General features: G+C 49.6%; 1 long non-coding RNA gene and 10 other non-coding genes across 11 annotated transcripts; 10 read left to right on the top strand and 1 right to left on the bottom strand.

Annotated features, from left to right (window-relative positions):
• Positions 1 to 16,632: 16,632 nt before the first annotated feature.
• Positions 16,633 to 22,796, bottom strand: LOC144178061 (uncharacterized). The gene is made up of 3 exons (XR_013323930.1): positions 22,291 to 22,796; positions 19,753 to 19,837; positions 16,633 to 17,138 (listed from the first exon to the last, which is right to left on the bottom strand). It is a non-coding gene; the product is annotated as an uncharacterized LOC144178061 (long non-coding RNA).
• Positions 22,797 to 47,306: 24,510 nt separating this feature from the next.
• On the top strand, positions 47,307 to 47,378 carry Trnak-uuu (transfer RNA lysine (anticodon UUU)). Its single transcript has one exon. It is a non-coding gene; the product is annotated as a tRNA-Lys (tRNA).
• Positions 47,379 to 50,177: 2,799 nt separating this feature from the next.
• Trnak-uuu (transfer RNA lysine (anticodon UUU)) lies at positions 50,178 to 50,249 on the top strand. Its single transcript has one exon. It is a non-coding gene; the product is annotated as a tRNA-Lys (tRNA).
• A 407-nt stretch (positions 50,250 to 50,656) lies between these two features.
• Positions 50,657 to 50,728, top strand: Trnak-uuu (transfer RNA lysine (anticodon UUU)). Its single transcript has one exon. It is a non-coding gene; the product is annotated as a tRNA-Lys (tRNA).
• Positions 50,729 to 51,135: 407 nt separating this feature from the next.
• Positions 51,136 to 51,207, top strand: Trnak-uuu (transfer RNA lysine (anticodon UUU)). Its single transcript has one exon. It is a non-coding gene; the product is annotated as a tRNA-Lys (tRNA).
• Positions 51,208 to 52,561: 1,354 nt separating this feature from the next.
• Positions 52,562 to 52,633, top strand: Trnak-uuu (transfer RNA lysine (anticodon UUU)). Its single transcript has one exon. It is a non-coding gene; the product is annotated as a tRNA-Lys (tRNA).
• Positions 52,634 to 53,990: 1,357 nt separating this feature from the next.
• Positions 53,991 to 54,062, top strand: Trnak-uuu (transfer RNA lysine (anticodon UUU)). The gene has a single exon. It is a non-coding gene; the product is annotated as a tRNA-Lys (tRNA).
• A 1,356-nt stretch (positions 54,063 to 55,418) lies between these two features.
• On the top strand, positions 55,419 to 55,490 carry Trnae-uuc (transfer RNA glutamic acid (anticodon UUC)). The gene has a single exon. It is a non-coding gene; the product is annotated as a tRNA-Glu (tRNA).
• A 405-nt stretch (positions 55,491 to 55,895) lies between these two features.
• On the top strand, positions 55,896 to 55,967 carry Trnak-uuu (transfer RNA lysine (anticodon UUU)). Its single transcript has one exon. It is a non-coding gene; the product is annotated as a tRNA-Lys (tRNA).
• An 885-nt stretch (positions 55,968 to 56,852) lies between these two features.
• Positions 56,853 to 56,924, top strand: Trnak-uuu (transfer RNA lysine (anticodon UUU)). Its single transcript has one exon. It is a non-coding gene; the product is annotated as a tRNA-Lys (tRNA).
• Positions 56,925 to 57,330: 406 nt separating this feature from the next.
• Positions 57,331 to 57,402, top strand: Trnak-uuu (transfer RNA lysine (anticodon UUU)). The gene has a single exon. It is a non-coding gene; the product is annotated as a tRNA-Lys (tRNA).
• Positions 57,403 to 71,355: the final 13,953 nt, after the last annotated feature.

Below are 71,355 nucleotides of genomic sequence, written 5' to 3'. Positions count from 1 at the left end.
TTTCATTTTCCTCTGTGTTGGCACCTCAAGTGCCTTTTATTTGTGTAGCCCCCCTTACACCATGCTCCACCTGAAGCCTGTAAGGTTTTGTCTAAACATATATATATATATATATATATATATATATAGAGAGAGAGAGAGAGAGAGAGAGAGCCGGCACTTGAGGTCCGCTTTATTTGCGAGCGCCGAGCGCGGACACAAAAGGACAGCAAGCGTTCGAGCAGCGAAGATGATAATCAGCCGACGAGAAAGAAGATGAAAATGAGATGAACATGAACGCGCACCATCTAAACGACAACGAAGGATAAAAGGGATATTGGCCGCTTCCCGTTGCAAAACCTCTCCTTTGAAAATTTCACGCTCACACTATTACTCCCCCTCGGCTGAAGCCTGTGCGATAGAGGAATCGCGGCGAATGAAAGGCTTCATCCGGGAAACATGTACAATCTCAGTTCCCCTGCAGCGACGGTCAGTGACACCGGAAACAGGCGTGACGCGGTAATTCACTGGTGAGGTTTGCTCCAGGATTCTGTAAGGACCGATGAATTGGAGCTAGAGCTTCTCGCACAATTCATGAACACGGAGGGGAGTGGCAAGCAGAACTTCATAACCAGGTTGAAAAGCGACCGAACGATGCTTCTCCTCGTGGCGAGACTTGCGGTTTTCTAGACAGGCCACCGTGTTCAAACGGGCAAGACTACGGGAAGGTCGGGGAGGTTCGCTGTTGGCGCGATAGGTGCGGAGAAAAAACACGCGTCAAGCACAGAAGAAGAGGAATGGCCGTAAACGAAGAAAAATGGTGAGAATCCAGTGGTGTGTTGCACAGCGGTATTGTAGGCGTAGGTAACAAATGGTAAAATGGTGTCCCAATTGGTGTGGTCAGGGCCAATGTAGAAGGGAAGCATGTCCGAAAGAGTCCGATGGAAGCGCTCCGTCAGGCCGTTTGTTTGCGGGTGGTAGCTCGATGTAGTTTTATGAGTGGTGTCAGCGGCTCGAAGCACTTCAGAAAGCAGCGAAGAGAGGAAGGTTCGTCCACGGTCACTGAGGAGAACCCGAGGCGAACCGTGGCGCAGGAAAATGGCCCGCAAAAAAAGTATGCAACTTCTGAAGCGCAGCACGAGGAAGTAGCAGCAGTTTCGGCATAACGGGTCAAGTGGTCCACTGCTGTGACAACCCACCGATGGCCGGCTGCAGTTACAGGAAGAGCTCCGTACCAGTCAATCCCGACAATATCGAAGGGAGCTAAAGGGCATGGAAGGGGTAGGAGCATCCCCACTGGGGCTGAAGTGGGTCGTTTGCGGCGTTGGCATGGTTCACACGACGCAACATACTTGGCGACGCTGGTTGAGAGGCCGGGCCTAACGGCGTTTGATGCGGTCGTACGTCTTCTGGAAGCCAAGGTGACCAGCCGTAGCGTCGTCATAAAAACTTCACAAAATGTGTGACCGAAGACAACGCGGAACGACGGGGACCCACTTGTCACCGGTAGGGTGGTAATTGTAGTAGTAAAGGCCACCACCATTCAAGAGTCTAAATTTTTTGGTTGGCGGCGAGACCGACTGTTTGGTGGTCGAGCGAAAGCGTCCAAAAATCAATCAGGTAGCGACAGTACGTATCCAAACTCTGAAGAGAGACAAGATCAGATGGGAATTCCGGGCTGACATGTTCCGCGACGGCAATAGGGATAGGTGCCACTTGCTGAGCACACGCTAAGCAACTGTCCTCCGTGGACGCAAGTGGACAACTTGAAAGAGCGTCGGCATCGGCGTGTTTCTTGCCGGTCTTGTATGTCACGGTAAAGTTGTACTCCTGTAGGCGAAGTATCCAGCGGCCAAGGCGTCCGGTTAAGTTTTTGATGGACGACAACCAGCAGAGTGCACGGTGGTCGGTCACAACAGTGAAATGACGTCCGTACAAGTAGGGCCGGAACTTTTGAATAGACCAAACGACAGCGAGGCACTCCTGCTCGGTAATGGTATAGTTTTTTGCGGCTTGCGTCAACGTGCGGCTGGCATACGCAACTACTTTTTCCATAGAAGAAGCAGTGAATTGCAAGAGCACAGCCCCGATAAAATGGCCACTGGCGTCGGTATGGAGTATTGTTGGGGCGGTTTCATCAAAATGGCTGGTGTACATGAGAAGACGCGAGGGCCTGCTTGAGTGTTGTAAACGCTGTCTCACAATCTTCCGACCAGTCAAATGGAGCATTGGCAGCGAGGAGTTTGTGCAGCGGTGAAGCAATTGTAGAAAAGTTTTGAATGAAACGACGGAAGTACGACACCAATCCCAGGAAACTGCGCAGCTCTTTCTGACGAAGAGGTCGGGGAAAATTAATGACGGCCGTAATATTGAACGGAATCAGGATGAATGACATCTTTGCTAACAACTTGACCGAACACTTTGATAGATTTACTTGCGAAGTGACTTTTTTTGCGTTGAGGTGCAGGCCGGCATTACTGAGGCAAGTTAAAACTTGATCAAGGCGCTTGAGGTGCTCTTTGAACGTGGACGAACAGATCGCAATGTCGTGGAGGTAGCACAGGCACGTTTTCCATTTCAATCCAAGGAGAACATTGTCTATCATACGCTCGAAGGTGGCCGGAGCTTTGCAAAGCCCAAACGGCATGACATTAAATTCGTAGAGTTCATCGGGTGTTGCAAAAGCGGTTTTCTCTTTATCGGCCTCATCCATTGGGATCTGCCAGTACACTAATCGAAGATCAAGACTAGAAAAATATTCTGCGCCTTGCAAGGTGTCTAAAGCATCGTCAATCCGAGGCATCGGGTACACATCTTTGCGCGTGATTTTGTTGAGTGCCCGATAATCCACTCAAAATCTCACGGAGCCGTCTTTCTTTTGAACAAGCACCACGGGTGACGACCAGGAACTCGCAGAAGGACGAACGATGTTTCTCTTCAGCATGTCGTCGACGTTTTCTTGGATAATTTTGTCCTCTTTATGCGAAACGCGGTACGGGCGTCGGCGAATGATGCAGGAACCATCCGCTTCAATCCGATGGGTGGCTGCTGAAGTCTGCCCCAGAAACGAGGTGTGAGAGTCGAATATTGTCTTGTGTTTGGCCAGCATGGTCAACAGTTGTCCGGTTTCCTCTGTAGTAAGGTCAGGGTTGATAACTGCACCAGCAGGAGCAGACGGCAATTTGGAATACGATGAATTATTCGTAGGTGATAAAGAGCTGAGAGGAAGAACCGCAGTAGCGTCATCGAGGGAAACAAAAGCAATAGTGGCGTTTTGAGGTACCAAAATGGTCTCGGTTGTACTATTGACTGCGCCGAGAAAGGCGGACCAATTTGAAAAACGGACAAGGCACGGGGGTATTAGTAGTCCTCGATCGAAGAAATTTCCGGTTGGTGCAATTAATACATCAACGTCAACAATGTCGTCTGAAGCTACGGAGATTTTGGTTTCTTCGCCAGGAGACAGGGTAAAGTTGGAAGTACAGGTCAAGCACAGCTCTGGATGGTCAGCGATACTAGCAAGGTCCGTTTCGGTGATTTCAATCATCGGCTTTCCACAGGAGATAGCAGCAGATGCGGATCGCAAGAAGTCCCATCCTAAAATGATTTGATGAGGGCATGGAGAGAGTATCGCAAACTGAATGTGATGACAAATGCCGTTGATGATCACACGCGCTGTACAATGTCCTCAGTGTTCAAGCATAGCGGCGTTCGCACCACGTAAAGCTGGACCAGAGTAAGGAGTTCTCACTTTGCATAGTCTAGAGCACAAACTTTCATTAATTATAGATATGCTGGCGCCAGTGTCTACAAGTGCTTCAACCATAATTCCCTGAACTGTAACAGTCAACGTATTCCATTGCCGGGTAAGGGGGACTTGCACGGTTCCTTGGCGACGCAGGTTCACCCCCAGAAACTGCCTCATCTAGTTTTCCGCACGGTTCTCACCAACGTGAGAGGCCGGGCGCCAAGGACGGTAGGGCGACGGTAGGGCGAAGGAGAGTGACGTCTATCCAGGAGGGAAGTTGGTAGCATCCCGAGGAGAAAAACGCTGGCGCGGAGGTGGCGAGTAGACGCGTTGACGAGGGGCGTAGGCGAAGTAGGTGGCACGTTCGTATGGTGCGTAACCTCGGCGCTCCTCCAATTGACGTCGCCTGTAAAAACGAGAAATGTGTTCTCGTATGCCCCAATAGTAGCACACTGGTCCTTCACTAGTTGGCCGAGTTGCTCGCCACGCAGGAAAGGAAGGTGGTGAAGGCACAGGGGCCGAAATAGCGGTCAGGTGGCCGTGATCAGTCGGTGGAGCCATTCGCTCCATTGGCAGGGTTGGTCTTGTAACAGCTTGAGAGTAGGACTGGGAATGTACCGGAGCAGGACGACCTGGCTGCTCAATGGCGGTCATACATGCCAGCTCCTGCTTGCTCAAGTCACGCAGGCCATAGGTGTGGGTGTGGGCGTTCTGGAGGCAGGTTACGTCACGCTGCTGTAGCTCCTCACGGATGGTAGTCCGAATCAAAGTACGGAGCTCTGAATCCGAAAAGGAGCCTGTAGGCAAACAATCTTGTTGAATGCGATTGGACTGCAGGTGGTCCAGGCGCTGCCAGATCGTGCGTACGTCAGCAATCGTGGTAGGGTTTGAGTGGTGAAAAAAAGTGGTGAAAAAATGCCCGCCGGGCGGGCATTTTTTCACCACTTTCTTTTCGACTCAAAAAATTCTTCATCTCTTTCTATGACCCACCACAACCTCCCCTTTGCTTTCCGAGGTTTTCTTGACTGCCAACCCTTATTTTCTATCTTATTTCACGGAACCCCTCATTTCTCATTTTCTGATTCGCTACATATATATATATATATATATATATATATATATATATATATATAGATACAGCACAGCTCACTTATAGTGAAATGGCACTTGTATAAACAGGTTTTGTGTGGTCGTTCCAATAAGCAAATACTTGGCGTATTTAGGCCAAGTTCTTTTTCCCTGAAAAAAAGACCCATTTTTTAATACCCTTTGCCAATTTCGCGGGAATCAATGCTAAAAAATTGCCAAGTTTGAACACCGGGCCTCTCCATCAGGATTGTCAGTCCTTTTTTATCGCGGAAGTTGCTATTCAGCATGCCCTTTCCTCCACCTAGGCTCTTTTTGAGAAAGTTCTATTCCCGGAACCACACAGCCACCGCTGTTCGGTCACCATCTCAAACCAAATGAGCGATGTTGTTTTTCTATGCCAGGCAGCTCCTCGGCAGGCTGCACGGGCGAGTAGGCAGTTTCGGCTCGCCAATGCTTCACGTTTGTTCTTGCACGGTATAGTTCCGTTTATTTGTATGAAACATAGAGAGAAGAAAGTCGTGGTTTGGAAAACTAACGTGTTGACAGATGTTACAAATGTTTTGAAGCACCCAGTTACCGTCAATAGAGCCTTTTCGTGGACAAAAAGCAAAGCAGTAAGGTGCAAGGCTGCCATAGTCTTCGCGATTATTCGACGAAATCGGCCGCGGTGTTGCTGAACGGAAATTATCACCGATCTTAGCGCCTCCGACCCCGAGGACGACGCCACTGACGCACCTCAGCCAGTGACCACCTGGAGCAGGTGTTGCAGCTGTTGACACATTGCGTACGTACGAGAGTTCAGACGCGGGCGTCGTCTTGAACGTGGACATTATTGAGGCCGAACTTTTGAAACGCGCGCTCACGAAACGTGTGCGGGGTGCTTTCGAGTTATTTTTTGGGAAAGTGAAATAAAATTTTCTGCGCGCTTTTAAATTCCACTTTAGCAAAAGAGCTGTTATATCAAAGAATTTGCCCATTCCCACCGATGGTGGTGTAACGGGGCTGCACTCTATATATACCTATATATATATATATATATATATATATATATATATTGTAATGAGGTAACGCGCGCTGCAATAATTAGGAACTGCGGACAATCCCTTGTAATGGCTATGTGCCATCGGTCATCGCCATGTTGCCAGCAGACAACCAGCCGCTCGTGCGAACGAAGAAGAAGCTCGGTCTGCGCGGCTTTGTGTGTGACCGTTCGTCGGCTCTCTCGCTCTCTGTGGTTCTGGACCTCTGCGACCGTCTGCATCTACCAGCCAATAAACCCCCTTTCATTTTGGTGGAGGTTGCGGTTCTTCAGCTACGCCCGTCTGGGTTCTTGAAGCAATCCCCTCAAGGCCCAAGTTTCGCGTCGGTCCGCGTCGGTCGGCGTCCCTGACCAAGCCCTGGAACTACGAAGCCGCACCATACCAACGGCCATGCCTGGCGGTAACGACACGCCCCATGTGCCTCCGAGCCCAGCTATCATCTTCGCTGGCGCTCTCCGTGAACGTGAACCTGCGAAGTTCAACGGCAATGAGTAGCAAGACGTTGAGGACTGGTTGGCGTCCTTCGAACGTGTGAGTACGCATAACAGATGGGATGACGCCATGAAACTCAATAACGTCAGCTTTTCTTTCACCGGTCTCGCCGAAGTGTGGTTCAACAACCACGGATCCGGCATAACCGCATGGCCGGCCTTCAAGACGGAATTAATTGCTGCTTTTGGCCGTCCCGCTGTGCAGAAACTGCTCGCCGAACAACGCTTGCACGGCCGCGTCCAGAAGACCGGCGAGACGTTCACGAGCTACATCGAGGATGTTTTGGACCTCTGCAAGCGTCTGAATTCATCTATGACGGACCCTGAGAAAATCAAGCACGTCATGGTGCCTTCCAGATGCTCTTGGCGAGAGGCCCGGGCTCCATTGCTGAACTGGTGAACCTTTGCCAGAGTTACGACGAGCTTCGTCGACAGCGAGTGAGCACACGACGCACCTCTGCCTAAGACGAGGCCATAGCGAGCTTGGTCCGTGACCCCGACAACTCTTCTCTGCTGTTGCAGATCAAGCAGATAGTGCGGGAAGAAGTCGCCCGTCAGCTCTCCCTGCTGCCATACACCCCGGAGCCTTCGTCTACTTTGGCGCCAACACTCCGCAGTGTAATTCAAGAGCAAGTTGCTGACGCCATTTCGCCGACTCTCACTGCGCCTCCTCGCCATAACTTGAGCGTTACCACCCCGCTGCCGTATGCCGAAAGCGTCGCAAGGACTCCGGTACCGATTGTCACGTACGCTGACGCCGTGGGTGTCCCCCCTCAGCGGGTCCCCATGTGTTACCAACACCCTGTACCGATGAGGCCACCGCCCTTGTCTCGGCCTCCGCCGCAATCCAGCAGTACCTGGCGAACGTGGGACAACCGTCCCGTCTGTTTCAATTGCCGCTGTGCCGGACATGTCGCCCGATACTGCCGCCGACGCCTGACGCCCACCAACGACGATATCGGAGCCCCTACTTATGGCCCTCGCAGCCAATCGCCACGCGAAGTCTCCTACAGGTCCGACTTTCCCGCTGCACCTTCTGACTCCCGCACTTTCGCTACCCGTCACTCGTCCTCCCCTCGTCGTCGGTTTCTTTCTCCCATGCGCCGCCGACCAACCGTTACCGAGGAGGAAAACTAGTTGACGCAGTTCAGGAGGCAAGAACTGCGTTACCAGCAAACTCTCCAAGGCCTCATTTTTCGCCCTCAAATGTTATAGACGTGTTTGTGGAAGATCGACGTGCATTGGCGTTAGTCGACACGGGCGCTGCCGTTTCAGTTATTCATGCCGACCTTTGCCGTGTCCTTAGAAAAGTGACGACGCCGTTGGATGGCTTTGCGCTACGTACTGCAAACGCACAGCACGTTCATGCGTCTGCAGCGTGCACGGCGCGAGTGACGATCCAGGATGTTTTGTACATTGTAGAGTTCAACGTGCTTCCTACTTGTTCCCACGACCTCATGTTGGGTTGGGATTTTCTCGCTCGTCACCACGCCGTCATCGATTGTGCGCGTGCGGAAGTTGAATTTGCACCAGATTGCGACCCGCACCATGATGAGGCTACTGCTGCTAAATTGGTCGTGAGCGAAGATGCGAAAATTTCGCCGCACTGCTCGGTTTCCGTGCCCCTGTGCTGTGCGTGCGCTGCTGACACAACCGTGCTTTTTACACCGTCCGACCTCTTCATCCGACGGAGACGTCTTCCGCTGCCGTCCGCTCTGTTAACGACCCATGCTGGTACGAGCCGCATGATTGTTAGTAACTGGTCCTCGGATGAAATTTCGCTGACGATACTCCCATTATCACTCATGTCGCAGAATTGAGTGCTACATCCGAAGCAGAGGGTTTACCATTCGACGTTTTCAATCAGTCTATCGATGGAGATCTCACGCCCACACAACGAGATCAACTGCTGGCCCTCCTTCATCGGTTTCGCTTGTCTTTTGACTGCTTGAAAGCTCCGCTAAGTCAAACATCAACAGTCGAACACACGATTGATACTGGCTCGCACCCGCCGCTACGACAACGACCTTATCGCGTTTCCCACAAAGAACGACGTACTATCGATGAAAACGTGGACGACATGCTTGAGCGAGGTGTCATTAGGCCCTCCAACAGTCCCTGGGCGTCTCCCGTAGTCCTTGTGACCAAGAAGGACGGTTCGATACGCTTTTGCGTCGACTATCGGCGCCTCAATAAGATAACTAGAAAGGATGTCTACCCTCTCCCGCGTATAGATGACGCCCTCGACTGTCTGCAGGGTGCCGAATATTTCTCGTCGCTCGACTTGCGCTCCGGGTACTGGCAGGTACCTATGGCCGAGGCTGATCGCGCAAAGACGGCTTTCATAACACCGGACGGCCTGTATGAGTTTAATGTGATGCCGTTCGGCCTTTGTAATGCGCCTGCCACTTTCGAGCGCATGATGAACAGCATTTTGCGCAAACTAAAATGGAAAGCATGCCTGTGCTACCTTGACGACATCGTCGTTTTTTCTCCAGATTTCGAGACACATTTACGCGATTCGAACAAGTTTTAACTTGTCTTGCCGACGCAAAGCTGCAGCTCAACCTCAAGAAATGTCGCTTCGCCGCTCGCAAGCTCACTATTTTGGGCGATGTCGTTTCGAAGGATGGAGTTCTACCCGACACGTCTAAGCTGAAGGCAGTTGCGGAGTTCCCGAAGCTGACATCTACGAAGGCCCTCAGGAGCTTCCTCGGACTGTGTTCTTACTTCAGGCGCTTCGTCCGCAACTTTGCGACCATCGTTGCACCATTGACGCAGCTTCTGTCCGGTACCTCTAAAGAGCTCACTTCATGGTCCCCTGCTTGTGAAAACTCGTTCGCGACATTGCGGAAGCTTCTTACGTCGCCACCCATCCTGCGGCATTTCGACCCGAACGCCCCCACTGAGGTTCACACTGATGCCAGCGGCGTTGGTCTTGGGGCTGTGCTTGCTCAGCGAAAATCGGGCTTTGACGAGTACGTTGTCGCCTACGCTAGCCGTACCCTTACAAAGGCTGACGCAAACTACTCCGTCACGGAAAAAGAGTGTTTGGCCATAGTTTGGGCACTAGATAAGTTCCGACCTTACTTGTACGGCCGCCCTTTCGACGTCGTCACAGACCATCATGTGCTATGCTGGTTGTCCACACTAAAAGATCCGTCTGGACGGCTAGCTCGCTGGGCTTTACGGCTAGAAGAGTACGACATACGTGTCATATATCGGTCTGGCCGCAAACATTCCGACGCTGATGCCTTATCCCGTTCTCCAGTGTCACCAGAGAATGCCTGCATCCTGCCTGACGACGCTGTTGTGTCCTCTCTCTCACACTCACATGCCCTCTGAACAACGCAAGGACCCATGGATTGCTTCGCTTATCTTCTTGCTCTCGGACGTCTCCCGTACTGAACAACCTCGGGCCCTGCGCAGACAAGCTATGCATTTCATGCTTCGTGACGGGTTGCTCTACCGGCGGAATTACTTCAACGAAGGGCGGAAGTGGCTGCTCGTAATTCCTCGGCACCTTCGCACCGACATTTGCGCATCGCTTCATGCCGACCCAACGTGTGCCCACGCTGGCTTGTTAAAAAAATTCCCCCGCATTTCCCCGAAGGGGAGTATGAGGAAGTGCGAAGCACGGGGTGATGCTATGAGGGGGAGTTTGTTGAAGTTTGGTGGCATTTTGCCCGTTAGTTACATTAACACCCCCTCGTGATCACGTTCGGCTTAACACGCCTCGTTTGTCCCTCTGCGGTAATCTTGGTGAATTAACGTGTATGTTCGAGAGATGTTTGAGAGGGAATGTAATCACGCACACACACACACACACGCAAAGTAAAGTGAAACGACAGTATTTATTTCAGCACTTGTTTGTGTTGTCGTTGTATGCGACGGTCATTACGACCGCCTTGTGGTCGCTAAAGTGGACCGTTAAGGGTTGTTGCAGCCGCTATAACGCCGCTGAGTTGCCAACGAACGCCGCTGACGACGTAGTTTGAATGCGTTAAAGATATAAGGTGCGTTACTAACACTGGTATCAGCGTCGCGTCCGTGGCTTAGTCGGTAGAGCGTCGCGCTGCGGCCATAAGGTCCTCGGATCGAAACCTGGCGCCGGATGCTGTTTTTTTATATATATATACAGTGTAGTGGCCTGGCTGGCGCGCTGAGAGAGGGTGTTGCGAGCTGTAGAGCAGCAAAGGGGCTTTAGGAGAGTAGGCGAGGGGGGAGAGGAAGCGCTATGCGAGCGCCCTCACGCGTCGAAAATCCAGCGCCGTTGCTAGGCACGGTAGCTAGCTCCGTTGCTAGGCTGCGGACGGAGGACGGTGGTGGAAGCAGGAGTAGGCCCGACTAAGAAGTGCTTCGCACTTAAAACATACCACCGTGTCCGTCTCCGCTATTACTGGCGCGGCATGTACACCTTTGTGCGCAAGTACGTTAGGTCATGCACTACCTGCCAGCGTCGCAAGTCTTCGCCTTCCAGCTCGGTGGGTCCACTGCAGCCGCTTCCTTGCCCGGAGAAACCATTTGACCGTGTTGGTATAGACCTGTATGGACCTTTGCCCAACACGGTCTCCGGCAACCGATGGGTTATCGTCGCCGTCGATCACCTGACGCGCTATGCCGAAACTGCGGCTCTGCCTGCCGCCACAGCACGAGACGTCGCCTCTTTTATCATACGGCGCTTTATTCTGCGGCATGGGGCGCCTCGTGAGCTCCTCAGCGACAGGGGACGTGTGTTTCTGTCAGACGTCATTCGTGCCCTCCTCGCTGAGTGCCGTGTTGTCCATCGAACAAGTACAGCGTACCATCCGCAGACAAGCGGCCTCACTGAGCGCTTCAACCGCACCCTCGGCGACATGCTGTCGATGTACATCTCAGCGGATCACGATGACTGGGACCTTGTGCTGCCCTACGTGACCTATGCGTACAATACAGCCACTCAGGCCACAACAGGTTTGTCGCCCTTCTTCCTCCTGTATGGTCGCGAGCCGCCATGTACCCTCGATACGGTTCTCCCCTACCGACCGGATCGCTCCGAGTGGTCCCCAGCTTCTGAAGCTGCCAAGTACGCGGAAGAATGCCGCCAGCTTGCAAGGTCCTTTACGACTGAAGATCAGTTGCATCAAAAATCTCGGCACGACGACACAGCTACCCACCCGACGTATTCTCCAGGATCTCTGGTGTGGCTGTGTATTCCCTCCACCACACCAGGATTGTGTACCAATCTTCTTTCTCGGTTTCACGGACCCTACCATGTCCTCGAACGGACGTCACCGGTGAACTACGTCATAGAGCCCATGACACCTTCCACAGACCTCCGTCGCCGCGGGAAGGAGACTGTTCATGTCCAGCGTTTGAAGCCGTATTATGACCCCCTAGTGTCGTGTGCCCCGTGACACGCCAGGATGGCGCCTTATTCCCCGGAAGGTAGTTTTAATGAGGTGTAGCGCGCTGCAATAATTAGGAACTGCGGACAATCCTTTGTAATGGCTATGTGCCGTCGGTCATCGCCATGTTGCCAGCAGACAACCAGCCGCTCGTGCGAACGAAGAAGAAGCTCGGTCTGCGTGGCTATGGGTGTGACCGCTCGTCGGCTCTCTCGCTCTCTGTGGTTCTGGACCTCTGCGACCGTCTGCATCTACCAGTCAATAAACCCCCTTTCAATATATATATATATATATGTGTACTTTGATTGCGAGAAGGGCTGTCTTTGGTTGCCGTAGCAAATAGTAAAAAATGGGTATAGCTTCTAACAAAACTGTTTATTGGTCGACGTTTCGATCGGATGCCGATCTTTCTCAAGATCTTTCTCAAGTCTTGAGAAAGATCGGCATCCGATCGAAACGTCGACCAATAAACAGTTTTGTTAGAAGCTATACCCATTTTTTACTATATATATGTGTATATATATATATACATCTATATATATATTTATATATATATATATATATATATATATATATATATATATATATATATATATATATATATATATATATAAATATATATATATATATATATATATATATATATATATATATATATATATATATATATATATATATATAGCGAATCAGAATAGGAAATGAGGGGCTCGTTCAAAATAAGACAGAAATAAAGTTTGGCAGTCAAGAAAACGTCGGAAAGTAAAGAGGAGGATATGGTAGGTCATTGAAAAAAGATAAAGAATTTGGAAAGAAAGAAAGAAACTGGAGAGAAAATGCCCGCAAGGTGGGATCCGAACCCACGACCTCCAGAATACCGGTCTGGTGCGATAACCACTACGTTACGGGCGGGGCTTTTTTTCCCCTCCACCTTCGGGGGTATTTATGTTCATGTAATTTTTTCGTGTGCTTGGAGGTGGTAGCCACTGCCACTCCGACTTCTCGGGGTGAAGAAACCTTCTTTGTAACCCCCCGGCCGTCACTCGAGTGTCTACGACATGTCGAGAGTGGTTGACCAGCGTTGAACCCTCTTAAGCTCCCTATGGCACCAAGTCTGCCAGAACAGAGGCCCTCGCTATGCATGTAGTGAATGAGAATTGGAAATGAGGGGCTCCTTGAAAATAAGACAGAAATAAAGTTTCGCAATCAAGAAAACCTCGGAAAGCACAGGGGAGGATATGGTAGGGAAATGAAACAGATAAAGACTTTGTAAAGAAAGCACGTGGGGACAAATGTAAATATATATATATATATATATATATATATTGTAGCGGTGTAATTACAGTGGCGACGCGGTCAATCATCCCGCTAATGGTAGCGCGAGACTGGACTGACCGAAGAGAAGGACGACGGTCTCTTGCTGGTGCTCTTGCTCCAGCTGGGTCGCCATTTTCACTCTCCGTGTGCCGAGTAATTATAAGTGGCCCCTTGTTTATCCACACGCTACATTTTTGGTGGATGGTGCGGGTTGTGATCCCGTATGCGTCAAGAAGATAGCGTTGCTAGGGACGAAGCGCCTCGCACGGAGCTGACTCCGGTTCACCGCACACCAGTCATCGTCTCCAAGGTGCTTCACACGAATTCAGACTGCTGCCAGTGACATCCAGGGCAGCGAGAACACGCATCGGGACCTAAACTATGACGCAGACCGACTATGGCGCCCCAGGTCAGTTCGTGATCCATCAGCCGCGAACGCCACCAATATTTAACGGCGATGTCTTTGAGGACACTGAGGACTGGGTTGACCTGTATGAGCGTGTCGCGAGCTTTAAACGATGGGATGCACTGCTGAAATGGCGACAAGTATATTTCTCGCTGGACCACCACGCGAGGACGTGGTATGAGAACCACAAAAGGCGGTTCCTAACCTGGGACGAATTTCGCAGTTGGTTTCTGGCTGCCTATGCAAGAGGCGACCGCAGGGAAAAGGCGGAAGCTGCGCTACGCACCAGAAATCAGCGTCCCAATGAGAGCGTGGCAATGTACTGCGAGGACATGTACCGCCTTTTCACACGCGCCGGCCATACTATAGCTGAAGATAAGAAGCTGCGACACCTCATGCGGGGTGTGCAACAGGAGCTCTTTGCCGGGCTTGTCCGCCACCCTCCGCACACCGTCGCAGAATTTATGGCAGAAGCCACGGCAATGGGGAGGACACTGCAGCACCGCGCCAGACAGTATGACCGCAATTTCAGCTGCACACCAGCGGATGTGCTGTCTGCTGCCTTGGCCACTAGCCAGGATGCCCTACGGGAGTTATTTCGTTCTGTAGTGCGGGAAGAACTCCGTATGTCCCAAGTGCCTACGGCTTCGCCAGCGTGTGCCTGTCTCGCTCACGTTGTCAGAGAGGAAGTAAGGCAAGCTGTACGAGAACCCGTGGAACTGAATCTGCGGCGTCCTCCGCTCTACTCCACTACATACGCTCAAGCTCTGCAACAAGCCAGCGCGTGTGCTGCTGCGAGTGTCGCCCGCCCATGTGCACCCCGCCTTATGCCCACGTAAATGGCGCCGTTGGTCCCCATCAGCATGGATTCCGGCGCCCTCAACTTGCGTACCAGGGCACACTTCGCAAGACGGATGTATGGCGTGCACATCAGATCGCACTCCAATGTGTTACCACTGCGGAGAGGCCGGCCATCTCTACAGGGTGTGCCCGTATCGTCGTGCCGGCCTTCGCAGTTTTCATCCTGATGCTCCATGCCCCAGGAACGGCGAGCGCCCCAGCGAAATCAGAGAGTACCTCTCCAGACGGCAACCTTCCCCTGTCTCCAACCGTCAGGACGTCGGATCAGCGTCGTGGTTCCGCTACCAGTCTCCAAGCCCTCATCGCTTATCCAGCTCACCTGGGCGTCGCCCGCCCAGCCCGCGACGGGAAAAATAAGATCAGCGACCTCGGGAGGTGCGGTCGCTGAACGGGCTTCCAGCGAAGATCCTCCAACCTGCTCTCGACGACATTCCGCTGAACAGACACCGCCGACCAGTTCTGAACAAGCAGCCACCTCCGACATGGTTCTGACGACCGACGACTGCGACGTTACTGCGCTTATTGATACAGGGGCGGACTACTCAGTCATTAGCAGCAACCTGGCGCAGGAGCTCAAGAAGTAATGACGCAGTGAAGAGGACCTCACGTTCGCACAGCAGGAGGGCATCTGATTGCTCCAACAGGCCGCTGCACAGCTAGGGTTGGCATCCGGGGCTACTGTTACGTCGGCGAATTCCTCGTACTTCCACAATGTGCAAGAGATGTCATACTGGTTATGGACTTCCTGCGAGCAAACGAAGCTGTCATCGGCCTGCAGTCATCCACAGTAATGTTCTCGACGAGAGGCGCCATCGCCACGAATTACCCTGCAGAAGTCTGTGCTGTCCGGGTGGTTGACGACGATGTCACTGCACCGCCGCAAAGCAGTGTAGTGGTCTTCGTAAGGGGAGACGCATCTGAAAACTGTGAGCGCCTACCATAAGGGAACACCAATGTGCTGTTGGAAAAAAAAATTTGCGTAGCAAGAGGCCTTGTACACCTGCAGGATGGTTGCGCGCACGTCCTTCTGACAAACTTCGGGAACGAGGTCGAACACGTTGCAAAAGGAATTGCTATTGCTTCCCTGCATGAATTCGATCAGTGTACAGATCTGTGCACCGTGGAGACAGAAGGACCTGAAGCTTAGGATCCCAAGGCCGTTTTGGAGTTGGTGCACATCTGTTCAGATTTGCCACCGACCCACATACAGCAGCTAACTCACCTCCTGGCGAACTTCTGCGATTGTTTTTCCACGTCGTGAAAGGTCCGACAAACACCCGTTGCGAAACATCGCATCATCGTGGACGAAACCACAAAGCCCGTGCACCAGCACCCATATCGCGTGTGCTAGAAAGAAAGGAAAGCCATCCGGAGCCAAGCAAAGGAAATGCTTCAAGACGACGTATTTCAGCCGTCGAAAAGTCCGTGGGCGTCCCCTGTGGTGCTGTTAGGAAAGAAGGACAAGACCCTGCGCTTCTGTGTGGATTACAGGAAGCTAAACAGCGTGACAAAACAAGACGTGTACCCTCTTCCGCGCATAGACAACGCCCTGGATCGGCTGCGCAACGCAAGGTATTTCTCGTCATTAGACCTCAAAAGCGGATACTGGCAGATTGAGGTCGATGAGCGAGACCGGGAGAAAACGGCGTTCGTCACACCTGACGGACTCTATGAATTTAAAGTGCTCCCGTTCGGCCTTTGCTCAGCACCCGCGACATTCCAGAGAATGATGGATACTGTCGTAGCCGGGTTAAAATGGCAGTCATGTCTCGTGTACCTCGACGATGTCGTTGTTTTCTCCGCATCCTTCGAAGAACACCTACATAGACTGCGGCTGGTCCTGGAGGCTATTCGTTCGGCTGGTTTAACTATAAAGCCGGAAAAGTGCCACTATGGGTACAAACAGCTGCGTTTTCTTGGCCACGTTATCAGCGCGGAAGGAGTGGCCCCAGACCCTGAGAAGACGGTGGCTGTAGCAGGCTTCCCAAAACCAGCTGACAAAAAAGCTGTTCGGCGTGTCCTGGGACTGTCGGTTTATTACAGACGCTTTGTTGAGAATTGTTCGGACATCGCCGAACCCTTGACACGCCTGACAAAAGACGATGAACCATTTCTGTGGCAAGAAGACCAAGAAGTCGCTTTCAACGACCTGAGAAACCTGCTACAAACATTTCTGGTTCTTGCTCATTTTGATGAACATGGGGATACCGAAGTAGACACCCCTTATGAAAATTTCTATGTCCAGTCAAAAGACAGTCTGCGTCCCGAAGGAAACAGACTGCGTGCGTCCTGTGTGTTTCCTCTGTGTTGGAATTTCGCCACCGACTTTCTGCGTACTCCAAGTGTCCCGTGTGTTTCCGTCCTCCATGCGTCCAGTCTATCTCCCAAAGGCAACACAGACACCATACGGCCTTTGTGTGTCCCCTATATGTCTTGAAGGCAACAGACCGCATTCGTCCCTTGTGTGTCCCCTGTATTGAAATTTCGCCACCGACTTTCTGCGTCCTCCAAGAATCCTTTATGTTTCCGTCCTCTACGTATCCCACAAGCTTCCACCTTTTGAGTGCCCTTTGCATGCCGTCAAATAACAGCACCCAACAGCCAGCTGCATGTAGAAAATGTCAGCCAGCTCCACAGTCACTGTTTCATGCTGCAGCTGTTTCTGTAAGAGCAAGCTGACGAAAATCACATGAATCACACGACTCTTGCAAACCTGACTATTTTATTCAGGTTGGATCCATACGTGCTGCTGCCGCCTGCCACACCAGGTGTCGCCTCATCTTTACCCCTCACAGGACGGGATAGCCACTGCCACGCTTGAACCTGAAATGACAAACGCATTGATCGCATATGAAGGGGTTTAAACAAACACGTCTCAAACATTTGCTGGTTATGCTTATAAATATAAAGCAGTGTTCCCATACAAAACTGAACCAAGTATCCTGAAAGAGAAGGTACAACTTCTAGGTTGCAAAATTAGCCACAAAATTTAGACCACATAAATTAACTAATGAGCTTACGAACATCAAATATGACATACTGTTACATAGGCAACACAACCCAGAACTAAGTACTGTTTAGATTCATGGCCTCCTCATGACGGGCATTTATACAGCCTCGCAAGAACATTTGAGATGAGATTATTGCAGCAGCACTGTGGGAACAAAGCAATATGGGGAGGGGGGGGGGGGGGGGCAGGGAAGGCAACATAAAATTGCATGAACATGCTAAGACAGGCATTGATCAGTCGTCATCATGAATAGTTGCTTGTGTCTACGCGTTCTTTGGAACCTATAAAAGCAGCAGTTTTATTGTGCATTTCATTTATGAGACAGCACTTGCATTGTCTAGTTTGTTTGTCTGTGCTTGCTTACAAAAAGCAAAATGTACATCACCATGAACTGACCAACCTCTAGGTTGGCTCCTCACTTTTTATATTTCCGTGTGTCGATGGGTAGCAGACACAGGAACAGAAATAAAAAACAACCCTAGAAAAACGTGGTGGATAGCACACTTGCACCCATCATTGCACGCGTGCCACGTGGTCACTCATCCCAACAGATGTACAGTGCACGGAGTGACCCCCAAGCAGCGAAAGCTGGGCGTGGTCGCTCTGTACTTTCTGAAAAAACAAGCTACTAGAAAGATTTGACAGATAGCACAAACAGTGCAGGTGCGCCAACTTTGCACCATGGCACGAATTTTTCAACGCACAACAGAAAACGCACCGGTATGTCAGTGACACCGTGGAGGAGAAATTCGAAGACAAACCAGGACATCAGTGACAGTGAAGGGGTTAAAGCGGTCGAATACAGCAAATTTAATTTCAGGGTTTATGCTTACCAGCAATGAGGAAAGCTACCGCAGTAACTTGAGCTGACTACTCTAACTCAAATGCTAAAAACACACAAGCATTTTTGCATATGTTTGCACACAGAGCATTCATACTGTTCGGAAATAATGCAGGTTTTTCCTACTATAAACATCATAATATTGCCCCCAACCACGCCATTTGATTTGTTTACAAAATATTTTGTTACAAGCACCTGGCCACACCCTGCAATCTTATCCTTTTTTAAGGGAACCGTCTTTTTCCCCTTTTTCCTTTGTATGCTGCATCAGCAGTCCTGTTTGATATGGAAAGGGTGTTGCTTTGCGATCCCTATCCTAGCTTTTCCTGTTTTTTATTGAAAATGTTCTCGATCTAAATGAATGAGTGCAAAAGAAACCCTGCAGCATTCAATTCGCCAACGCTCATCCATGCACGTCCCTTTGCTGACTCCTTCAAGGTTTGTGTGTTTTTATGTTTACTGCGGAGCACAAGTTTGCTCCGATAATCTATATTTTTACAAAAACCCTGCATTATCCGTGGCTACATAACAATATTCCAAACAAAGTCTGATACACAAACCAGAACCCCCCACAGCTCTTTCTTCAATTGCTGAGTACCCTTCTACAATTGATTGATTGTAGGGTTTAACGCGCCGACGCAACGCAGGCGATGAGGTGTGCCGTAGTGGAGGGCTCCGGATTAATTTTGACCAGCTGGGGATCTTTATCGTGCGCCGAAATCTCGTACACACGGGCGTTTTTGCTTCTGCCTCCATCAGAAAAGCGGCCGCCGCGGCCGGGAATCGAACCCGCGACCTCGTGCTCAGCAGCGCAACGCCTTAGCCACTGAGACACCGCGGCGGGTACCCTTCTACAATTAGGACCATCATTATATTTGCTAGAGTAAATAGCTGTTCGGGGGGGGGGGGAGGGGGGGGGCTACGATGGCCAGTGAGACTCATTACACTACATGAAACACAGTGGCAAAAAGGCACGCAATACACCCTTTTCACTACAATTAGGACCATCATTATATTTGCTAGAGTAAATAGCTGTTCGGGGGGGGGGGGGGGCTACGATGGCCAGTGAGACTCATTACACTACATGAAACACAGTGGCAAAAAGGCACGCAATACACCCTTTTCACTGCTAGGCACAAGTTGCATCTAGGGCATTGAAGTGAATTCACCTAAATTCTATTTCTGGGTGCATGGAATTGTTTCACTCATGTAATGTCATCCATAATATGACTTTTGAGTAGAAGTCTAAAGATCTAGTTCATCTGTAATAGGCGGTAGAAGAAAAATCCCCACACACTGTCTGTGGCCACCACGCAACTACCACAGTGAACAAGGGTGACAAAGTCGTTATTAATTCATGGAGCAAGGACGCAGCCCTGATGCGACAAAAAAAATAAGAAAGGTACCAGGAAGTTTCTCACCCTCATCGGTTCCTTATTTTTTGCCCCATCTCTGCAATGTTCTTATGTCTTAATATCACTAAGGTACCACAAGAATGCCACAATGGTTTTCTATGTTTTCATGTTCTCTCAGCCTTCAAAATCGAGATTTTCATGCATTTCACAGCCGTAATGAACTCCACTTACAGGTCGTGCAGGATAGATAGAAACAGGAGGCAGCCAATTCTTCTGGTAGCTCACAACGTACATCCTCCATGTCAAACACCTGGCCCTGTAAAAAATGGAAGTTCAAGTAGTAAACAAGCCGTAAATATGCGGTATAATGCCGTGAAACACTCGCTCTGACAAGACATGACAGAATTTCTTTTTTGTAGGTGCAAAAAAGTCACCTTCAGTTCTTTCAAGCTAAAAAATAAGTACAGTGCTCACTGATTGAAACGCAACACTGCGAGCGCGTGGCTGCCAATACATGCAGCGCCGTCCATGGACGCCGCTGTCGCTGACAGCGCACCGCTGTCGCTGCGGGGAACCACTGCCCCGCTTATTGGCAACCGGAAGCAGCAAGCTTATGGTCAAAACACTCTCATCCTCGTGGTATACCACAATGCAACACCTAGCTTCCACGGGCGTCCACTGGCGGCGCTGCATGTAGCGCAGGCCACGCGCTTGCAGTGTCGCGTTTCAATCCGTGAGCACTGTACATACATGACAATCCTTACAAGGCTTTCAGCCATACTTTAAAGGAACAGAAGCATCCTTACACTGAATTAATGTTAAACTAAGCCTATTAAATATCCCTAGGTGGTAGAAATCTGTGGCCCCAGATTTCCACTGTGCAAGCATATTCTCTGGTCCAGAGGGTGCAAAACGTGGTTACGGCTTTTAAAGGAGCCATGAAGAGAAAACACAAGTTTGGTTCATTCAAAGGATTCCGTTGCTAGAATCATGCTGACACCATTTTTAACATAAACTCCACTCAAATAAGCTACAAATTAGGAACAAAGGAAATGGCCATGCGACCCACTAGCTCATTTCCCGCAACAGAACCTATGTCATACCAGCCAGCTCTGCAGTTAGCGGAGGGCGGCAACAGCAACCGCGAATTAGGCAGAGGCTATAAGCTTGCCGAACGAACTATTTGCGCTTAAATTTAGGGCACATTCTTTTCACAGTAGTAAGAATGGTGGGACCAACGGTAAAGGTTAGGAAAGCACACGTAAGCATAGAAGTACCGATGCGTACTGCTGTTGGTACTGCGCGCACTATGCTTGGTTTAGCTGCACAGGACTGCGGGGCTTTGGGGTTGTCTCGGACAACAATGGCCGATTGGCACAAGCAACAGTGCCGTACGTGACCATTATTGTGGAGCGAGCACTATGTTTCACGAAACGATTATTTTCTCGCTGAACAAAAACAAGCCACGTTTAAATACGGTAAAAACAAAACAAAAGCAGAAAGTGGCTTGCCACGGTATGGTGGCACCATCTAGGTTAACTAACGGTAAAGAAGGTTTCCCAATCGGCTGCAGAGCGGTCGGTTCCTGTGATGTCATTGCAGATCTTGAAAATGCACGATTTAGCGGGAAAACCAAAATTTTAGCTTCAATTAATGAATTTCTCAGTGAATAAAGCATCGTTTGCATTTGGACAAGTGCTGGGAGCACCATACCACACGAAATCTTTCGAATAACACAAACTTGTATTTTGTCTTCATGGCGCCATTAAAATTCTCTCTGAGGCACATGATGAACGTCTCAGCGTGCCAATACCTCCAAGGGGTAGGCAAGTTGAAATGCTGACGAAACGAAAAAACAGGATGGCGAAGGAGCACGGTGGCAAGCCCACGCCCTGTTCAATCTTTTTCGCACCGTGATTGTATCCCCATCACATGCATATTTATAAGAATCAACACGTTTAACCCATGCTCAACATGTTACGGTCAACACAATTTATGCAAGCCAGCTACAAATAATGTCACACCACACAAGAATTTCTGTCTGATCATGACGATGCTGGATGAGCTTAGGAAGGTGGAAAAATTTCTTGCATTAAACAGTGAAAGCTGCCCTGTGACTGCACCAGCAATGCAGGCTGGAACAGCATGTTTTCAAGCTGCGACGTCTAAACAATTATCTGGTCAAATGTTCACTGATTAAGAACCTCGTGCATGTGGTACTACTTATAAAGTTGCTAGCAATGCTTAAATGTTGAAAATTCAACGTATATGCAACTCTTACGTATTATAACTACAAATGTAATGCAGCCTCCTTGCATTTCTTTACCCGTAAACGAAAACTACGCGTTAGAACAATGCTAAGCTGCCTACGTCCTGTAAAAAAATATACTGTGGGTCAACTGCCTCCTAAAAAAAAAAAAAATCGGGGAGTGGGCGTTTTGTTTTACAACCATTAACGCAGTTTTTTTTTTTTTTTTTTTTTCATGCAACGAGCTTTAGCGTCGAATCCACCCAAGCCAAGCGGCGGCAGCTGGGCCGTCAGCATAATATTTTCGTTGCCGGCAATGGCAAGGGGGTCGATCACTCGCACAGCATACTGGCCGCCGCTCCTGGAAGCTCATTATGACCGCGCCGACGCAGCCGGTAATTTACAATAAAAGAAGCGCGGCGAGCCGAACACCAAGGAATATACTCAACACGTTTAACAAAACAGCACTGCGGCAACGCGTAATAAAATTTTAACATGCACCACGATAAACAATCACTTACGGCAGAACACGCAGCATTTTTCACACGTCGCGTCGACAGACTGGAACTTGCAGTAGACTCTTGATTCACGTACGCACGCACAACTTGTCAGGTATTTTGTCAAATGGCGACCTCGATGTGCGTTTGCTACAGCAGCGCAGTACGGCGACGACACAGACGCTTTGCCAGCACTCACGATGTTTCAGGTGGCACAAGAGCACTAACACGTAATATTACGGCAGGAGGAGCACGTAGTAATTCACGTAACACCAGCAAATCGAAAACAAACCACCAAAACCACGCACAACGAACCAGCCACGTCTTTTCTTGCGCACCTATAACAATGACTGCATATATGCTAGCCTAGACTAGACTTATTACTACAGTTGGCTATCTAGCAGTCATAGAGTTTTAGCAGTTACTTTCTTCCTTCATCATCACCCCTGAAGCAAACTAAGCAGACGCCATTATAGTATTTTGTTAAAGTTGATAATAGCAAACATATATATAATGGCAGTATATTTTCTTGATGCGAGCAATGTCTTTTGTTGTCGTAAGTTGTTGCTACTCAAAAGCGAATAAAAATGGATTAACAAACGAAGTTATTATCATCGTCATCTACATCTAGATTGACTGTTTTGTGTTTTGTTCAGCGTCCAAGCATTCACCATTCACTGTTTGTGGGCTTTTCACAAACAGAACGGCCGGATAAAAAAATTATTCCCCGCAGACATACGCAAACACACACGCACACACACACACACACACACACGCACACACACACACACACGCGAGCGCGCGCGCGCGCGCACACACACACACACACACACACACACACACACACACACACACACACACGCACGCACGCACGCACGCACGCACGCACGCACACAAAAGCACCGTGCGTCAAATCCACGCAGGCAAACAATTCACTCAAATGGAGGCTTAGCAAGACTATGTGAGCTCAAGTATTTAGACCTAGGTTTACGACCTGATCGTGTACTGTTTTGGTGGCTTGGAGGTTAAGTACTCGCCTACAGATCAAAAGGGCGGAGGTTCGAAACCCGCTCAATTACCTTTTTTTTTTTTTTTTTTTTACCGTGTTTTAATGAAGTTTTTCTGCCTTAGGTTATATTTTGACATTGTTGTTGCTCTTGTTGCTCTCGTCTGGCTGTGTCCCTTTTTTTTCTGTCGCAATATATTTCTACCGCAAGCTCTGCCCCAAAAAACAGTACACCGCTTCAGCATTTAGTTGCAAGGATAAGCCATTTTACAAAGACCCTGAAGGAGACACAGACTAGGACAATCGGAAGCCACTTTTTAGGTTGTTTTTGTTTTCATTGCTTCGTTTTCTATTCGGCTTTTTGTGTTCTTTTTACTTTTTCTGGTCTGTATATTCTTCTTCCTCCCACTTTTTTTTCGTAATGGGAGGGACGAGGCACTTCGAACAGCCTCGTTCAATATGTATCCTTCTTACGCCACTGTTTCATACAAACGTACCAGTTGGTAATATTAATTCTGCGAATTTATCAGACGTCACTAGCACGAAATAACGTATACAGTGCTGCAGAATTTCCACAAACCATCGGCATTGTTTCTTACCATCTCTAGCCAAGCCAAAAAACAACCTTTCGAGTATAATTAAGGCTTACATGCTCGACTTTATGTTTACTTGAGGAAGCACAATCTTCAGAAAAAGAATGTAAGGCAACAAATAGTTATCCTTCCTCCCAGTGTCCTAGAGGCAACACAAAAGACATAAGTCAGTCTTTTGACTTCATTTTGCCTTCAGTACATACATAAGCAACAGCATTACGGCACACAGAAGAATATAGCAAATTCAAGTTCTATCTTACAGCCTTTGTCCTAGAGGCAACACAGGGGAAACAGGCCAAAGTCTTTTGACTTCATTTTGCCTTGAGTACACACATGGGCAATAGCATTGCGGAACTCAGAAAGAGAAGAAAGCAAGTCATTTTTAAAGTTTTATAACTCTCATCCGAAATAAAATCTTCGTATAGAAATTTAAACTTTGTCTTTACCATAGTACATATAAAGGTAAAACATCATGGCTGTTTATCCGGCAGTCTATAAAAAGTACACAGCCTGCTTATGTCCTAGAGGTAACACAAAGGAAAAGTCAAAAGAAAGGCCACACAGTCAACATGCAGGAGACACAAAGTAAACAGAAAGGAAAAGTTCATTTTCATAAGGGACAGACGCCAGTAATGTCGGTCTCGGCGCGGTTCTCGTGCAGTGGCAGGATGGTGCTGAAAGAGTCACAGCGTACGCAAGTCGCACACTCTCCACAGCGGTGGCAAATTACTCCACAACCGAGAAAGAGTGCCTCGCCGCAGTCTGGGCCATCAGCAAGTTCCGGCCATACCTCTACGGTAAGCCGTTTAAGCTCGTCAGCGACCACCACTCGTTGTGCTGGCTGGCAAACTTAAAGGACCGATCTGGGCGCCTTGCTATATGGAGCCTTCGGCTGCAGGAGTACGACATGAAGGTCGTCTACAAGTGCGGACGCATTTATAACGATGCCGACTGCTGGTCCCGAGCGCCTGTCGACTGACCAGGCCAAGAAATAGAGGAGGATATACCGTTTCTTGGAAGCGTCAGCATGCCCGAAATGGCCCAACTGCAACGAGCTGACCCAGAGCTGCTACTCGTTATCCAGCATCTGGAAGGTCGTGAAGTTCGCATACCGCCAGCTTTTATCCGCAACATCGCCTCCTTCGGGCTCCGGAATAGCGTGCTTTACAAGCGCAATTTTGGAAACACAAAGGAGGCGTTTCTTCTCGTTGTGCCGTCGGCCATGCGTGCGGAAATCTTGTATGCCTGTCACGATGAACCTTCAGCCGGCCATTTGGGTGTCAGCCGTAAAGTATCCAGGATTCGGCAAAAGTACTTCTGGCTGAAACTTTGGCAAACGGTCCAGCAGTACGTCGGAAGCTGCCGTGAGTGCCAAAGAAGAAAGACTCCAACTTTGAAACCGGCAGGGCTTCTTCAGCCGATTAAACCGCCTACAGCATTATTCCAAGCAAGTCGGTATGGACCTTCTTGGCCCGTCTGCGACGTCAACAAAGGGAAACAGATGGATAGTGGTAGCGACAGACTACCTTACGCGCTATGCGGAGACAGCGTCTGTAGTGCGGGCAACGTATGGTGAGGTTGCGGATTTCTTTATGAACAGCGTCGTGTTACGGCACGGGGCCCCGCAGGTCGTATTAACCGACAGACGGACAGCCTTTACAGCCAATCTCATGCAGTTGATTATGAGGTTAACTCAGACCACCCATAGGCGAACGACAGCATACCACCCACAGACCAACCGCTTGACCGAGAGATTGAACAGAACCCCTCGCCGACATGCTTTCTTGTATGTCGACGTCGAACACAAAACGTGGGATGATATTCTAGCTTACGTAACATTCGCCTACAACACGGCAGTTCAAGAAACTACAGGACTGGTCCCCTTCCAATTGGTTAACGGTCGCACGGTCACCACGACATTAGATTGTATGCTACCAGTTCAAGAGGACGAGTACAATGGTGATGTCGACGACTTCGTACAGAAGGTGGAGGAAGCTCGACAGCTGGCACGACAACGAATAGAACATCAGCATCGTGTCGACACAAGCCATTACAATCAGCGCCGACGTACTGTGTTCTACAACCCCGGAGACGTGGTGTGGGTATGGATGCCAGTACGTCAGCGGGGCCGATTCGAAAAACTGCTTCGCCAGTACTTCGGGCCCTACAAGGTGGTGCGTTGGATTAGTGACGTCAACAATGAAGTAACACCGGATAGCAGGTCGCACTCCTCACGGCGCAAGTCAACTACCGAGGTCGTGCACGTCATACGAATGAAGCTGTATTACGACAGAGACTGTTCCCGCTAATAACGGCACCCCGTCCACGCCCCAAGCCAAGGCCAGTGTGGCAGATGAACTCTCCGCTGACGACTCTATGTACTTGGACAGTGACTTAACAAAACTTGTTGCTGAGCTAGTTGGTACATGAGCTAGTTGGCGCCTGTATATGTCTTACCTCGTTTCTTTCGTCCACGTCTAGTTTGCGCCACGTTTTCTTCTTCCTTAAAATTTAGACAGTGAGCCGCCGCATTGTCGCCATCCGGATCCGAAGCCATCCTCGCCTCGTAATATACCATGGCATAGGGGCGATGCTCGCAGAAGAGGGGGGTAGTGCAGCGGTGTCTATTACAGTGGCGACGCGGTCAATCCCGCTAATGGTAGCGTGAGACTGGACTGAACGAAGAGAAGGACGGTCTCTTGCCGGTGCTCTTGCTCCAGCTGGGTCGCCATTTTCACTCTCCGTGTGCTAGTAATTAAAAGTGCCCCCTTGTTTTATCCACACGCTACAATATATATATATATATATATATATATATATATATATATATATATATATATATATATATATATATATATATATATATATATATATTATAGTGCGAAAGACGAGCAAGTGGCGCGCAGCCACCATGCGAGCACTAACGAGCCGTTGATTTGCTACGTGGCCACAACAACAGTAAGCATTGTCCTTGTGATTGGCGTATGCCCGCTCAAGGGGATTGACACCCGGATTGTACAGATGACGAGGAGGCAACAGGGTGAGCCACAGCAGCGGCATCGTATATCGGCATGAAGCTCGTGGAGTGCTCGAGACATTCTGCCGGATGGGCCACCGATCCGTTTGCCACTTCTGAGTGCCCCTCCTTCCTTCCGCTGTAAAGGCAATAAACCCCCCCCCCTACATTTTGGTGGAGTGTGCGGATTCCATCCTCGTCCTGCTCCTCAGCTTCACCCCGCCAGTGTACCCGCAAGCCTGGAGCTCCGGAGTCGCACCCTGCGCTCTATCGCTGAGTCAGCCATCAATACCAGCGCCCCAAAGATGACGTCGCCTTCGCCATCGGCTGTCATCTCTCCGGAGTGATCCGTGAGCGTGAGCCGGCGATGTTCACTGGCGCAGACGACCACGACATCGATGAATGGCTCTCGTCTTATGAGAGGGTAAGCGCGCACAATAAGTGGGACGATGTCATGAAGCTGATTAACGTCAGCTTCTCCTTTAGGGGACTTGCCCAAAAATGGTTTCTCAAACACCCAGCTGATCGCGCAACCTGGGACGCATTCAAAACGAACTTTTCGGCGGTATTTGACCAGCCAGCGGTTCGCAAGCGTCACGCGGAGCAGCCTTTGAGAGAGAGAGCTCAAGAGGCCGGCGAGAACTTTACCAGCTACATCGAGGATGTGGTCGACCTTTGCAGGCGCGTGGATTCTTCCATGCCTGAGCAAGACACCATCAAGCATATACTCAAGGGAATAGATGAGGACGCGTTCCAGATGCTGCTGGCGAAAAACCCTCAGAGCGTCCGAGACGTGATCAGCTTGTTGCAAAGTTATGACGAGTTGCGCAGGCAGCGTCGCTTGACTCGTCGCCGCCCTTTGGAGCGTGAGGGTGGCGACGCTCCATACCTCCTCTTGAGTACCTCCTCCTCCCTGCAATACATCCTCTTCACCCTTAACCGTGCATCGTGGCGAGTCCCTTGGACGCGTCGAAGCTATTGACACTCGCCTAATAAACTACTTCCCGGATGCATCGCGCGTTCTGTCGCTGAGCTCGCTAAGCCCGCCTCTTCCCCGTGCGTCTGATTCGGCCGCTTTCGTTCCCTCCGTAGACGGCAACCTCGACCCTGTCCAGCGCAACTAGCTGCTCACTCTTCTTCACCGTTTCCGATCCACCTTCGACTGCCAGCGCACTTCCCTGGGCCGCACGCAGACAGTCACACATCGCATTGACACTGGCTCTCATCCACCTTAGAGGCAGCGACCATACCGCGTATCAGGCAAAGAGCCTTCCGTGATCGAAACGCAGGTTGATGAAATGCTTCAGCGTGGTTTCATTAGGCCGTCTAACAGCCAGTGGGCTTCACCGGTCGTTCTTGCTGGCAAAAAAGATGGGTCTGTTCGTTTTTGTGTCGATTATCGACGACTGAACAACATCACCCGGAAAGATGTTTACCCATTGCCACGCATCGACGACGCATTAGATTATCTGCAAGGCGCCGAGTTCTTCTCTTCCTTAGACCTCCGCTCGTGTTACTGGCAGGTGCCGATGGCAGACGAAGACCGGCCTAAGACCGCGTTCGTTACTCCCGACGGGTTATACGAATTCAACGTGATGCCGTTCGGGTTATGTAATGCGCCTGCCACTTTTGAGCGCATGGTGGACGACATTCTGCGTGGCCTCAAGTGGAAAACTTGCTTATGCTACTTGGATGACATCGTGGTATTTGCGCCCGATTTTGACACCCACCTCAGTCGCTTGGAACAAGTCCTGCAGTGCCTTACCGATGCTGGGCTGCAGCTGAATGTTAAAAAGTGTCATTTTGCTGCCCGCAAACTGAAAATTTTGGGCCATGTTGTTTCAAAGGACGGCGTTCTTCCCGACCCTGCTAAACTCCAAGCTGTTGCCGACTTCCCGAAACCGACTACCGTGAAAACCTTGCGCAGTTTCGTCGGACTCTGTTCCTACTTCCGACGCTTCGTGCCCAACTTTGCGCCCGTCATTGCGCCTCTGACGAAGTTGCTCAGCGGAAGTCACGACTTGTTGACCTGGTCCCCTGCTTGCGATGAAGAATTTATAACCCTACGCCACTTACTTACGTCACCTCCCATTTTGCGTCATTTCGACCCTTCCGCGCCCACCGAGCTCCATACCGACGCAAGCGGTTTAGGTCTGGGAGCAGTGCTTGCCCAAAGGAAGGCGGGATTCGACGAGTACGTCGTCGCATACGTGAGCCGCACTCTTACAAAGGCGGAATCTAATTACTCTGTCACAGAGAAAGAGTATTTGGCTATCGTGTGGGCTATTTCGAAGTTCAGACCTTACCTCTACGGTCGAACTTTCGATGTGGTCACAGACCACCATGTCCTTTGTTGGCTATCGTCGCTGAAGGATCCCTCCGGTCGCCTGGCACGCTGGTCCCTTCGCCTTCAGGAGTATGACATCAGAGTGATATATCGGTCTGGACGCAAGCACAGCGACGAAGATGCTTTATCTCGTTCACCTTTATCCATTAATGCGCCCGACATTACAGCCATTTATTGCACACAGGCATCTGAACCACTTGAGGACATGGCAGGGCAGCAACGCAAGGACCCTTGGGTATCTTCCATTTTTGACCTGATTTCGAACCCTACGGAACGTAGCGCCTCGCGGGCACTCCGACGTCAAGCCGGGCAGTTTTCCATTCGTGACGGGCTTCTGTATCGCAGGAATTACCTCCCCGACGGCCGCAAGTGGTTGTTGGTGATCCCTCGTCACCTGTGCTCTACATTATGTGCTCATTTTCACACGAATGCGCAATTCGCCCACGCAGGAGTCTTTAAGACGTACCGGCGGTTGCGGCTGCGCTACTTTTGGCGAGGAATGTATTCCTTTGTAACAAAGTTCATCCAATCATGCCGAGAATGCCAACGTCGCACGTGTCCGCCAGAGTTCATTCCCGCCCTGCCCCGCACGCCCTTTCGACCGGGTCGGGAGACATTTACGGCCCTCTGCCCCTGACTGCTGCAGGCAACCGTTAGGTTATTGTCGCCGTCGATTACCTTACGCGATACGCTGAGACTGCCGCGCTACCGGCTGCCACAGCACGCGAAGTTGCAACCTTCATTTTGCACCATTTCATCCTGCGTAATGGCGATCCGCGGGAACTTTTCAGTGACTGGGACCGTGTCTTTTTGTCACAAGTGGTTGAGGCTCTCCTCAAAGAATGCAACGTCACCCACCGCAGCACTACAGCCTACCATTCTCAGACTAATGGGTTGACGGAGAGATTTAACCGCACCCTTGGTGATATGTTCGCCAAGTGCGTGTTTGCTGACCACTCCGATGGGGATGCGATTCTCCCCTTCGTGACTTACGCGTATAACACCGCGACGCAGACTACTACAGGGTTCTTGTCGTACTTCCTCCTCTATGGCCGTGAAGCATCCTGCCCTCTCGAAACCATTCTACCCTACCGACCCGACGCTTCCGAATACACGCCTGTTTCTCGACTCTGCAGCCACGCTGAGGAGTGTCGTCGGCTTGCTCGCAGTTTTACCTACGAAGACCAATTCTACCAAAAACATCGGCGTGACGGTGACAACCCACAAGTGACTTTCTCTCCCGGCTCTCTCGTATGGCTTTGGGTACCCTCCACTACACCTGGACGTTCTCGCAAGCTCCTTTCGAAGTTCCATGGACCGTACCACGTACTCGAACGAACCTCCTCCGTTAATTACGTTGTGGAGCCGCTCACCCCATCACCTGACCTGCGCTGCCGCGGACGCGAAACGGTACACGTGCATCGCCTCAAGTCGTACTACGACCCTTCCATCATGACGTGCTCTTAGGTCGCCAGGGTGGCTCCCTTCGTCGAGGGGGTAATTGTAGTGCGAAAGGCGAGCAAGTGGCGCGCAGCCACCATGCGAGCACTAACGAACCACTGATTTGCTACGCGGCCACAAGAGTCAGCATTGTCCTTGTGATCGGCCTATGCCCGCTCAAGGGGATTGACACCCGGATTGTACAGATGACGACGAGGCAACAGGGTGAGCCACCGCAGCGGCATCGTCATTGGCATGAAGCTCGTGGAGTGCTCGAGACATTCTGCCGGCTGGGCCACCGATCCGTTTGCACTTCTTAGTGCCCCTCCTTCCTTCCGCTGTCGATGCAATTAACCCGCCATATATATATATATATATATATATATATATATATATATATATATATATATATATATATATATATATATATCTATTTATATATATATATATATATATACATCAAGGTTGCAGTCATTATTTTCAGTACTATTCGGCTTTTTTTTTAATATCTAGCAGTGATGAATGACGTGTGTTTCTCATGATTCTTTGATACAGCTATACGCAAGCGAAAGTACAAGTCGAGAAAAATCCGCCGTTTTTTTTCGGATGCCGGAATCGAATCTACATGTCCACATTACCCGTGCGGTGCACTAACCTTTGTGCTATTCCCCGACGGCTCCCATCTCGACTTTACAGCGGGGGTTTATATTTACAACTGCTCTGAGGCCGGTCAACTAACGCCGCCCCTCGACAACCGCTGGCCACGTAGAACGTCTTTTCCCCAGCGGTCGCCATGTAAGACGTCGCCCGAGGTCGAAGTTGCCTATTGGCATTTCCGGACTGCTGGAGTCAGAGAGCCCTCGTATTGCATGTAGCAGAATTCAAAGATACGGGACGAGGGACTCGGTGAGGACACATAACAAGGTTGCAGTCGTTACTGCCAGTGCGATTTGTTTTTTTTTTGAAATATTTAGGAATGGCGAATGACGTCTGTTTTTCCCGTTTTTTTTTACACAGTTGGCGAAAATAAAGTCGAGAAAAATCCCGCAGTCTTTTTTTCCAGAAGAGGGAGTCGAATCCAAATCTCCGCATAAGGCGTGCAGTGCACTACCGAATGTCCTATTCCGAGACGGCTCCCATCTCGACTTTACCGCGGGGGTTTATATTTAAAACAGCTCTGAGGCCGGTCAACTAGCGCCACTCCTCGACCACCGCGGGAGACGTAGAACGTCTTTTTCCCAGCGGCCCCCTCGTATGACGCGGTCGGAGTTCTGGATAAGTTATTGGCATTTCCGGACTGCTGGAGCCAGACCCCTCGTAATGCATGTATCAGAACTGAATGATACGGGACGAGGGACTCGGTAAGGACACATATCAAGGTTGCAGTCGTTTTTCCCAGTGCTATTATGAATTTATTGGTGCCGAATGATGTGTGTTTGTCACGTTTCTTTGATACAGTGATAAATTGGCGAAAATAAAGCCAAAAAATCCGCCGCTTTTTTTTCCAGAAGCGGGAATGGAACTTACATCTCCGCATAACGCGTGTGGTGCACTAACCATAGTGCTATTCCACGATGGCTCCCATCTCGACCTTAACACGTAGGTTTATATTTAGAACTACTCTCAGGCCGGTCAACAAGCTCTGCCTCTCGACCACCGCTGGAGACGTAGAACGTCTTTTTCCCAGCGGCTGCCACGTAAGACGTGGTTGGAGGTCGGGGTGAGGTATTAGCATTTTCGGACTGCTCGAGCCACAGCCCTCGTAATGCATATAGCAGAACTAGAACATACGGGACGATGGACTCGGTAATTACACATATCAAGGATGCAGTCGTTATTTCTAGTGCAATTCGGCTTTTTTTGATATACCTAATAGTGCCGAATGACTTTTGTTTGTCACGTTTCTTTTCGCGTTTGTCACGTTCCAAAACAATCCGCTTTCTCAATTGCACTTCCTTCTTTCCTTCTCTCCTCTCACCTGGGGACCTACCCCTATAAAAAGCGTGCCAGCCAGGCGAGAGGCTGCCATGACAAAGGCAAGTCTCTTTGCTGATACTAGGCACCAATCGTGGTCTTACCTTGTTCGAGGTTTTCTTTTCTTATATACATATCAATATATATATATATGTATATATATATATATATATATATATATATATATATATATATATATATATATATATATATATATATATATATATATATATATATATATATATATATATATAAGACAGAAAATAAGAATTGACAGTCAAGAAGACCTCGGAAAGCAAAGGGGAGGATGTAGTAGCTCAAAATAAAGAATTTGGAAAATAAGAAAGTGGAGAAAAAATGCCCTCCTGGTGGGATCCGAACCCATGACCTCCAGAATACCGGTCTGGTGCAATAACCACTTCGCTACTGGGGGGGGGGGGCTATTTTAGCTTGCACTTTCTGGGGTATTTATGTTCAGGTGTTTTTGTTTCCTGCGCTTGGGGGTGGTAGCAGCACCACTCGGACTACTCGGGCTGAAGGGGACCTTCTTTTTAACCCCCGGGCCGTGACTCGAGCGTCTACCGCATGTCGAGAGTGGTCGACCAGCGTTGAATCCTCTTAAGCTCCCTGTGGCACCAAGTCTGCCAGAACAAAGGCTCTCGCTATACATGTAGCGAATCAGATTAGGAAATGAGGGGCTCGTTGAAAATAAGACATAAAATAAGAATTGGCAGTAAAGAAGACCTCGGAAAGCAAAGGCAAGGATGTAGTAGCTCAAGATAAAGAATTTGGAAAATAAGAAAGTGGAGAAAAATGCCCCCCAGGTGGGATCCGAACCCAGGACCTCCAGTATACCGGTCTGGTGCGAGAACCACTACGCTACCGGCGGGGCTACTTTAGCCTCCACTTTCTGGGGTAGTTATGTCAAGGTGTTTTTGTTTGCCACGGGAGGATCGAACAGACCACGGGAGGATCGAACCACCAAGCTTTGCAACAAAAAACAAGCGCGTTACCACTGCACCACCGCCACAATCGGAATTTAGGCCCCAACAAGTCCCAATTATTTGGTTTGTCAATCTGAATCGCACATGAATGCACAAATATTGTGAGTTATGTTTACTGCTTCTCGTATATAACCCATTCCGGCAGTCATACCGCTTCTTGGGCACGCACCGGTCTCCAAAACGAGGCTCACCTTGAGCCGTGTAGCCAGGTATCTCAACCTAAAAGCGATATCGCACATCCCCGTTCTCACCGACAAAAGCTAACGTAGCTATGAGTGAAATGGCATAGAGTAAAATGGCATGCGCGCCCGAAATTAAAATTATGTGTAATAATACCGTGCTTGGATCTGTCTCAAGGCAGCTGATTACAACTAAGGAGGATCGGCGAAGCGCTAGTCCCGTAGTCTGCCACGTACAATTTAAGCCATGCCACGGACGGTTCTGTCCGCGGAAATGAACACGTACGGTTTGACGGTTTGACCCTGTCGCAGCGAAAAAAAGCTGCCCATGTTTTCAACGTAAGGGTCGCCACTGCCATCCTTACACCAAAAAAGGCGAATAAAGGGCATACAGTTTCATACCAGCCCTCCAAGTTCTGGCTTAAAAACAAGAAGCGCTAATCAAAGTAGCTTTTCTCTAATATGCCAAGTTTTCAGCAGCACCTTATCAAAAATGCAGTTATTGTTTTTTCTTCACAAAATTCCCAATGCCACCGCTATGTTTCTGTTATTATATCAGTCCTTCGCTATCGAATGAATTTTGGCTTGCTGCCAGCATTCGTTCGGAAAATGACTTTCCATCATCAATACAGCAGTCAAGCTTGCCGTCACGCCAACATCTGCCGCCATTGCGCCGCAAGCCAGCCAGCATGGAGGAAGGTGCTGGAAGGTGCTGAAAGGTGCTGGCAGGCATGCCATCACGCCTGCTAGCACCTTCCAGCGTCTCCTTCCGGCAGCTTCCATTACAGTTTCTTACGCATATCAAGCTTTTCAAGGCGGCCATCAAACGCAATCAACCTTTCCAGCAATGAATCTTGATGGTTGGTTGATGGAATTTTCAACAGGGCTGTTGGACAAAGTGGGGAAAGGGACATGGCAGACCAAAAAAGTTTACACGCTGTTTTTAATGCTGAGCCTGAAAAATACAAATAATTATTGTGAGGCTTTTCATGTCCCATTGATTTATTCGTGACCGCCGAAATCCACTGCAAAAAGAAAGGTGTTCCATCCGGGTAACTACCGCGTAAACAACAAAACAAAAAACGCTTCCGGTGGTCTGAAATAACCGTAGATACCCAACCTCAGAAAGCTGATGTTCATCCATTTGTGTCATTCGCACACAGCCATAAAACAGTTTGTATTTGGTGAGGGAGAGATGAATGTGTAAAATACAGAAGAAGCGTGCAAAACGCCGTGGAATGATGATGGTGGTTCAACGCGTATATTTGCGTGGCAAAATATAATTAGCGAGAATCAAATTCATATTCTTTGACATCAACATTCCAAGCTACGTTTGAGTGAAGTAAAACCTCAATGAATGAAAGTCGCAACCGTCCGCGAGTAAAATTGTCCCGTCTCACGACAACCCACTGCAGTAAAACCAACCTTGTCTGACGATTATTCATGCACTGTACATCTGGCAACGGCGACAATTTGAGGGGAAGCTTTGTGGGTGCGAAATAAAATGGCAAATGGTGAAACTCAACACCGCTGCGGCCGATTGAAGGTCACAATACGGGCAGGAGTAAAAGTTATCTGATTCAAAGTATAGCCTCAGACAAACCCTATTAAAAGAAAGCCACCTTTCGCTGGCTGTTTCTGGCTCTCCTGTGTTCACAATGTTTGTTTTTTTTGCCTCGCCGTCAGAAGCTCGACCACACACCTTTTATGACGGGGCAACAAATTTTGGTGGGCAGACAAGAGGATCTAGGCATCGCGCGGAGCCGTATTGCGGCTCGGGACAAATCTTTTCTGGGACCTGGCAGTCTTCAAGTAACAGCACATCACTGTCTTTTGTTCTATGCTCTTTCCAGGACAAACCATTACGTCGCACACCTGTCCAGAGTAATCTACAAGTTCTTCGGCCTGCATATTCCAGTGCTTGCACTGGTTGCAGGACGGACGACGTTCCGCATCTGTGCCACAACCAGCAAGGAGGCAGTCCTTGAAGACCAGCGCTTTCCGCAACGACTGCGAAGAAAGCAAGCGGAACGTACTCGCTGGCTGGCTGAGCGAAAGGTTCAGATAGCCGAGAAAGGCTTAAACTTCTTCAGAACAGCCCCGCGCCTTTGCGGATTAAGCGGAAGACGGCACTGACCACGCATACATGGGGCGAAGTTGTTAGAGGCGCCGTGTCAATAAAGTCGAAAGTACAGCAATTAAATGGGTCCGATGAGCCAGGATGGAAGTTTATTAAGATAAAAAAGTAGGCTAGTTTTTAAAGGCTTATAATAGCAGCGCAAAACGAACGAGACACAAAGGAAAAAAAAAACACGAGTCAGGTGCTGAATTTCAAAAGAAATTTTTTGAAGGAGCAGAAAAAAACCACCTCCACTTGCAATAAAAAACAATGAGATGAAACGTGGCAACTAAAATCAGATAAAAACTTTAGCGCAGGCGCGCAGTCTCCCGCACCACATTTGTCACGATACAATACTGCGCTTTGGAGAAGGTGCCCAGAAGAGGGCTTATGCAGGAAGCATTTACTTTTCAATATATAGGAGCCCCCCCCCCTTTCGGCGCCATTTTTCTACAATGCTTGAACAGGATAGTGGTAACAAAGTAGAATAGTGTGCAGCCAAAGTGTTGAAACGAGTAAACAAATACCGTTAAGGCACTCTCTTTAGAAATTACCACTCCGGCTGAGGAATATTTCTCAGCAGCACGTTCTGCCTCCGATACTGTATGGCTTTCTCGGTTTTCTATGCAAGTTGAACCTTGTTCCGAGACCTTTGCAGAATTCTACTGGTTCTGTACACAGGGCATGCTGTGTTTTAATGTCCAGGAAACCATGCTAAATACACACGTGCTGAAGGGGACTACAGAATATAGTGTCACGGGACGTGGCGGACAATCCCCGTGGCGCCATGGCCCACCGCCAAGGATGATGACGACGAAGAGCATGGCGCAGCCAAGCCGTGCTTGGTTATGGCTGCCTGTAAATAGTCTTGTAAATACATCGCTTCATCGCCTCATGGTTCATGTCATCTGCCGCCACGTTACATTTGGTGGAGCGTGCGGGTTCGTCATCCCCATCCTGGTCTTAGCATCGCACCGCATCGGCATGGACGTTGCCTCCAGGGATAACGAAGCCGCGCCGGGCAGCCCCAGCCCAGCCGATCGAGACCACCGAACGACGATGTCCCCCGCCTCGTATCCCCAGCCCGAATGACCCAAGTGACGACCAGCCGAGATCAGAAGTGCCCAGATAAGCCGAAGATGGATTCCCCCGCCCTTCCGTCCGACGTGGCCTCAGGACCTTTGGCGCTTCATCGCGGCTGAAGCCGTTGCTGTTGCTGGGCCAGGCGTCATCAACACCATCATCGTCATCCGTGGCGGCAAGCAATTCGTCTGCATTTCTCATCGCACACTCATCCGCATTCATTCGCCCAGTTGCGTCGGCGTCGACCGGGACGGTCGTCCTAAACCGGCGGGGTGATTTCACGGGACGTGGCGGACAATCCCCGTGGCGCCATGGCCCACCGCCAAGGATGATGACGACGAAGAGCTGTGTGAGCGGCGCAGCCAAGCCGTGCTTGGTTATGGCTGCCTGTAAATAGTCTTGTAAATACATCGCTTCATCCCCTCCTGGTTTATGTCATCTGCTGCTACGTTATAATAGTTTTAAACTGATTTTTATTCTAACACTGCACCACGCGGCATACCAAAAACGATGGCCGATAATTTCAGCCTTCCCAACCTTCTCCCATCAGTGCTCTGTCAGGGCGGATTGAAAACAGGGTCGCAAGTTTGTCGCCAGCAGACACTACCCCTACCAGCCAAGACGTAGTTTCGCACGAAAACACGAGCAAACTTATATGGATGAAAATTCACGCTACAGCTCGTGGCAATATTCCAGAGCGCACAGCAGATCCGCGTCTTCGGTGATCTCCGAAATGCAGCCTGTTGTTCGGTAAAAGCTCTTTAACCTCAACGTTTTCCCATGTTGCTCTTTCCTGTGTCCGAATATCGAAAGTCGTCTTCGCCCATGTGTGGTCTCAAGTGTTCTGTCTCGAACAGGTACGCACGCCGCGATTCATTTCCAGCTAACCCTGCTTCGTTGTCTCTATGTTCCGACAGCAACACCTGCCCTATGCAAGTCGCTCTGAGCGTTGCGGAGACGATACTATCTCGCCCCTTATACTCAACCGTAGCTTGACTTCCGCTCAACCTCGACTGGGATGATTTCCGTGCCCCCGCCCTACCATCTTATACCCGGCCACCAATTGCTCAGCTAACGTTCGCTACAGGCGAAATATGAGACCCTGACGTGGATGGTGTTCCAGCTGGTGCCCCTACTGATACAGGAGCTTACATTTTGGTGACAACGTCAAAGTCCCATTGTCGCCTCCACAATTTTATGACATAACTCACTCTCGGTAACGTCGAGGTAACCGATAAGGAGACGTCCGCTGTCGTCGGAATGTGCACCGCCTGTGTTCATGCAGCAGCTCGCGCAACTACTTTGGGTTTGCCCTATAGCCGCCATGCCCTCACGGCCAAAACCTTGCCCATGATTTTCTGTAGGGCCATATTGCTCTTAGTCACTGCTTCGTGGTTTCCCTCTACTTTCCCCGCGGTTTTTATATTCCGGCAATTAAAATACCCTTTCAAAAACCTTCAGCGGTGTCTAATGCCGAGGAACCTTTAGGGCAGATTTTCTCCACCTATATGATGCACGTATAGAGCCTCAGGGAGCAACCTACATTCACATGTAGCCGGAACCAACGGTTTTGGAAGGTGAGTACGTATTTACGCATTTCTGGGACTAATGCTCTCCCGCGATATTCTCTTACAGAGCACTGGTTTTACCATTACCGAATGGAAAGTATGCATTGCTTTCCTTAAGTGTGGTTGAAATGCTCAAATTTTACCAATGCTCATCTCGTTCTTCCTTGCCAACAGATGTGGTTTCGAGCATTTACCTGCATAAAAAGATCGTGCAATTCAATCTAAATAAATTTTGTCCCTGTGTAATTTCACGGAAATGATCGCTTACAATCTCCTTGCACACGAGCCGTCGTTTCAGTCAAACGTTTCGCAACCTATCCTGACATTTTCCTTGACTTCGACAATTGTTCTTGGGACCAGACTACTGCTGTTTCAATATAATAAAAGCACCGGTGACGCCAGGACTGTTCACTGACGCCCATTACGTGTTTTCATTCCGAACAACTCCTCGTTTTTTAGGAGAAGGAAAGGATGCTTCGAAAAGACTTCAGCATGCTTTGCCAAATACGCATGTTTTACCAGTTTGTTCGCCTAAAAGGAACGATGGGAGCTGCCGCTTCTGCAAATATTGGCGACGACACACCCCTGCTAGGAAGAACGGCGTTTATCTGTTATTCAGGTTTCATAGCGTGCTGTACTTCGTCCGTAGTGCCAAACACTTTTGTCTATCGACCTCAAATACGGATATTTGGAAAGTTAGATTGCAAACTACAGACACTAAAAAACGGCGTTCGTAACCCCCGACGGCCTGTACAAGTTAATGATATTGCTGCAGGTCCTAAAGCACGCCTTCGCTACCTACGAGCAAACCATAGAATAGTTACTGTACGACTCAGGAGGTCGAATGGATTATGCAGCCTGGACGACGTAAACGCCATTTCCTTGATTTTATACTCACATCAAACGAATTTCGGCAGGGCAGGAACTGCTTCAAAAAAACGGGCGGGCCGCTAAACTCGCAAAAACGTCACTTTATTACCGCAAAATTATCTGGTTGGGCAAATTGTCGATGTCATGGCTTTCATCCGGACCCTGATAACGTTCGAGCTTTGCCTACGTTCCCGAAACCATAATCTCTTCAAGATATGCGGAGGATTGTAGGCCTCCGTTCCTACCTCTATCGATTCATCTGGCATTTTTTAGACATTTCGTGTCGTGTGACATTACCTAAAAACAGCAATAGCGACGCACGGATCCTTAAAGAAGAAAAACCCTAATAACCTCATCACGTTGCTTACGTCGGCACACGTTGTAGGAATTTTTGATCCATCAACTTCAACTAAAGTGCACCATTACACACTGAGCAAGAGTATAAGGATGGGTTTGGCACAACAACGGCCTGAACGCAACAGCGTCATCTTCTATACGAGACCTGTCTTGCCATCAACCGAACACAAATACTTCTTTGCGTAAATGGAATAACTTTCTGTTGCGCGGGCTGCACAAATTCCGCCGATCGCCTAATGTAAGGCATCTCATTTGCAAAAATTTATGACACCATCACCTGGATTTCGTCTTTGAAATATTCTATTGGCCGTCGTTGTCACTATAATTCGTCCCGGCAAAGAGTCCCCCGCCAAGCCTGCAGTGTGCATGGTTTGACTGTTTAAATATCCAATGGCCAGGCTTTTTAACGATTGTATCTTCGCCCTCTGGTACCTGGTGATTGTTGCGGATGAATATTGCTGTGCCGCATCATTTCACGTCATCTTCCATAGTCTTGGATCTAAAACATCCGACATTTTACGAGCCTATGCCTTTCGCGAGAGCGCTCTGTATCGTTACAACTGCGCCCCCGGTGGTTCCACATTTCTTCTAGTCACAACTGAAAACCTGTGCCTGACTATACACACATCAGGATCAATAGCTTAACGAACAGACGACCTCTTAAAATGAGGCTTATGAAACCTTGTCGCACTTGTATTTTTATGCAGGGCAATACCAATCGAAGCTACAATACCTGGTGGTTCCCATCAGTTCCAACTATGCAAACCCTAACCATGCTGCACGGTGGTAGGATTGAACTGATTGACACTCACATTAGAAAATTTTGCCAAAGGTTGGTGTTTGCTTGGCCAGTTTTCTTCTTGCCTGTCTAGAAATAACTTCGTGGCAGTCGCGGCTGACATTGCCCCAGGTTTTGCGCTCACCCTGCACTGCCTGCCTGTTGTGCAACCGATATTTCCCATTGTCTTCAAACATACGTATTTTGTCCCACTGAGCTTCCCCTCATTTGCTGATAGGTCGAGGCACACACTACGCAATCAAAGTTGCTGTTGGCATTTGGTATAGTGTAAACTGAGCTCAGATTTGTCACAGCGTATAATCTGCAAATAAACGGACTCACTCTGCGAGTCAACACGACACTTTTGCAGATGCTTGTTGTCTACGTCTCAGTGGCCCATTGTGATTGCGACATTGAGTCCGGGCTATTGAGAGGCTGATTTTCTACAGTGCAAGCTGTAGATCGCGAGGGAATCTGGTCACGTTGAAACTTAACCGCTTGCTAATTGCTAAGATCATTTTCCTTCCGATTTATGAAAATATGGAGATCCAGTTTCTCGTGCTCGGTTTGCGAAAGAGCTTCAATCTGGTTGTTGAAGAGGCTGAGTTGGCTAGTACAGTGGTCTCTAAGAATTTCTAGGAGGGAAAGCGAAGCATTACTTAGAACCCAGGCAAAACATAAAGTGTCCGAAGACCCGCCCATCTATGGCTGCTTTCTGGCATGTGAGGCCAGCATCCAGTCTCTGGCAGCCACTGTTGAGCCGTTAAACAGCCAACATTTGGCTACCAGAATTTCGATATTTCTCCGCCCGCCCGTGTTCAGACACACAGCGGCAGGTACTTGGCTGCCAGATATTCATTTTACATTCGGCGACGTACGTTCAGAAGAAGAACGGCCGACGTACGGCAATAGGACATCCGTTTTTCCTTCAAGAAACGGTGTTCAGCCGAAGTGCGGCAAGCGATCTGCTACAGAATATTCGTTTTCGTGTGCAGTTGGTGTTCGTAAGAAAACCAGCCTGAGTGCGGCTGCCGTGCATTCGCTCTCTCTACGGTGAACCGCGTGTTCGGTGGCGGACGATCCGTTTTCTTCGTGCAACCGGTGTAATAAAGGAGACCGGCCGACGTGCGGCCCAAAAATGTACGTTTTTCTTTTGGTTAGCGGTCTTCGCCCGGATCACGGCAAGCGAACGGCCGCAGAATAATTGGCAACCGGTGCTCACCTGGAGATCAGCCGACGTAAAGTCTCAGGTTATCCGTCGTTACTTCGGTAAGAGGTGTACAGCCGAACAACTGCACGTATCTGAGCGCGGAGAACCCGTGCACTTCTGGAAACTTGCGATTTGAAAAAGCCGCTAAGGAGCCAAGCGATGCAGACGTGTTTTTCATCCGCTCGGTGTTTCTACGCGTTAAATGAACCAACCTCTTTTGTCAAGCAGTTATGAGTGGTACTATGCGAACCAGCAAGTTGCATGGACTCACTGGGGATTACAAGTTGACATTTTAGTCCATCGGAATACCATTTATTGCTAAAAGATTTATTGCTTTATTGATGCTGAGCTCAGCTAGACTTTGGATACAGATTGTTATGGTTGTAGAAAGTGCGCATGAGCGACCTATACACAAGTGTACTTATATGTGTGTGCTCTGTCCAATAAAAGTTAGTTGAGAGTTTGCGCTTGTCCCGTACTTTTGGATGTGTTGCTTTTTCGCGCTAAGTCCGTGTTTATTCACCAACATGAGCCAACTCACCCAACAACAACCTTTTCCGAAATGGCGGGCTTTCGCCGTTGGCAGTGCGACTGAGTCATCTGCTTGCGCTGCATGCAGTGGTCGTCCACCAGCGAAAGTACAGTTAACGTACTGTGGCTGAACTCCAATGCCCGTAGCATGGCCGAACTTCCGGCAGCTTTAGTCCGGCTGGAGTTCGACGAACGCATCTAGGGTAAGTTCCGGTGGCCGTACTTCAGCCGCACATGGGTGGCTTTCGAATACCCGGAGCCCTACGGCAGGAATCTGGCCGTGTGAATGAAAGCCTCGTTGACCGGCCGACGGAGACTGGCCATTGGATAGTTTTGGGAGGACGGCCGTGTACGGCCAAAAGGCCCACATTTGGACACGGGCCGTACACGTCTGCCGGAAAAAGGCCGGATGGAAAATCACTGTCCAAACTACACCGGCTTGAGTTAGGCCGAACGGTCCTGTGCTGCCTGGGAATACCTTGCCACCTGGAAGCTAGTTCAGAAGGGACCTCACCAAGAGAACAACTAACTTTTATGCGGAGGCCTTTGGGGATCTTTTTGCTTTGGAGGTACGAGGAGTACGTTTACAAGTGAAATCTGTAGTTGGTTTGTTTGCCGGCTAGTTTTCGAGCTTTGAGGAAAGAGCGGGGTTAAGGGGTTGGAGTATCCGGTCTACTCGGTGGTAGTCATTTGTGTTTGTTTCGAGCAGACCTCCGGGGTGACAGTTTTTTGGTTGGAGAAAGTATTTTAGGGGGGCTGCTGGGGGTGAGGCCGTCATCGATGCCTGTTTTGGTGCCTGTTGGTGTTATACTGCGTGTTGGCATCTGCGTGAACCACGAGCGTGATGTCTTTGGTGGGTCGGGTTGTTGTTCGCTTGCGTGCTGTACAGCTGGTGTTGTGGCCAAGTCCATGGCTCGTGTGCTGGTGTTACATGTGCTGCTCATACGTGGACATACATTTCGCTACTGTTGGGGGTGTTGAGTTGGTGCTGTTGTGCTGTGCTGGCCGGAGACGGGAGGCTGATGCGTGATGTTGGGAGCGTCACCTTAAATGAGTTCCTCAACCTGTGCTTGATGTTTTCGGAAATCAGTCTGACGCCTCGAAAGTAAGGGTGTAGTCCGTCCTTTGCCTGGTGTCCTAGGGGGCGTGGTAAATTTTTGCGTGGTGGATAATACCAACGTTTTTTTGTTGTGTCCAAGGTACACGAGGAAGTCGTTAAACTTAGCTGACCTTTGTGAGTGAGCTAAAAGTCTTTGTGTCTGGGGTATGTCTGGCTGTGTTTGTTTTCGATCTTGGGAAGTACTGTTGTGAGGGTTATCTTTGCTTTAGGCCTGTTGGTCTGAACGTCGTGAACACGAGTTTTCATGGCCGCGATGGTGCTTTCAGCGGTGTTGTTCTTTAAGCCGTTAGAGCCAAAGTGAAGAATGAAGTGAGTGATGTTGCGTGGGGCGGCGTCAATGAGTTTCCTGATGTCAAGGGTTGTGGCGCCACTTTGAAAGCTGATGTATGGGGAATGTTGTCGGGAACGGATGTGGTCGTGAATGTACTTAAAGTGGTTATCACCGATCAGGGCTACGTGTGCCAGGGAAAGGAGAGGGGGCTTACCTTGTTCCGTCATCCTCGTCCACGAAATTCAGGGAGCAGTAGAGCTTTGAAGATGGTAGAGAACACAAGACAAGAAAAACTTCGAAGAAGGTAACAACACGATTGTTGCGAACGTTTCAGCAAAGAGACTTCCATTCGTCAGGGCAATCTCTCGCCTGGCTGGCCCGCTTTATATAGGGGTAGGTGTCCAGGTGAGAGGAGAGAAGGAAAGAAGGAAGGGAAATTGAAAAAGCGGATTGGTTTGGGAGTATGTCTAGAGAGATATTGAGGGGGAAATAAGGTAGTATAGTTTGAGCCGCGAAGTAATTCACAGGGAAGTCCGCCGGGGGTTGATATTCCGGTTATTCTGGGATATTCCGAGTAATTAGCTTCCCGCCTAATACTCGCCCTCATAGCTCCGACCTTTGCTTTTGGAATTTCATTGTATTTATTTTAATGCATTTTTTTCTCCGCTTTTTTTGTGCCCCGTATGTCACTCTAACTTTAACTTTTCGTTTTTGAGTTTCAGGACAGGCCTGGTCCAGGATTGTTGCCGTGGGTGACACGTGCCATTTCACTTCCCGGGTCATTGCTTTTTCTTTTGTTTGTGGGTTTGTGTGGTTTCCCTCGGGGTTTTTTCTTTTCTCTTTTTCTTTTTTCCTTGACCTAGTTATTTCCCCCATCTCTACCTTCTCTTTTCACCTGAGGCTTGTAGATATTTTGTGATAAGGACCCCACCCTCTCCGCCTGGTCTGCTTCTGGCGGTTCTGAGAACTATTCGGTATGCCCCGCGGCGGGTCACAAACATCCTCTCCTCCTTTCTCTCCAAAAAGTCCCGGAATATCAACCCCCGGCAGACTTCCCTGTGACCTACTTCGCGCCTCCAACTATACAACCAACTTTCCCTCTCAATATCTCACTCGACATACTCCCAAACCAATCCGCTTTCTCAATTTCACTTCCTCCTTTCCTTCTCTCCTCTCGCACGGGGACCTAGCCCTATATAAAGCCCGCCAGCCAGGCGAGATATTGCCCTGACGAAAGCAAGCCTCTTTGATGAAGCGTTGGCAACAATCGTGCTTTTACCTTTTTACCTTGTTCGAAGTTTCTCTTGTCTTCTGTATATATATATATATATATATATATATATATATATATATATATATATATATATATATATATATATATATATATATATATATTTATATATATATATATATATATATATATTGTTAAGTCGAACTCGGATATCTCGAAAAATCGGCTAAGTCGAAATTTTCTGTGGCACCGAACCATTTCCTATACGTCCTATGTATTTGGTGCCCTTTATTTCGAAGTATTTTTGGGTCAAACTGCGGATATCTCGAAATCTTGACAGAGGGGAACGAAAATTTCGCCGCCGCGTACCGTTTCACAAGATTCGCACGATGCTGCCGCGCATAAGCCCCTCGATTTCTTTCTCGTTTAGCCGCGACTATCACAAAGCCGATGTTTTCCTTAAACGTGAAGTATGAGCCTAGAGGCATATCGACTTCGTGGCGCGTCATGTGACGGTAGAGACATGCGCAGAGGTACAGCAGGATGTGCGCGTGACAGGAGAACTTACGGACGCCGAAATCGTTGAAATAGCCACAAAAGGACGGCGAAGACGGGGGCGATGATGACGAACCTCCTTGAGAGGTGCCGACATATGCCGAAACGGGGAATGGCTGCGCTTGCTGCGAAATAACTTTGAGTGCAGCGGCGGGGAAGATCGGATAATGCAATGCGTCAACTCCGTCAAGCAGCTAGAGGATTTCTTACAATAGGCCCGAGTGAGGCCGCAAAGCAGACCAGCGTTACGCAGTTCTTTCCTGCTAAGTAAAATTGCAGTGCTACAAAACCAAGCCCGTGAACGTCTTCTGTATGTTGTTTTTCTCTTTAAAACCTTTATGAAAAGCCAGATTGAAAGCTGGTGTTTAGGAGCTGCTAAGTAGTAGCGCCTTTAGTGCAAAGAACTCGATATTTCACGGCAATTCACGCAACTTTGCTTATCTCGAAAATCCGCTTATCTCGAAATATTTCCCGGTTTTTACTAATTCGAGTTAACGCAGAATAATATCGTAAGGAAATGAGGGGCTCGTTGAGGAAATACAGAAACATGGGTCGGCAGCCTACAACGCCAAAGGAGGCATAGGGGTGTGGTTAGGCTCTATTTTTTACGAGGGTCTCGGTTATGGCAGCCTTGATGCCTAGATAGCATAAGAGGGCTTCCCGCCAGTTACCCACTCATGACAGGCTGTAGACGTTTGAGTAACGCCGCAGGGGTTGAAAAGAAGGTCCCGTTCTCCCCGTGTAGTCAGAGTGGCGCTGGCTCCCACCCTCAAGCGTTAGATATACTTCTAGTAAATATAAATACCCAGAAAGTGAAGGAGTACACAGTCGCCCAGATAGCCAAATTGGTAAGGCATTCGAGATCTAATCGAAAGGCGTGGGTTCGGTCCCCACTCTGGGCGCGTGTTTTTCTTTCTTTCTTTCTTCCTTATATTTAAAAAAAATCTTAACTTTATTAACCGTAGTAAAAAATAGAGCCTAACCACACCCCTATGTCTCCTTTGGCGGTGTAGACTGCCGACCTATGTTTCTGTATTTCCTCAACGAGCCCCCCATTTCCTTACTATATTATTCTGCGAAATCCTAGCGAGGGTCTCGGTTATGGCAGCCTTGATGCCTAGGTAGCATAAGAGGGCTTCCCGCCAGTTACCCACTCATGAGAGGCTGTAGACGTTTGAGTCACGCCCCGCGGGTTGAAAAGAAGGTCCCCTTTTCCCCGTGTAGTCAGAGTGGCGCTGGCTACCACCCCCAAGCGTCAGATATACTTCTAGTAAATATAAATACCCAGAAAGTGAAGGAGTACACAGTCGCCCAGATAGCCGAATTGGTAAGGCATTCGAGATCTAACCGAAAGGCGTGGGTTCGGTCCCCACTCTTGGCGCGTGTTTTTCTTTCTTTCTTTCTTCCATATATTTCAAAAAAATCTTAACTTCATTAACCGTAGTAAAAAAATACAGCCTAACCACACCCCTATGCCTCCTTTGGCGTTGTAGACTGCCGACCTATGTTTCTGTATTTCCTCAACGAGCTCCTCATTTCCGTACTATATTATTCTGCGAAAGCCTAGCGAGGGTCTCGGTTATGGCAGCCTTGATGCCTAGATAGCATAAGAGGGCTTCCCGCGAGTTACCCACTCATGACAGGCTGTAGACGTTTGAGTCACGGCCCGGGGGTGTAAAAGAAGGTCCCCTTCTCCCCGTGCAGTCAGAGTGCGCTGACTACCACCCTCAAGCGTCAGATATACTTCTAGTAAATATAAATACACAGAAAGTGAAGGAGTACACAGTCGCCCAGATAGCCGAATTGGTAAGGCATTCGAGATTTAATCGAAAGGCGTGGGTTCGGTCCCCACTCTGGGCGCGTGTTTTTCTTTCTTTCTTTCTTCCTTATATTTAAAAAAAATCGTAACTTCATTACCCGTAGTAAAAAATAGAGCCTAACCACACCCCTATGCCTCCTTTGGCGTTGTAGACTGCCGACCTATGTTTCTGTATTTCCTCAACGAGCCCCTCATTTCCTTACTATATCATTCTGCGAAAGCCTAGCGAGCGTCTCGGATATGGCAGCCTTGATGCCTAGGTAGCATAAGAGGGCTTCCCGCCAGTTACCCATTCATGACAGGCTGTAGACGTTTGAGTCACGCCCCAGGGGTTGAAAAGAAGGTCCCCGTCTCCCCGTGTAGTCAGAGTGGCGCTGGCTACCACCCTCAAGCGTCAGATATACTTCTAGTAAATATAAATACCAAGAAAGTGAAGGAGTACACAGTTGCCCAGATAGCCGAAATGGTAAGTCATTCGAGATCTAATCGAAAGGCGTGCGTTCGGTCCCCAATCTGGGCGCGTGTTTTTCTTTCTTTCTTTCTTCCTTATATTTAAAAAAAATCTAAACGTCATTACCCGTATTAAAAAATAGAGCCTAACCACACCCCTATGCCTCCTTTGGCGTTGTAGACTGCCGACCTATGTTTCTGTATTTCCTCAACGAGCCCCTCATTTCCTTACTATATTATTCTGCGATAGCCTAGCGAGGGTCTCGTTTATGGCAGCGTTGATGCCTAGGTAGCATAAGAGGGCTTCCCGCCATTACCCACTCATGACAGGCTGTAGACGTTTGAGTCACGCCCCGGGGGTTGAAAAGAAGGTCCCCGTCTCCACGTGTAGTCAGAGTGGCGCTGGCTACCACCCTCAACCGTCAGATATACTTCTAGTAAATATAAATACCGAGAAAGTGAAGGAGTACACAGTCGCCCAGTTAGCCGAATTGGTAAGGCATTCGAGATTTAATCGAAAGGCGTGGTTTCGGTCCCCACTCTGGGCGCGTGTTTTTCTTTCTTTCTTTCTTCCTTATATTTAAAAAAAATCTTAACTTTATTAACCGTAGTAAAAAATAGAGCCTAACCACACCCCTATGTCTCCTTTGGCGGTGTAGACTGCCGACCTATGTTTCTGTATTTCCTCAACGAGCCCCTCATTTCCTTACTATATTATTCTGCGAAATCCTAGCGAGGGTCTCGGTTATGGCAGCCTTGATGCCTAGGTAGCATAAGAGGGCTTCCCGCCAGTTACCCACTCATGACAGGCTGATAGACGTTTGAGTCACGCCCCGGGGGTGTAAAAGAAGGTCCCCTTCTCCCCGTGTAGTCAGAGTGGCGCTGGCTACCACCCTCAAGCGTCACATATACTTCTAGTAAATATAAGTACCCAGAAAGTCAAGGAGTACACAGTCGCCCAGATAGCCGAATTGGTAAGGCATTCGAGATCTAATAGAAAGGCGTGGGTTCGGTCCCCACTCTGGGCGCGTGTTTTTCTTCCTTTCTTTCTTCCTTATATTTAAAAAAAATCGTAACTTCATTACCCGTAGTAAAAAATAGAGCCTAACCACACCCCTATGCCTCCTTTGGCGTTGTAGACTGCCGACCTATGTTTCTGTATTTCCTCAACGAGCCCCTCATTTCCTTACTATATTATTCTGCGAAATCCTAGCGAGGGTCTCGGTTATGGCAGCCTTGATGCCTAGGTAGCATAAGAGGGCTTCCCGCCAGTTACCCACTCATGATAGGCTGTAGACGTTTGAGTCACGCCCCGCGGGTTGAAAAGAAGGTCCCCTTTTCCCCGTGTAGTCAGAGTGGCGCTGGCTACCACCCCCAAGCGTCAGATATACTTCTAGTAAATATAAATACCCAGAAAGTGAAGGAGTACACAGTCGCCCAGATAGCCGAATTGGTAAGGCATTCGAGATCTAACCGAAAGGCGTGGGTTAGGTCCCCACTCTGGGCGCGTGTTTTTCTTCCTTTCTTTCTTCCTTATATTTAAAAAAAATCGTAACTTCATTACCCGTAGTAAAAAAAAGCCTAACCACACCCCTATGCCTCCTTTGGCGTTGTAGACTGCCGACCTATGTTTCTGTATTTCCTCAACGAGCCCCTCATTTCCTTACTATATTATTCTGCGAAATCCTAGCGAGGGTCTCGGTTATGGCAGCCTTGATGCCTAGGTAGCATAAGAGGGCTTCCCGCCAGTTACCCACTCATGATAGGCTGTAGACGTTTGAGTCATGCCCCGCGGGTTGAAAAGAAGGTCCCCTTTTCCCCGTGTAGTCAGAGTGGCGCTGGCTACCACCCCCAAGCGTCAGATATACTTCTAGTAAATATAAATACCCAGAAAGTGAAGGAGTACACAGTCGCCCAGATAGCCGAATTGGTAAGGCATTCGAGATCTAACCGAAAGGCGTGGGTTCGGTCCCCACTCTGGGCGCGTGTTTTTCTTCCTTTCTTTCTTCCTTATATTTAAAAAAAATCGTAACTTCTTTACCCGTAGTAAAAAATAGAGCCTAACCACACCCCTATGCCTCCTTTGGCGTTGTAGACTGCCGACCTATGTTTCTGTATTTCCTCAACGAGCCCCTCATTTCCTTACTATATTATTCTGCGAAATCCTAGCGAGGGTCTCGGTTATGGCAGCCTTGATGCCTAGGTAGCATAAGAGGGCTTCCCGCCAGTTACCCACTCATGACAGGCTGTAGACGTTTGAGTCACGCCCCGGGGGTTGAAAAGAAGGTCCCCGTCTCCACGTGTAGTCGAGTGGCGCTGGCTACCACCCTCAACCGTCAGATATACTTCTAGTAAATATAAATACCGAGAAAGTGAAGGAGTACACAGTCGCCCAGATAGCCGAATTGGTAAGGCATTCGAGATTTAATCGAAAGGCGTGGGTTCGGTCCCCACTCTGGGCGCGTGTTTTTCTTTCTTTCTTTCTTCCTTATATTTTAAAAAAAATCTTAACTTCATTACCCGTAGTAAAAAATAGAGCCTAACCACACCCCTATGCCTCCTTTGGCGTTGTAGACTGCCGACCTATGTTTCTGTATTTCCTCAACGAGCCCCTCATTTCCTTACTATATTATCCTGCGAAAGCCTAGCGAGGGTCTCGGTTATAGCAGCCTTGATGCCTAGGTAGCATAAGAGGGCTTCCCGCCAGTTACAGACTCATGACAGGCTGTAGACGTTTGAGTCACGGCCGGGGGTGTAAAAGAAGGTCCCCTTCTCCCCGTGTAGTTAGAGTGGCGCTGGCGACCACCCTCAAGCGTCACATATACTTCTAGTAAATATAAATACCCAGAAAGTGAAGGAGTACACAGTCGCCCAGATAGCCGAATTGGTAAGGCATTCGAGATTTAATCGAAAGGCGTGGGTTCGGTCCCCACTCTGGGCGCGTGTTTTTCTTTCTTTCTTTCTTCCTTATATTTAAAAAAAATCTTAACTTCATTACCCGAAGTAAAAAATAGAGCCTAACCACACCCCAATGCTTCCTTTGGCGTTGTAGACTGCCGACCTATGTTTCTGTATTTCCTCAACGAGCCCCTCATTTCCGTACTATATTATTCTGCGATGGCCTAGCGAGGGTCTCGGTTATGGCAGCCTTGATGCCTAGGTAGCATAAGAGGGCTTCCCGCCAGTTACCCACTCAAGACAGGCTGTAGACGTTTGAGTCAGGCCCCGGGGGTTGAAAAGAAGGTCCCCGTCTCCCCGTGTAGTCAGAGTGGCGCTGGCTACCACCCTCAACCGTCAGATATACTTCTAGTAAATATAAATACCCAGAAAGTGAAGGAGTACACAGTAGCCCAGATAGCCGAATTGGTAAGGCATTCGAGATTTAATCGAAAGGCGTGGGTTCGGTCCCCACTCTGGACGCGTGTTTTTCTTTCTTCCTTATATTTAAAAAAAAATCTAAACTTCATTAACCGTAGTAAAAAATAGAGCCTAACCACACCCCTATGCCTCCTTTGGCGTTGTAGACAGCCGACCTATGTTTCTGTATTTCCTCAACGAGCCCCTCAATTCCTTACTATATTATTCTGCGAAAGCCTAGCGAGGGTCTCGGTTATGGCAGCCTTGATGCCTAGGTAGCATAAGAGGGCTTCCCGCCAGTTACCCACTCATGAGAGGCTGTAGACGTTTGAGTCACGCCCCGGGGGTTGAAAAGAAGGTCCCCTTTTCCCCGTGTAGTCAGAGTGGCGCTGGCTACCACCCTCAAGCGTCAGATATACTTCTAGTAAATATAAATACCCAGAAAGTGAAGGAGTACACAGTCGCCCAGATAGCCGAATTGGTAAGGAATTCGAGATCTAACCGAAAGGCGTGGGTTCGGTCCCCACTCTGGGCGCGTGTTTTTCTTTCTTTCTTTCTTCCATATATTTAAAAAAATCTTAACTTCATTACCGTAGTAAAAAATAGAGCCTAACCACACCCCTATGCCTCCTTTGGCGTTGTAGACTGCCGACCTATGTTTCTGTATTTCCTCAACGAGCCCCTCATTTCCGTACTATATTATTCTGCGAAAGCCTAGCGAGGGTCTCGGTTATGGCAGCCTTGATGCCTAGGTAGCATAAGAGGGCTTCCCGCCAGTTACCCACTCATGACAGGCTGTAGACGTTTGAGTCACGCCCCGGGGGTTGAAAATAAGGTCCCCGTCTCCCGTGTAGTCAGAGTGGCGCTGGCTACCACCCTCAAGCGTCAGATATACTTCTAGTAAATATAAATACCCAGAAAGTGAAGGAGTACACAGTCACCCAGATAGCCGAATTGGTAAGGCATTCGAGATCTAATCGAAAGGCGTGGGTTCGGTCCCCACTGTGGGCGCGTGTTTTTCTTTCTTTCTTTCTTCCTTATATTTAAAAAAATCTTAACTTTATTAACCGTAGTAAAAAAAAGAGCCTAACCACATCCCTATGCTTCCTTTGGCGTTGTAGACTTCCGACCTATGTTTCTGTATTTCCTCAACGAGCCCCTCATTTCCTTACTATATTATTCTGCGATAGCCTAGCGAGGGTCTCGGTTATGGCAGCCTTGATGCCTAGGTAGCATAAGAGGGCTTCCCGCCAGTTACCCACTCATGACAGGCTGTAGACGTTTGAGTCAGGCCCCGGGGGTTGAAAAGAAGGTCCCCGTCTCCCCGTGTAGTCAGAGTGGCGCTGGCTACCACCCTCAACCGTCAGATATACTTCTAGTAAATATAAATACCCAGAAAGTGAAGGAGTACACAGTCGCCCAGATAGCCGAATTGGTAAGGCATTCGAGATTTAATCGAAAGGCGTGGGTTCGGTCCCCACTCTGGACGCGTGTTTTTCTTTCTTCCTTATATTTAAAAAAAAAATCTAAACTTCATTAACCGTAGTAAAAAATAGAGCCTAACCACACCCCTATGCCTCCTTTGGCGTTGTAGACAGCCGACCTATGTTTCTGTATTTCCTCAACGAGCCCCTCAATTCCTTACTATATTATTCTGCGAAAGCCTAGCGAGGGTCTCGGTTATGGCAGCCTTGATGCCTAGGTAGCATAAGAGGGCTTCCCGCCAGTTACCCACTCATGAGAGGCTGTAGACGTTTGAGTCACGCCCCGGGGGTTGAAAAGAAGGTCCCCTTTTCCCCGTGTAGTCAGAGTGGCGCTGGCTACCACCCTCAAGCGTCAGATATACGTCTATAAAATATAAATACCCAGAAAGTGAAGGAGTACACAGTCGCCCAGATAGCCGAATTGGTAAGGAATTCGAGATCTAACCGAAAGGCGTGGGTTCGGTCCCCACTCTGGGCGCGTGTTTTTCTTTCTTTCTTTCTTCCATATATTTAAAAAAAATCTTAACTTCATTACCGTAGTAAAAAATAGAGCCTAACCACACCCCTATGCCTCCTTTGGCGTTGTAGACTGCCGACCTATGTTTCTGTATTTCCTCAACGAGCCCCTCATTTCCGTACTATATTATTCTGCGAAAGCCTAGCGAGGGTCTCGGTTATGGCAGCCTTGATGCCTAGGTAGCATAAGAGGGCTTCCCGCCAGTTACCCACTCATGACAGGCTGTAGACGTTTGAGTCACGCCCCGGGGGTTGAAAATAAGGTCCCCGTCTCCCGTGTAGTCAGAGTGGCGCTGGCTACCACCCTCAAGCGTCAGATATACTTCTAGTAAATATAAATACCCAGAAAGTGAAGGAGTACACAGTCGCCCATATAGCCGAATTGGTAAGGCATTCGAGATCTAATCGAAAGGCGTGGGTTCGGTCCCCACTCTGGGCGCGTGTTTTGCTTTCTTTCTTTCTTCCTTATATTTAAAAAAAATCTAAACTTCATTAACCGTATTAGAAAATAGAGCCTAACCACACCCCTATGCCTCCTTTGGCGTTGTAGACTGCCGACCTATGTTTCTGTATTTCCTCAACGAGCCCCTCATTTCCTTACTATATTATTCTGCGATAGCCTAGCGAGGGTCTCGGTTATGGCAGCCTTGATGCCTAGGTAGCATAAGAGGGCTTCCCGCCAGTTACCCACTCATGACAGGCTGTAGACGTTTGAGTCAGGCCCCGGGGGTTGAAAAGAAGGTCCCCGTCTCCCCGTGTAGTCAGAGTGGCGCTGGCTACCACCCTCAACCGTCAGATATACTTCTAGTAAATATAAATACCCAGAAAGTGAAGGAGTACACAGTCGCCCAGATAGCCGAATTGGTAAGGCATTCGAGATTTAATCGAAAGGCGTGGGTTCGGTCCCCACTCTGGACGCGTGTTTTTCTTTCTTCCTTATATTTAAAAAAAAAATCTAAACTTCATTAACCGTAGTAAAAAATAGAGCCTAACCACACCCCTATGCCTCCTTTGGCGTTGTAGACAGCCGACCTATGTTTCTGTATTTCCTCAACGAGCCCCTCAATTCCTTACTATATTATTCTGCGAAAGCCTAGCGAGGGTCTCGGTTATGGCAGCCTTGATGCCTAGGTAGCATAAGAGGGCTTCCCGCCAGTTACCCACTCATGAGAGGCTGTAGACGTTTGAGTCACGCCCCGGGGGTTGAAAAGAAGGTCCCCTTTTCCCCGTGTAGTCAGAGTGGCGCTGGCTACCACCCTCAAGCGTCAGATATACGTCTATAAAATATAAATACCCAGAAAGTGAAGGAGTACACAGTCGCCCAGATAGCCGAATTGGTAAGGAATTCGAGATCTAACCGAAAGGCGTGGGTTCGGTCCCCACTCTGGGCGCGTGTTTTTCTTTCTTTCTTTCTTCCATATATTTAAAAAAAATCTTAACTTCATTACCGTAGTAAAAAATAGAGCCTAACCACACCCCTATGCCTCCTTTGGCGTTGTAGACTGCCGACCTATGTTTCTGTATTTCCTCAACGAGCCCCTCATTTCCGTACTATATTATTCTGCGAAAGCCTAGCGAGGGTCTCGGTTATGGCAGCCTTGATGCCTAGGTAGCATAAGAGGGCTTCCCGCCAGTTACCCACTCATGACAGGCTGTAGACGTTTGAGTCACGCCCCGGGGGTTGAAAATAAGGTCCCCGTCTCCCGTGTAGTCAGAGTGGCGCTGGCTACCACCCTCAAGCGTCAGATATACTTCTAGTAAATATAAATACCCAGAAAGTGAAGGAGTACACAGTCGCCCATATAGCCGAATTGGTAAGGCATTCGAGATCTAATCGAAAGGCGTGGGTTCGGTCCCCACTCTGGGCGCGTGTTTTGCTTTCTTTCTTTCTTCCTTATATTTAAAAAAAATCTAAACTTCATTAACCGTATTAGAAAATAGAGCCTAACCACACCCCTATGCCTCCTTTGGCGTTGTAGACTGCCGACCTATGTTTCTGTATTTCCTCAACGAGCCCCTCATTTCCTTACTATATTATTCTGCGATAGCCTAGCGAGGGTCTCGGTTATGGCAGCCTTGATGCCTAGGTAGCATAAGAGGGCTTCCCGCGAGTTACCCACTCATGACAGGCTGTAGACGTTTGAGTCACGGCCGGGGGTGTAAAAAAAGGTCCCCTTCTCCCCGTGTAGTCAGAGTGGCGCTGGCGACCACCCTCAAGCGTCAGATATACTTCTAGTAAATATAAATACCCAGAAAGTGAAGTTGTACACAGTCGCCCAGATAGCCGAATTGGTAAGGCATTCGAGATTCAATCGAAAGTCGTGGGTTCGGTCCCCACTGTGGGCGCAAGTTTTTCTTTCTTTCTTTCTTCCTTATATTTAAAAAAATCTTAACTTTATTAACCATAGTAAAAAAAGAGCCTAACCACACCCCTATGCTTCCTTTGGCGTTGTAGACTTCCGACCTATGTTCCTGTATTTCCTCAACGAGCCCCTCATTTCCTTACTATATTATTCTGCGATAGCCTAGTGAGGGTCTCGGTTATGGCAGCCTTGATGCCTAGGTAGCATAAGAGGGCTTCCCGCCAGTTACCCACTCATGACAGGCTGTAGACGTTTGAGTCAGGCCCCGGGGGTTCAAAAGAAGGTCCCCGTCTCCCCGTGTAGTCAGAGTGGCGCTGGCTACCACCCTCAACCGCCAGATATACTTCTAGTAAATATAAATACCCAGAAAGTGAAGGAGTACACAGTCACCCAGATAGCCGAATTGGTAAGGCATTCGAGATTTAATCGAAAGGCGTGGGTTCGGTCCCCACTCTGGGCGCGTGTTTTTCTTTCTTTCTTTCTTCCTTATATTTTAAAAAAATTCTTAACTTCATTACCCGTAGTAAAAAATAGAGCCTAACCACACCCCTATGCCTCCTTTGGCATTGTAGACAGCCGACCTATGTTTCTGTATTTCCTCAACGAGCCCCTCATTTCCGTACTATATTATTCTGCGAAAGCCTAGCGAGGGTCTCGGTTATGGCAGCCTTGATGCCTAGGTAGCATAAGAGGGCTTCCCGCCAGTTACCCACTCATGACAGGCTGTAGACGTTTGAGTCACGCCCCGGGGATTGAAAAGAAGGTCCCCTTCTCCCGTGTAGTCAGAGTGGCGCTGGCTACCACCCTCAAGCGTCAGATATACTTCTAGTAAATATAAATACACAGAAAGTGAAGGAGTACACAGTCGCCCAGATAGCCGAATTGGTAAGGCATTCGAGATCTAATCGAAAGGCGTGGGTTCGGTCCCCACTCTGGGCGCGTGTTTTTCTTTCTTTCTTTCTTTCTTATATTTAAAAAAAATCTAAACTTCATTAACCGTATTAAAAAATAGAGCCTAACCACACCCGCATGCCTCCTTTGGCGTTGTAGACTGCCGACCTATGTTTCTGTATTTCCTCAACGAGCCCCTCATTTCCTTACTATATTATTCTGCGATAGCCTAGCGAGGGTCTCGGTTATGGCAGCCTTTATGCCTAGGTAGTATAAGAGGGCTTCCCGCGAGTTACCCACTCATGACAGGCTGTAGACGTTTGAGTCACGGCCGGGGGTGTAAAAGAAGGTCCCCTTCTCCCCGTGTAGTCAGAGTGGCGCTGGCGACCACCCTCAAGCGTCAGATATACTTCTAGTAAATATAAATACCCAGAAAGTGAAGGAGTACACAGTCGCCCAGATAGCCGAATTGGTAAGGCATTCGAGATTTAATCGAAAGGCGTGGGTTCGGTCCCCACTCTGGGCGCGTGTTTTTCTTTCTTTCTTTCTTCCTTATATTTAAAAAAATCTTAACTTCATTACCCGAAGTAAAAAATAGAGCCTAACCACACCCCTATGCTTCCTTTGGTGTTGTAGACTTCCGACCTATGTTTCTGTATTTCCTCAACGAGCCCCTCATTTCCTTACTATATTATTCTGCGATGGCCTAGCGAGGGTCTCGGTTATGGCAGCCTTGATGCCTAGGTAGCATAAGAGGGCTTCCTGCCAGTTACCCACTCATGACAGGCTGTAGACGTTTGAGTCAGACCCCGGGGGTTGAAAAGAAGGTCCCCGTCTCCCCGTGTAGTCAGAGTGGCGCTGGCTACCGCCCTCAACCGTCAGATATACTTCTAGTAAATATAAATACCCAGAAAGTGAAGGAGTACACAGTCGCCCAGATAGCCGAATTGGTAAGGCATTCGAGATTTAATCGAAAGGCGTGGGTTCGGTCCCCACTCTGGGCGCGTGTTTTTCTTTCTTTCTTTCTTCCTTATATTTGAAAAAAAGTCTTAACTTCATTACCCGTAGTAAAAAATAGAGCCTAACCACACCCCTATGCCTCCTTTCGCGTTGTAGACTGCCGACCTATGTTTCTGTATTTCGTCAACGAGCCCTTCATTTCCTTACTTTATTATCCTGCGAAAGCCTAGGGAGGGTCTCGGTTATGGCAGCCTTGATGCCTAGGTAGCATAAGAGGGCTTCCCGCCAGTTACCCACTCATGACAGGCTGTAGACGTTTGAGTCACGCCCCGGGGGTTGAAAAGAAGCTCCCCTTCTCCCCGTGTAGTCAGAGTGGCGCTGGCTACCACCCTCAAGCGTCAGATATACTTCTAGTAAATATAAATACCCAGAAAGTGAAGGAGTACACAGTCGCCCAGATAGCCGAATTGGTAAGGCATTCGAGATCTAATCGAAAGGCGTGGGTTCGGTCCCCACTATGGGCGCGTGTTTTTCTTTCTTTCTTTCTTCCTTATATTTAAAAAAAATCTAAACTTCATTAACCGTAGTAAAAAATAGAGCCGAACCACACCCCTATGCCTGCTTTGGCGTTGTAGACTGCCGACCTATGTTTCTGTGTGTATATATATATATATACATATATATATATATATATATATATATATATATATATATATATATATATATTTATATATATATATATATATATATATATATATATATATATATATATATATATATATATATATATATTGTAGTGCGAACGACGAGCAAGTGGCGCGCAGCCACCATGCGAGCACTAACGAACAACTGATTTGCTACGCGGCCACAACAGTCAGCATTGTCCTTGCGATTCGCGTATGCCCGCTCAAGGGGATTGACCACCTGGTTTGTACAGACGACGACGAAGCAACAAGTTTAGCCACCGCAGCGGCATCGTCATCGGCATGAAGCTCGTGGAGTGCTCGAGACATTCTGCCGGCTGGGCCACCGATCCGTTTGCCACTTCTGAGTGCCCCTCCTTCCTTCCGCTGTCAAGGCAATAAACCCGCCTTACATTTTGGTGGAGTGTGCGGATTCCGTCCTCGTCCTGCTCCTCAGCTTCACCCCGCAAGTGTACCCGCAAGCCTGGAGCTCCGGAGTCGCACCCTGCCCTCTACCGCTGGGTCAGCTATGACTACTAACGCCCGAAACACGACGTCGTCTTCGCCATCGGCTGTCATCTGCTCCGGGGTGATCCGTGAGCGTGAGCCGGCGATGTTCACTGGCGCAGACGACCAGGACGTCGAAGAATGGCTCTCGTCTTATGAGAGGGTAAGCGCGCACAATAAGTGGGACGATGTCATGAAGCTGAATAACGTCAGTTTCTCCTTGAGGGGACTTGCCGAAAAACCGTTTCTCAACCACCCATCTGATCGCGAAACCCAAGACGCATTCAAAACGAACCTTTCGGCGGTATTTGACTGGCCAGCGGTTCGCAAGCTTCGCGCGGAGCAGCTTTTGAGAGAGCGAGCTCAAGGGGCCGGCGAGAACTTTTCCAGCTACATCGAGGATGTGGTCGACCTTTGCAGGCGCGTGGATCCTTCCATGCCTGAGCAAGACACCATCAGGCATATACTCAAGGGAATAGATGAGGACGCGTTCCAGATGCTGCTGGCGAAAAACCCTCAGAGCGTCCGAGACGTCATCAGCTTGTTGCAAAGTTATGACGAGTTGCGCAGGCAGCGTCGCCTCACTCGTCGCCGCCCTTTGGAGCGTGAGGAGCCGCTCTGTGAGCTGGCAGTTAGTGAAAATCCGTCGCTACTGAACCGCATCAAGGAGCTTGTTCGTGAAGAGGTGGCGCGGCAGATCTCTCTCCTGCCTTGTACATCCCTGCCATCATCGCCGGTACCAGATCCTTGCTTGTCGTCGCCCCTTCGTCGAATTATTAGGGAAGAAGTCGCTGAAGCTCTACCGACCACGCCAGCTGCTCCGCAACCGTTGCCTGTAGCGGCGCCGCTATACGCTGAAGTTGCGGCACGGCAAGCTCCGCCTACCGCTTACGTGCCTTTACGCCGCCCACAGCCACCGCCTTACCTTCCTCCGCCTTTGTCGACACCTCCGGCTCCGCTCCACAGCAACCCATGGCGCACGCCCCATAACCGGCCGATATGCTATTTCTGTGGAGTTCCTGGTCACGTAGCGCGTTATTGCCGACGTCGACTTACGCCGCCCGGAGACGCTTACCGGACACCAGTTTTTGCTGCTGACGTGTACACTTCTCCGCGTTCGTCCAACAGTGCCCCTGTCGAGCCGTCCTATCGCTTGCCCCCTCGCGAAGCTCCCGATGCCCGTCGGTCGTTCTCCCCACGTCGTCGTTCCATTTCGCCGCTGCGCCGTCGTCCGAATGCCGAGGAGGAAAACTGATCGCCGCAGTTCCGGAGGCAAGAACTGCGGCGCCGTCGAAATACCAAAGCCCTGGCCTGTCTGTTACGAATGCGATTGAAGTCGTTATTGATGGAATCACCACATACGCCCTTGTAGACACGGGAGCAGCCAACTCCGTTATCGCCGCCAAACTTTGCCGCAAATTACGAAAAGTGACGACCCCAATATCTGGTTTCCGTCTCCGCACAGCTACGGCGCATAACGTCGAGCCTTCAGCCGTTTGCACAAGCCGTGTCTTTGTACAAAACGCGATGTATGTAGTCGAGTTCGTCGTTCTTTCCTCATGCTCCCATGACATCATCCTGGGGTGGGACTTCCTGTCGCGTCACCACGCTGTTATTGACTGTGCCCGCGCCGAGGTCGCCTTATTTCCGATGTGTGGCACTGAAATGAACAAGGTAACCACTACTTTTAAGCTGTGCGCCGCCGAAGACTCCACAATCCCTCCAGCCTCTGCCGTTATCTTACCAGTAATCTGTGGTATGGTATCTGCCGCAACTGTTGTGTTTACCCCCTCTAATCTGTTCATGCGCCGACAGGGCGCCCCTCTCCCCTACGCCATTCTTGAAACCGAAAATGGCGCTAGCATGATCTCCATCTGCAATACCTCCTCTTCACCTTTAGCCGTGCATCGTGGCGAGTCCCTTGGACGCGTCGAAGCTATTGACACTCGCCTAATAAACGACTTCCCGGATGGGTATCTTCCATTGGTATCTTGGGTATCTTCCTTGGGTATCTTCCATTTTTGACATGATTTCGGACCCAACGGAACATAGCGCCTCGCGGGCACTGCGACGTCAGGCCGTGCATTTTTCCATTCGTGACGGGCTTCTGTATCGCAGGAATTACCTCCCCGAAGGCCGCAAGTGGTTGTTGGTGATCCCTCGTCACCTGCGCTCTACAATATGTGCTAATTTTCATACGACTGTGCAATTCGCCCACGCAGGAGTCTTTAAGACGTACCAGCGGTTGCGGCTGCGCTACTTTTGGCGAGGAATGTATTCCTTTGTAACAAAGGTCATCGAATCATGCCGAGAATGCCAACGTCGCAAGTCTCCGCCGCAGTCACCAACCGCACCGTTACAGCCTTTGCCCTGCCCCGCGCGCCCTTTCGACCGGGTCGGGATAGACTTATACGGCCCGCTACCCCTCAATGCTGCCGGCAACCGTTGGGTTATTGTCGCCGTCGATTACCTTACGCGATACGTTGAGACTGCCGCGCTACCGGCTGCCACAGCGCGAGAAGTTGCAACCTTCATTTTGCACCATTTCATTCTGCGTCATGGCGCACCACGGGAACTTCTCAGTGACCGGGGCCGTGTCTTTTTGTCAGAAGTGGTCGAGGCTCTTCTCAAAGAAAGCAACGTCACCCACCGCAGCACTTTAGCCTACCATTCCCAGACTAATGGGTTGACGGAGAGATTTAACCGCACCCTTGGTGATATGCTCGCCAAGTGTGTGTCTGCTGACGACTCCGATTGGGATGCGATTCTCCCCTTCGTGACTTACGCGTATAACACCGCGATGCAGACTACTACAGGGTTCTCGCCTTACTTCCTCCTCTATGGCCGTGAAGCATCCTGCCCTCTCGACACCATTCTACCCAACCGGCCCGACGCTTCCGAATACACGCCTGTTTCTCAACTCTGCAGCCACGCTGAGGAGTGTCGTCAGCTTGCTCGCAGTTTTACCTCCGAAGACCAATTCCACCAAAACCATCGGCGTGACGGTGACAACCCACAAGTGACTTTCTCTCCCGGCTCTCTCGTATGGCTTTGGGTGCCCTCCACTACACCTGGGCTTTCTAGCAAGCTCCTTTCCAAGTTCCATGGACCGTACCGCGTACTAGAACGAACCTCCTCCGTTAATTACGTTGTGGAGCCGCTCACCCCGTCGCCTGACCTGCGCTGCCGCGGACGCGAAACGGTACACGTGCATCGCCTCAAGCCGTACTACGACCCTTCCGTCGTGACGTGCCCTTAGGTCGCCAGGGTGGCTCCCTTCGTCGTGGGGGTAATTGTAGTGCGAAAGACGAGCAAGTGGGGCGCAGCCACCATGCGAGCACTAACGAACCACTGATTTGCTACGCGGCCACAAGAGTCAGCATTGTCCTTGCGATTCGCGTATGCCCGCTCAAGGGGATTGACCACCTGGTTTGTACAGACGACGACGAGGCAACAAGGTCAGCCACCGCAGCGGCATCGTCATCGGCATGAAGCTCGTGGAGTGCTCGAGACATTCTGCCGGTTGGGCCACCGATCCGTTTGCCACTTCTGAGTGCCCCTCCTTCCTTCCGCTGTCAAGGCAATAAACCCGCCTTACATTTATATATATATATATATATATATATATATATATATATATATATATATATATATATATATATATATATACATATACATATTGCAAAGGGAAGGAAGACAGAGACCGGTGGACAGGGATCAGGTGGCAAAACCGTCCAAGGTGAACCAGATGATTCGACTCAAGCCGTGCGATCACGCACCGGTGATGACAGCGGTTGATCCATGCTACATGCTCATTCGGAGATTGACCGGTGGGTGAAGAGGGATTGGGCGGCGAGAGCACTTCAAGCGATCTCCAATATAATTGTATATGTATATATATATATATATATATATATATATATTGTACTGGAGATAGTAGTCTCCGACACGACGACATACCTTGGGGTTAGTGTGCGCCAATCTCCCCTGTACAACCGACGGGGTATGTACCGGAGGAAGGACTACTATGGGCCGCATAATGATGGCAGGTGCAAGGTGCTGCGCGAGAGAAGAAGAGGCACGGTCAGCATCGCGTGGCTCCCTTTAAGAGAACGCACCGAGACATCGGTCTGCGCGGCCTTACCCGTCTCTGGTCTCTGCCTCTTTCCAAGCGTCTTGCCGGTCCCCAGCTATAATCCGCCTTACAGTGTGGTGGCGGTGCAGTTCCCCTTTGCCTTACCAGCCTGGAACTACGGAGCAAGCGCATAATTCGACCAGTATTACAAGAAATCCGTCGTGAAATGGCGCCTCCGCAGCATGAACCCATCATGTGCTCCGGATCTCTTCCTTGACGCGACCCTGCCAAGTTCTCCGGCGCCGACGATCATGACGCAGAAGACTGGCTGTCATCCTTCGAAAGAGTGAGTGCCTACAACCGCTGGGATGACCCGAGGAAGCGTGCTAACGTCGGCTATAGCCTTACTCAAATTGCCGAACGATGGTTCCTCAACAACGATGCCGACATGACAACCTGGTCTGCCTTCAAAACGAGATTCTTAGAAGTGTTCGGTCGCCCCGCCGTCCGCAAGCTTAAGGCTGAACAGAGCTTACGTGGGCGCGTGCAGCTTGCCGGCGAAACTTTCACGAGCTATATTGAGGATGTCGTCGACCTCTGTAGGCGCGTAAATCCTGCTATGCCCGAGTCCGAGAAGATCAAGCACGTCTTGAAAGGCATCGAAGACGGCGCGTTCCAGATGTTGCTCAGCAAGTACCCCCAGTTGGTTGGAGACATAATCAAATGGTGTCTTAGCTACGACGAGTTCAGGAAGCAGCGCATTTCTACCCGCCAGTGCTTCTCGAATGACGAACCGCATCGGGCCTCACTTTCAGCACTTGCAGTCTCATCTGATCTTGCGCCTCTTCTTCCACACATTGAACAATTCGTGCGCGAGGAGGTAGCGCGTCAACTTAACCTTCAGCCATTGGCATCTACGCCCTCATGCCCGTTACCACGACAGTGCGCCGCGTAATTCAAGACCGAGTCGCCGAAGCGCTGCCGTTAGACCACCAGCCTACATCCTCGAGTGCGCACCTGGTCCAGGCCGTTACTGCTCACCTCGACTCGCCCATGGCTGCGCCCCCAGCCGCACCTGTGGCGGCGCCTCTCTTTTCGGCTATGGCAGCACCTATTCCTTCCACCATGGCGGCACCCTTCGCTACCCCGGTGGCAGGGCCTTACACGTATGCTACGATTTGTGCGCAGCCACCGCCCGCAACATTTCAGCCGCTGCAGTACGCCACAAGTCAGCGGGTGCTCCCATATCCTCGTGCGACAGCTCAAGCCCCCAACCCATGGCGCACGCCCTATAATCGTCCCATATGTTTCGCGTGTAACGTTCCCGGGCATGTCGCACGTTTCTGCCGACGCCGACCGCTTCAGACGAGTGACGTTCCTCGAGCGCCCGCCTTTGGCTCTCCGCCCCAGTCAGCGTCCGTTCCTTCTGGCTCAACGCCTGCTTCGTATTCACCCGACGGGTTTCCCTATTCTGGCCGCCGTTCTCCTTCCCCACGCCGCCGTTCCATTTCCCCGATGCGCCCCCGAGTGAACCCTGCAGCCGAGGGAAACTAGCAGCCGCAGTTCCTGAGGCACGAGCTGCGAAACTGTCGAACGTGCTAAGTCCTCATATTTCGCCTTGTAATGTCATTGATGTGATTGTGGAATGGTACCCCGGCACTCGCACTTATTGACACTGGAGCAGCCGTATCTGTGATTCATGAGACTTTCTGCCGCAAAATTCGCAAAGTGATGACGCCGCTTTCAGGATTTACTCTTCGTACTGCCAACGCACAGCCCGTTCAACCGCTAGCCATGTGCACTGCTCGCGTTACCATTCCCCACATCGTTGAACTGGTCGTCCTACGATCATGCTCTCACGACGTCATCCTCGGCTGGGATTTTTTGTCACGTAACCGCGCTGTCATCGACTGCTTCCGTACAGAAGTTGAACTGTTTTCACCTAATGACTTTGCGGCGGAAACTAGAAGCGTGAAATTGGTTGCTGCCGAAGATGCTTCCATTCCCCCATCCTCTTCCGTTCTTGTACCTGTATCGTCACCTGATGTTCCGGACGCCACCGTTCTCTTCACACCATCCAGTCTGTTCCCGTACTCTTCCCGTTCGCTGTCCTGGACATCAAATGCGGTTCGAGCATCATGTCAATTTCTAACCCGTCTCCTTGTCCGTCTCGAGTGCTTCGCGGCGAATGTCTTGGGTACGTCGAAGTTGTTGCGCCACACCTCGTTGTCGACATCCCGAACGAGTCAGCCACAGGCCATCTCGACGCGCTAAGCCCCGACACCACTTTTGATCCGGCAGTTTTTCTGCCTTCCATAGATACTGGCCTCACCGCGGAGGAAACAGACGAGCTCCTGGTTCTTCTACAACGATTCCGCACGTCCTTCGACTCCCACCAAACAACCCTAGAGCGCACGTCAACTGTCTGTCATCAGGTTGACACCGGGAACCACGCACCACTGCGCCAGCGACCATACCGCGTTTCACCCAAGGAACGCCGCGTTATCGAGGAGCATGTAGGCGATATGCTGTCCCGGGACGTTATTAGACCCTCCACGAGTCCCTGGGCTTCTCCAGTCGTGCTCGTCAGCAAGAAGGATGGTTAACCAGAGCTTGAAATGGGGCTAGTTGGTTTCTTACTCGGAACATTGCTGGCGCTAGGCGGGACAAAGACGACGAATTACACACAACTGGAGCGCTCGAGTTGTGTGTAATTCGTCGTCCTTGTCCCGCCTAGCGCCAGCAATGTTCCGAGTAAGAAGGATGAGTCTATTAGATTTTGCGTGGATTATAGACGTCTAAACAAGATTACACGGAAGGACGTGTACCCGCTACCTCGAATAGATGACGCGCTGGACTGCTTGCAAGGTGCCGAGTTCTTTTCTTCATTAGATCTGCGCTCGGGTTACTGGCAAGTACCCATGGCTGAGGCTGACCGACCGAAAACAGCGTTTGTGACACCGGATGGGCTCTACGAATTCAACGTCATGCCCTTTGGACTGTGTAATGCGCCAGCGACATTCGAACGAATGATGGACAATGTTCTGCGTGGGCTGAAGTGGCGTATCTGTTTATGCTACTTGGACGACATTGTCGTGTTTTCACCGGACTTTACGACCCACCTCCAGCGACTTGACCAAGTCCTTACGTGCTTTACTTCGGCTGGCCTGCAAATGAACCTCAAGAAATGCCGTTTTGCTGCCCGCAGACTTACTATATTAGGTCATGTGGTATCTGGAAGCTGCGTGGTATGTGGAAGCTGCGTGCGGTCCGCGAGTTCCCTAAACCGACCACAATGAAGGAGCTTCGAAGCTTTATTGGGCTTTGCTCCTACTTTCGGCGATTTGTCCGGAACTTCGCGTCTATCATCGCACCATTGACGCAGCTTATCGGTGACGCCAAAGACGTTTTAAACTGGTCAATGGCTTCCGAGAGAGCGTTCGAGACCTTACGAAGGCTTCTGACATCACCGCCGATATTGCGCCATTTCGATCCTACCGCGCCCACTGAACTTCACACGGACGCCCGTGGTACCGGTCTCGGCGCTGTCCTGGCTCAACGCAAGGCTGGTTTTGACGAGTATGTCGTGGCGTACGCAAGTCGCGCTCTGACAAAAGCCGAGTACAACTACTCCGTCACAGAAAAAGAGTGCCTTGCAATCGTTTGGGCAATTAGTAAATTTCGACCCTACCTCTATGGCCGCCCTTTCGAAGTAGTCACGGACCACCATGCTTTATGCTGGTTGGCATTGCCGAAGGACCCGTCCGGACGTCTGGCCCGCTGGTCACTTCGACTCCAGGAGTACGACGCTCGTGTTGTTTACCGCTCAGGAAGAAGACACACCGACGCAGACGCCCTTTCTCGTTCGCCATTGCCACCGGAAGCTACTACGTCAGCGCTGGTGTCGAACATCGAGGTGTCGTCGCTACAAATTGACGACATGGCAACCGAGCAGCGGAAGGACCCTTGGATAGCTTCGGTACTAGACTTCCTTGCAAACCCTACAACGCCTTCCGCATCTCGCACACTGCGGCGCCAAGCAGCGCATTTTGCCATTCGGGAGGAGCTCCTATACCGGCGTAACTATTCCGCAGAATGCCGCAAATGGTTGCTAGTAATACCGCGTCACTTGCGCTCCCAGATATGCGCATTGTTTCATGCTGACGCCCAGTGTGGGCATGCTGGCACACTAAAGACATATCAGCGCCTACACCTACGCTACTACTGGCGAGGCATGTACACGTTAGTCGCGAAGTACATTCGCTCCTGCACTGACTGCCAGCGTCGTAAGACCCCTTCACGACACCCCACTCGAGAGCTGCGGCCGCTACCATTTCCGGAACGGCCTTTCGATCGGATTGGGATTGACCTCTACGGACCCCTTCCAAGCACTCCATCAGGCAACCGTTGGATCATCGTCGCGGTGGACCACCTGACTCGATACGCCGAAACAGCCGCCCTGGCCACCGCAACTGCACGCGACGTCGCCATTTTTCTACTCCGGCGTTTCGTCTTACGCCACGGTGCGCCCCGAGAGCTGCTCAGCGACCGAGGCCGCGTATTTCTCTCTGACGTGGAGGCGCTGCTAAAGCAATGCCAGATTGTCCACAGAACCACGACTTCATACCACCCCCAGTCAAATGGCCTTACTGATAGGTTCAACCGCACCCTTGGAGATATGCTCTCCATGTACATATCGTCCGACCATTCCAATTGGGACATGGTGCTACCTTTCGTCACGTACGCATATAACACCGCCACGCAAGCGACCACAAGCTTTTCACCGTTTTTTCTTCTATATGGACGTGAGCCGTCTTGCCTGATCGACACTATTCTGCCCTATCGCCCCGACGCCTCTGAATGTGCCCCAGTTTCCGAGATGGCGACGTACGCTGAGGAATGTCGACAGCTCGCTCGCAAGTTCACATCAGACGACCAAGGACGCCAGAAGTCTCGACATGACAGCTCCGCCGCTGCACCAACGTGTGAACCTGGATCCCTTGCATGGCTTCGTGTGCAATGCCCCAATCCTGGTCTTTCGGGGAAATTGCTTGCTAAATACCACGGCCCATATAGGATTCTCGAACAAACATCGCCCGTAAACTACCTCGTCGAGCCCGTGACTCCCACCTCAGACCTTCGTGGTCGAGGTCGTGAAATAGTGCACGTTGAACGTTTTTAGCCCTACTACGATCCCCTCATGGTTTCGTCCCCTTAAGTCGCCAAGATGGCTCCTCTTTTCGGCGGGGGGTGATTGTACTGGAGATAGTAGTCTCCGACACGACGACATACCTTGCGGTTAGTGTGCGCCAATCTCCCCTGTACAACCGACGGGGTATGTACCGGAGGAAGGACTACTATGGGCCGCATGATGATGGCAGGTGCAAGGTGCTGCGCGAGAGAAGAAGAGGCACGGTCAGCATCGTGTGGCTCGCTCTAAGAGAACGCACCGAGACATCGGTCTGCGCTGCCTTACCCGTCTCTGGTCTCTGCCTCTTTCCAAGCGTCTTGCCGGTCCCCAGCTATATTCCCAGCTATATATATATATATATATATATATATATATATATATATATATATATATATATATATATATATATATATATATATATATATATATTGCAAAGGGGTTTATTGGAAGGAAGACAGAGTCCGCTGGACAGGGATCAGGTGGCAAAACCGTCCAAGGTGAACGAGCCAGAGGATTCGACTCGAGCCGCGCGATCACGCACCGGTGATGACAGCCGTTGATGCATGCTACATGCTCATTCGGGGATTGACCGGTGGGTGAAGAGGGATTGGGCGGCGAGAGCACTTCAAACAATCTCCATTACAATTGCCCCCGGTGGAGCAGGAGCCATCCTGGCGACTTACGGCGATGAAACGGCTGCGGGGTTGTAGTAGGGCTTCAAGCGACTGACGTGGACGGTTTCGCTGCCGCGACAGCGAAGATCTGTTGAGGGCGTCAGTGGTTCTACTTTGTGGTTCACGGGAGAAGTACACTTGAGGACACGGTAGGTGTCGTGATATTTCGAAAGCAGTTTGGACGATAGACCCGGTGTTGTAGCGGGGACCCACAGCCACACAATGTCGCCAGCACAAAAGGAAGATGAGGGGTGGTCGTTGCCGTGAAGACGCTTCTGGCGACCCTGGTCATTTGTTGTCAGTGAGCGGGCGAGCTGGCGGCACTCTTCGGCTTGTCGGGTTATGTCCGAAATAGGGTGGGACTCAGAAGAATCGGGGCTGTACGGCAGTATTTTAACCATTGTGCAAGACGGCTCGCGCTCATGGAGGAGAAAAAACGGTGAAAAGCTAGTAGTGGTCTGTGCGGCGGTGTTGTAAGCAAACGTTACAAAAGGTAGCACCACATCTCAATTTGAATGATCACGAACGACGTACATGGTGAGCATGTCTCCGAGTGTGCGGTTGAATCTCTCGGTCAGTCCGTTCTTCTGTGGGTGGTATGCGGACGTAGTGCGACAGTGGGTCTTCCTGATCCACAGCCTCGGTTGCTGGATCAGTCTGTGTGCTCAGGGTCAACTTCTGTACCGCTGTCTACAATCGATGAGTTAGAGGAAGAGGGGAGGATGTGGATGATGGGTCTGATGACTCCGTTGATCGAGTCGGACATGGGAGGGGTAGTAGTGCAGGCTCGAAGTATGTTCCACTCACTCATGGACAGTGCAGCAAAGATGACTTTGAGAAAATGGCTAGGCTTGAGCTTGACCTTCCTTCAGATGTCCGATCTCGTGTAGCGGCATTGCAGGCGCACTTTCCCTTTAGAACGCATGAGGCTTTTGAGAAGATGCGCCGCACAGTTAGGTATAAGTGCATTCTGTCGGATCTTAAAGATCGGGCACAATGCGCTGCTTCCTGTCATGCAGATGTGCAGAGTGAGCCTACAGGGGTAGTGAGGGTAGGGGTAGTACACCGGCTTCTCAGCCGGTGTACTCTCATTGTCGTTGGGTTGTCTCTGATCCGTATGCCTTGGCGCTGATTCAGTTAAAGATTGGTCGTGTTCCCATGATAAATGAAACCCTACAGAAGCAGTTCTCATCGCGCTCAGTATCTGCGATTGCTCAGGTCCGGCGTACTGAGCGCTACCAGGATGTTCTTACGCTTTGTCGTTCTAATTTCATCACTCCTCCATCCTTGCCTCACTTTGTCTAGCTAGGGTACCGCCACTCCATTTAGATACTGATTATGTCCAGGAGTTGATACGTGACTCCAGGTTGCGCTCTTCCCTTGCGTCAGCTGTCTCTCAGGGTCCTTTGTCTTACTGAGACATTTGCAAGGTATATAAACAGTTCAAAGTTCAACTACGCACTCCGAAAAATAAACCGAGACCACGGCCTATTGAGTTGACAGGTAATATGTCTCAGCGTAGGCGAGCTATTTATAGGGAACACCAGCGTTTGTACGCTCTTGGTCCGAAGGTTTTGGGTGATCACTTACTGTTGGGAGGTGACGCAGAGGCATGTACTCTGCCTAGGCTACACTCACTATATGACACACTCTTCGGTGGTGAATCTCGTTCAATTAACACTTCGTTGTTATCGACCGTCAAGCTCACAGTTGATGCGGACCTCTTCACGGTAACTGAGGTTGAGCATGCTTTGAAGTCTCTTGATAACCAGGCTGCGCCTGGTCCGGATGGTGTGACGGTAAGAGAGTTAAAGAAAATCTCTTTGCAAGCACTGACACTTATTATGAACAACTGGTGGTCGTACGCGGTCATTCCACTGGCGTTGAAGCAGTCTAAGACTATATTCATACCGAAATGTCCCCAGCCAGAAGGGCCAGGCGACTTTCGACTTCTCACTATATCTCCAGTGATCGTTAGACTATTCTCCAAACTTATATTGCGTAGACTATCAGAAATGAATGAGTTCCACAAGTATCAGTCGGGGTTTTTTGATGACCGTAGCACATTTTCCAACTTGCTCATACTTCAGGCTCTTATGCGGATAGCCAAGACATCTTCCAAACCATTCTTTGCAGTCAGTCTGGACTTGCGTAAAGCATTTGATTCGGTGTCGCATGCTGCAATCTTTGCGGCTTTGGATGCTCGGGGGGTTCCTGCTCGTACGCAAGAGGTTATTAGAAAGATGTATACTAACGGTTCCAAGACATACTGGTCGGGTGGGATAACTGATGATATTCGGGTTCAGGTTAATAGGGGCATAAAACAGGGCGATCCTTTGTCTCCCTTTCTTTTCAACTGTGCATTGGACCCACTCTTGGAGCAGCTTAACTCCTCCAAATTGGGTATACAAGTGGGCGGGTCTTGTATGTCTGCGTTAGCTTTCGCAGACGATATTCTTCTTGTTTCCGATACATTTGAGCGTTTGCAGGGTATGTTTCGTCAGACAGCGGCCTATTTGGAAAATGTTGACTTGGTTATTATTCCCTCAAAGTGTCAGTACTTTGGGTGGCGAATCAATCACTACACACATGGCAAACAATATAACCTTCCTCGCTTGCAGTTTCAGGACTCGGATCTCGCGTCCATTGCTCCAGATCATCCCATAAAGTACTTGGGTTTGGAATCGTTCGTTAATAAAAGTCCAAATGTCAATCCGGCCAAGGCTGAAAGTCTTCTGAAGCTTATTGGGTCGGCCTCCCTTAAACCTTTCCAGAAACTTCGTTGTATTCATCAGCTTGTGGCTCCGGCTCTTCTCTACGCGGTGCCCAACACACTTGATGTCCTTCATGAGTCTAGGCGATGAGAC

The sequence above is a fragment of the Haemaphysalis longicornis genome, unplaced genomic scaffold (genome assembly GCF_048455015.1).
Source record: "Haemaphysalis longicornis isolate Haplotype H1 unplaced genomic scaffold, Haemaphysalis longicornis Haplotype H1 scaffold_4, whole genome shotgun sequence".
NCBI classification, from domain to species: Eukaryota; Metazoa; Arthropoda; class Arachnida; order Ixodida; family Ixodidae; genus Haemaphysalis; species Haemaphysalis longicornis.
The sequence above is the reverse complement of the archived record's forward strand: the minus strand, read 5'-3'. Positions and strand labels throughout refer to the sequence as shown.